Genomic DNA, 72,089 nt, shown 5'->3' with positions numbered 1-72,089 from the left:
AGAGTTGGAAGAGTCTCCAGGGTTTTTTACTAAATACAGAAATTTTTTTCTATAACAAGGTCAAACCAATCTCAAACTTCTATTTGCCTCTAATAAGATGGATATTATCTCAATAAATCAGAATTTTTAAAAACTCTCTTAGGGTAGACATTATTAACTTTAGTTTTACCTTATTGATAAGCCTCTTGTTCATAGACTAGAACATTTTCATTACTGCATTTTTTACAATAACTTTTTTTGGTTAGGTAATAGTTCTTGTTCTAATTGTTTTCTGTGGGTGTTTTTGTTTTTTGGGTTTTTCTTTTGCATTTAAAGTGGTTACCCTTATCAAATCTGGCTCTGGTGAATTTTGAAACTAAAGTTTTAAAGAAAAATGACACTCTAAGTCTCTATTTAAAAGGAATCAGATCTGCACAAAGTTCTGAAATCTGACATTTTTATGACAGATCATGAATTCAAAATAAAGGCAATAGATGAATCTAATGTTAAGAATAAAGTAATAAACTTAATAAAATATATGTTTTAAGAAATGCTGACAAATATATATATATAATTTAAAGAAATGCTAGAAAAAAAGTGTTGCATATGTAGGGTAGACATATCTAATATTAAAACATGAACATAGAGATTTGGAAACTTCTAAGCACTGATGTGTATCAGTGTAGCTTAAAATTATAGAGAAAGGAAAGCGCTCCCCCCAAACACATCTGTTTAATTTCACTGTTTCATTTTATATATAATTATTTTATATTATTATTTATTTAGGTGCTGTGGAAATTAAAATATAATTTCAAGGATAGCCACTAGCAATAATTGACCATCTACTCGGAACCAACCAGGCACTGCTAGGTGTATCACATAAATGTCTTATCTTTCTACTTTAAGCAGCTGAGAACCAGTGACATTCAATCATGTAATTGGGACATACAGCTAGAAGTGACAGATATGTTTCTAACCCAGGTCTCGCAGACTGGAAAGCCCTCTTTGTGCATTGCTGTATAAGACACTGTCTCTGTTCAAAAGGGACATAAAGCCATGTTGGTGACATTGAAGTCACATGTAGACATTCAAGTTGCATGCAGAGTGGTTCCAATTTAAATGGTATTGATGACCACACTAGTTTATGTTTAAGTTCTATTCTGTCTCAAATTCTTTTAAAAATCATATTTTTTATAACTTCTTTTTAATTAAGATTCTCATTGTGCGATGCTTGACACTACAGAGTTGCACAAACCCATTTTGTGATTATCTCGTAGTCTTCTGATTTTATTCCCAATTGAGCATGTATATGAAACATCATGGACCAGTTCATCCACCAGAAGCACTGCAGGAGAAAAGAAGTCAAACAGTAGAATAATTGTATTTATCAAGGCAACAAAGGGATCCTACAGTTGCAGGCCCTTCTTGGGGTGGCGTGGAAAGCTTGGAGGATGAGAGAAAAAATTATGGCAGTTTGATCAGCAAGTCAAGTGCTAACGTTACGGGGAGGAGAAGAAAATGAAGAGAGGAGGAAGATGGGAGAGTGAGTTTTGAGATATGAAGAAAGGAAGAGTTAGTTTTAGCTTCTGCCTTGACTGGGAGCTATGGGCAAAGGAAAAACGTCTCAAGGTGAATGATACTAAACTTGGCGATGCTATGAGTGTACAGGACATCTGCTTAGTCAGTGTTCTCCAGAGTAACAGAACCCATAAGATGTTAGCGGGGTGTGTGTGTGTGTGTGTGTGTGTGTGTGTGTGTGTGTGTGTGTGTGTGTAAGAAAGAAATTTATCTTATGGAATCAACACATAATTGTTGGGGTTGTCAAGTCTGAAATCTTCAGGGTGGGCTGGCAGACTGGAGCCTTGGGAAAGAGCTAATGGTGTACTTACCCGTCTAGACTCAGAATTTCCTCTTCCTTGAGGGACCTTAGTCTTTTTCTCTTAAGGCTTTCGGCTGATTGAGGCTCACCCATATTATGGAGAGTAACCTATTTTACTAAAAATCTACTTATTTAATTGTTAATCTCATCTATTAATACCTCTAGTGCCACATCTAGACTGGTGTTTAGGTACATATCTGGGTACTGTGACCTGGTCAAGTTGACACATAAAATTATCCACTGTATATTTTCAGTATTCTTTGAATTTGATCTCTATCAAGTACTGTTTTAGATGCAGACAATAGGAACATGTATAAGAGAGAAAGCCCCACTTTTAAGGTGTTTACATTTTGAAAACAAACAAACAAGGTAACACATAAACGGGCAATAAACAAGGCAATGAGATGGATATCATGGGCGTGGTTATAAGGGGTTGTGACCTTAGTCACTGCTTTGACTGTGACCCCTAAGTCATGCATTTTTTATTCCAGTCCAGTTGCACTCTGATAGTTCACTGAAGCAAAAGCGTCGTTAAATTCTCTCTTTTTTTTCCTCTTCTCTCGTGTGTCTGTCCATGTGTGTGTGTTTACAGTCTGGTTATGACCATTAATCGATTTTCCTCCTGTTAGGATCATCATATACCATGCTATATCTGCAAGGGTGAGAGATGACATCTGAGATGAAATCTAAGTTTGGAGGAAACCAGAGCAGGATTGTCAGTGTGGCTGGAGCATATTGACAAGCAGAGAAGCCAGAAAAGCGACGGTGGGGACTTGGTTAAAACCAGATCACAAAGATTCACTTTTACTCTAAGTATAATGAGGACGCATGCTATGCTGTTGAAAGGTTTTGTAATAGGCAAGTGACAACCTTTCATTTATTTTTGTAAATGATTGCTCTGGCTGCTGTGTGGAGAAGGGATTATAGCAAGAAAAAATGGATGCTGAGAGGCAGGGTCCAGGTGGGAGGGTGATGGTACAGATGACCACAGACACAAACAGATGCAAACGTAGTAAATGCAGTGGTTTCAAAGTATTTAAGATATTGGTCTATATCTAGTTAATGCAATGATCTCATTTGTCACAGTGCTGATCAAGATTAAGATTAATGAGCAACTCTTTGAAGACTATTTAGTACATTCAAACCCCAAGCCCCAAATTATAAGAGACCTAAATATCTTTTTAAAAATAAAGTAAACCAAGACTTTCAAGGATAATTTCAAGTAGCAAGTGAGGGGAGATACTTGGATGGGCAGATATTTCTGGGAATTGTCAAATCGATGACTGCATACTCAATATATAATATTAGCATTGCTGACAGTGTTTCATTGATAAAATGAGGAAAAGTAACTTTATTTTATGTAAATTATTTTGGCCATTTTCTATTTGGGAAGTCTCTCACTTGTTTGTTTTAAGTCATTACATTAGATAAATTTCTCAATAACAATGGAGAAAGACAAAGCCCAGTATAACATCCTTCTTGTGTTGAAATGGTTATCGAGAAAAAAGCGTTTCTGCTTACATGACCATTAACTTAGTGTTTATTATAGATGACCAGATATGTATGTTTGCTGGTGCATAGACATTACAACTGGGAAATGAGAAATGTGAATTTTCAGCAAATACTGCAAAATGGGCTTTTTTTGTTGTTAAAAACGCCAGTGTTGTAAAGTGATTTAGAAATGTGAAATGTAATGTTTTCTATAAATAATTCTTCTCCCTAGCCCACTGCCTTCTACCCACCACTCGATCATTGGATACAGCCTTCTTGCTGGCTTCCTTGCCTTAGGTGTCTCTAAGTCTAAGTTCATTCCTTGCCCTGCCTTAAAGGTTGTCTTCTAAAAAGCAGAACACCTGGTCCTTGCCTTCAAGATAAATCCCAAACATCTTAGAAAAAGATGAGAGGTAATGTCTATTAAGTATAGAATGTGAGATAGGCTTAGTCACAAATGGTTATTGTGTGTTCTTGGTCCTCCACAATGAACCTGACCCCCTTTTCCTAACACTATTCTGCATACCCTAACCTGCAGTCTCTAATTACACCACTGGATCACCTTGCATCCACAGACCACTAGTCTTTCCAGACCACTAGTCTCAGAGCTCTTTAAGGAAAGGATGTTGTTTTGCATGTTTTTGTTTTCCACCCTCCTGAGCACAATGGCTGGGAGATAGCAGGAGCTTGGTAAACAAAAGAAGTTTATTCTGTGTTTTACAGACTCCTCAGTGTTAAGAATGGCCCCTCTGGAAGCCTCAGAAGGAGTAGTTGTTAACCCTTGACCCCTGCTCAGTGTTCTATAGGTCTGTTCCTCAACTTGCTTGCCGACTGTGTGAATTTGAATGAGTTTCCTGAAATCAAGTAACTTGCCTATAGTTTGTGCCTTGGTTTCTGTGAAATGGGCAGCAGTCATGACAAACTTGAATAGTTGTTGCAAATATTAAATTTAGCAGTATATGTAAAACATCTAGAATGGTGCCAGCCCATATTAATGTGCGAAATACATGATAGATAATATTGTGATTTTTTTTTTTTTTTTTAACAAAGCCAATATTCTAGTGCTTTACAAATTTATCGAGGACTTAGGCATTTTTGGCACAGATATTCAAAACTTTCTGTAGAAAAAGTCAGAAGATAGCTACATTTAGTATCCATGAATGTACTTCAAGTCTGAAAAAAAATTACAGTAGGTTTAAAAAAATTACGAGGTTAAAAAAGCAAATAATATTTTAAACTTAATCTGTAAGCGGAGTAGAGTCCGACCATTGCTATTCATGGCTATTGCATTGGAAAAGCTGGAATGTGTTTTTTTTCCTTTCCAACTGATAGATTTTTCTAAATTTATATGTGAGGTTGCCTCTGAGATTACATTATTTTAATGGTTGTCATTATTATTATCCATTTAAAGGCAGAGGAATTTAGTTTGAAGGGAAACTATAACCTTTCTTTATTTTAATTCACATTCTGTACAGGAAAACCATGACTTGCAGGTTCAAAGGAGAAAGCCTTTAGAAGGGCTTGTAAAAGGCCTCAGAGGCTTCTTGGACATCAAATAGCTCAGCAGAACAGCACTATGATGATTTAAATGTAAATGAATTAGAAACATATGGATGGCATTCCCTGGGAAATACGCATGGGTTTGGAAATGAAGCGAGATCTGCCTGACAAAAGCACAAAACGTTGACTAATGGGTTGAGTTTTGGGCCAAATCCTGAAGGCCACGGGTTTGTCCTGTGGGTATTCTCACAAACCCTGTGGGTCTTGAGGCTCCTGGGCTTTGGGAGTTGTGCTACCTGTCAAGACCAACTTCTGCTGCAACGGCTCCTGTTCCCGGTGCTCACCGTGCTCACCAGCATTTCAAGAGAAACATCAAGTTCAGTGGAATGGAAGAAATGGGGGGCAGGGGGTGGATGTGGTCGGATTTTCCTCTCTCTGTTTCTTCTCTGTTTTTCTCTTTTTCTCCTCCAGCTCTTCCTTTTAACTTTTTTTGTCTATCATTTCTTCCTTATTTTGTTATGCGTTTTCCTTTCTCCCTACATTTTTTTTTTTCAGGGAGAAGAAGGAATAAAAACGGTGTACATATAAGGGAGAGTTTGTGGGAGGGTGAATGGCTGAATTATCTGTTTGTTTGTTTTTTAATTTTCAATCATGCTTCCCCCCCCCCCCCCCCAGAATTACCCACTGTAAGTTCCAACAGAGAACAGAAAAGTTTGAAAGACTTCCTCAGTAGATGGCTTAGCTTTATCATGGCAAAGGGGGAAATGCTGGGCCTCCTTTTGTTGGGTTTTATGCATTTTAAAATTGTTGGAAGGAGAGTCACTCCGATTCAGCTTATTTTAAAAACCAATTTATCAGTATTAGTATTGATTCTCAGGATACGTAATTGATTTCTCTGCAGTGAGCTGGCACGTGCAGTATCAGCGCCCCGTGCTAACTCATCGCTGAGTAGCCTAGGTGGAAGCAGGTGTCGCAGTAACAGGATCCGGCTTTTATGTGTGCATTACAGAATATACTGCCGCTTGATAAGCAGCTACAGAATTGATAGTTAAATCTATCCGCATGGATTTGCTTCCCATATGGAACTAATTGCCTCTGGAATAGCTAAGCCAAAAGATTTCTACAATTTCAAAAGCTTCTCTTATCTTTCCTCTCGCATGGCTGTTGACAAGAGCGAAACACATCTATCCTCATTTATTATATTGGTCTCATCAAGTGAGGACGTGTTGATGGGGGACAGTTACAGAACCAGATGGTCCAAGTTGGTCTTTTATGTTTCAAGCATTCCCTCTCGTTGGTCTTAAAAGTCCAAACAAAGGCTGCCCTGCACTTGGGTTGATTCCCTAGAATCTCTCCTCTTAAAAAGACTCAGGCCAGTCTCTTGCTGGTACATGAACAGGCTCACCTGCAGTCCTCAGCACTGAGCTTCTGTGTCCTTTAACCCTCTCACGAGGTCTCACTCACTTTATCTTTGTTAGAGCAATTGGAGGCTGTCTGAGGGATAATGAGCTTTTCTGACTGTCTGGACCCTGACAAAAGGTCCTTTACTCTTGCTTCTCAGTTTGCCACAATACTGCCTCCCCTACCTGCCCAATATGCATAGAGACCTTGAAATTCTAAATCTTGACAACAGGCAATATTTTGCTCTCATTTTGATTGTAGTTTAGGAGGGCAGGGCTTGACCTGGTATTTCTTCTCTAAGCCACAGAGGAAAACATAGAGTCGAGATAAATAGGTAGTCATCAGCACTGTCATCCTCATTGTTGTCATCTTAGTTCCCCTTTCTGGAACATGTTCGTGAGCAAGGCAGAAGCAATTTAGAAGTATGAACTTAATTCTCTCAATCACCTTAGGAATCAAGTACTATATCATCCCGTACTATAGAGAAAAAACTGAGGCACAGGGAGAGTAATTGTCTGGCAGAATCTTCAGGCTGAGATCAAGAAGACTAATTTTATATAGGCCAGAGGGGTGGGAATTACACACTGTAACTGGCCTTCACCTACACCTGCATCTCCACATTTCTCTTCCCCAGCTCCCAGAATAGGTGGAAAAACGTCGTGGAAGGGAGTTTCAGCCACAGGAGCCTGAAGTCATGTATCATGGGAAGTCATGAGTATGGGTTAGGGTTAGGCAACCCTCTGGCTGTACTGCTTTGGAAAAATGACTTACACTTTTTATGGTACAATTTCCTCATCTGTTTAAGGGAGAGAACAGAGTATTTTTCATTTTAGGGATGTTGTAAAGACTAGTTATGTGATTGTTAGACGATAGTTATAATACAAAAATCAAGTCAGCCCTAGGAAGATATTTCAGCTATGATATTATTGTGCCAGCAAGGAATGCCCCCAATCACTAGGCAATACCTTGTTTTCACATGAGAAAAAATTAGGGTATGGGGTAGATTCGGCTACCCAACAACTATTTCAGCCTCAATAGCCCACCTATACTGGATGTACCCAAACCAACTGTTTTCCCTCAAACCTACCTTCTTCTGCTTTGGCTCTCCTGGTCGGTGGCACCAGCATATATCAGCATATTGGTCAAAGAGAGAAATCTTAGGGTTTCATTTCTGAGACGTTCATTTCTCTCAGCTGATCCGTCATCGGATCTTCTTGATTCTACATCCAGAATAGCTTCCAGATGCATGCCCCTCCAGCAGTGGCCGTTGCTCTGATTGAGATAATTTCATCAGCCCTCAAGCAGTCTTCTCAATACCCTTCTCCCCTCCATTTCAGTCAAAGTGCCACTGGAGCATTTACACAAATCCATAAAACTCCCACAGTGGTATTCTCATGAATGGTTCTCCATTTCTAGAGAACGAATCTCAACCCCTCGGTATGTACAATATTTCTATTTGCCTTCTCTTAATAACACCATGCAAATATTTTCATGCACCTGGGCCAACATTCATAACTGGTCTTCTATCTGAGAGATCTGTCTGAGAAGAGACTAAATCTCTCTAAGCTTCAGGTCCTTAACCCTCTCAAGACCTGAAATAATTATACATAGTTCAGAGCAAAGGTTGTTGAGAGAATAAAGCGAGAACACGCTCGGAAGCACTCAGCTCAGTGTTTGATCTTGCCATGTGAACTTGGGCAATTTGTCTAACTTCTCTGTGTCTTACTTCCACTTTTATAAAGTAATAAATGTACATCCAGCCATAGAAAGAGCACGAGAATTAACCAGTATGTGTAAGATACTCTGGACAATGTTTATTGTTTCTGTGTTATTTGCCTTATTATTGCTTTAATTCAATTATAAAATGCCATTGTTGCTAATTTGTGTTAAAGACTAGGAAAGATTTGGGAGGGGTGTATTATAGTTTATAATGTACATTTTATACATCCTGAAAATACTGCATTAGAACAACATATTAAGGAAGAGCCCAAATGTCATCACTTTGTGAAGATGTGCCCCATGGTGTCTGGCTTCCCATAGGCCCATTGACACTTTTTTAACAATTTTTTATTTTGTGACAGAGACAAAGAGAGACAGAGAGAGGGATAGATAGTGACAGAAAGAGAGGAAGGGAGAGAGATGAGAAGCATCTTTGTCGCTGCACCTTAGTTGTTCATTGATTGCTTTCTCATATGTGCCTTGATGGGGGGCTACAGCAGAGAGAGTGACCCCTTGCTCAAGTCAGTGACCTTGGGCTCAAGCTGGTGAGCCTTGCTCAAACCAGATGAGACCATGCTCAAGCAGGAGACCTCAGGGTCTCGAACCCGGGTCCTCCACATCCCCGTCTGACATTATCCACTGCGCCACCACCTTGTCAGGCATCCTACCAATTCTTACCTCATGCTTTCTTAGCACTTTGCTTATATTTCTATTACAGCTCTTTGCTATATAATATAAAAATCATCTGGGTATGTGTTTGTGTCTTCCATTCGAATGTGAGCCAGGAGTTTGTGCCTTGTTCACTTTTCATTTCTCCTCACCCCCCACTATCTCCCCCACCCCCCAGAGGCCACCCCTGTGCCTGGCAACCAGCAAGCACTCAATCAGCATTGACTAACTACACTGTGAATTGAGTAATGTGCCATTGTTCCACCTTTGTGGCTGCCTTCACAAATACCTCGGGTTTAATTTGGGTCTGTGGCCGTGCTGGATGAGCTTCAGAGACCAGAGTGTTGTCACAGCAGCAGGGACTCCACAAAGTTGGCTCCTGAAACATTTTGACAAGAAAAATGTCTGCGTTTCAAGATACCTGATGGCTTATTCCTGTTTTTCTCAAACACAGTCGGGCTTTCATGTGGTCTTACACTTGCTTATTGATACCCAGTATTTTTCGTGTTGGTCCAAATGTGGCAACACATTATTTATTTGACACTGTGGTAATCCATTCAATTGGATGGAAAAGAACACATTAGTCAAATGAAACTGATGTCTGGTAGCCATGCACACTCACCCAAATAATCTGCCTCTGGACCCTGTTCACGGGCTGGTTCTCCAGCTGCTTGACACCGAGCCATATTCTCGCTTGGGGATTTATTTTCCCTGGCCCTGCTGGGATACTAAAACCAACTTTCCAGTTCAGCCTCAGCCTCAGCCTCCAGCCCTGGACAATAGCAATACTGTGTGATGACTACAGAGGACAGACTAAGAGGGATGACTGTTTTAATAGCACTTTATGACTCCTCAAGCTGGACTGGAAACATCACCACAAGGAGAAAAAGGGTATTCGCCAAAGAGAGGGGACTTCTCTGTAGTCAGAATCTGAGCTGGAATCAAAACCACAGACAGAAATAGGGCTGAGGTCCTACAGTGTAAATTCCAGGAACTGGGGAGGAAGCTTGAGGACATGGCCATCGGGGCGTTCAGAAATATGCTAATTGTGCAATATTCACAAGTAACAAGGGAGAATGATAAAATAATAAAAATGGGTGACTAAATCTGTGCACTAAAGATTTAGAGAATGAGCTTCAAAACTAAAAAATGGGGGGGGGGGGAAACATTCAGTAGTATCTATCTCATTATTAGCTTTCTATTTTTTTCATGTGTTCCTTTCTTATTTCTCTGTCTCCCTTTCTCCCTTCCTCCTTCCCTCCCTCCCTCCCTCTCTCTCTCCCTCTCTTAATCTTGTTCTCTTTCTTTTTAGAAGAGCAAAGCACAGTAAGCCTGCAGAGTGTTTATGGAAGCCACGTGTGCTTTGTGATATCCCTATCTCTGACTAAGCTATAAAAGTTTGGCATATACACCTAGAAATTCATTGATCATGTTTAACTTTCAAATCACGTGGTCAGAAAGGTCAACTCTACTTTTGAGTCTTGCTTCTGAACTACAAGTAGCATCTGAAATTCATTTCAAAATGGCCAGTAAATGGAACAGGATCCTGGTAGAAAAAAACCCCAAAACTTCACTTCTTTTGAGCCAACAAAATATATTTAATCATTAGCCAAGGGTCAGCAAGTGACTTTTTCAACCTATGTTTGGCAGGAATGTTAATATTTAGGATTTCTTACTTAGTTCAAGTCCAAGATGATGTCCTAACGAATAGGTGTGTGGAGTTTGGTCATGCCAGAGCAGACTGCCAAAAGTTGTGTATTCATGCAAGCCTAAAGGGCCTCCTGGAAGAAATACAGTCAGACTGACCAATACTTCCTAGAATGAAGCCTCTTGAACAATGAGGACAAAGGCTGTCTTCAACCATGGTGCTTATAACCTTATATGGCGAGAAATTCATTCTGGGTGTAAAAGAAAATATGCTTCTGCAAGTACGTATATTTCAGGTCACATATCAAAAATAATTAATTGGCTGTTACTTCCTGAACTTGTGTTAAGGAGGATTCAGAGGCTCTCGGAAGCCCCAGTAGGAAAGAGTGCCATAATCAATAAGCAGTAACTACTGTTTTTGGTGTGGGTGCCTGGGTTTCATATCACTTCAGCAGGGGAAGGAAAGGAGCTTTGAGATGCAACACTATGTGGTGCCCATCAGTTAGGATCTTCTCAGTCTGGGAAACTCCAACTTGGGTGAGAAAGTGGGTTGTAAGCAATTGAACAAACTTAGTTATGAGTACAGTAGTAGTATAGTAGTGTAGTACTATATAATATCTTTCTCTCTCTAAATATATATGTATATATGTATATAACTGAATGATTTCTGTTATGCTACATTGCCTATTAGGATGATAAAAAAATAGATGTACAGAGATTATTATAGTAAAAGGTAGAAATAATGCGTCACAAGAACAGGTTAATTGATGCAGGTTCTAATTTGTGCCCTGCACACCTCTGCCTGACTTCATGCCTGGCACACATGCTCTCCTTACTTTTTTGAAATATACCATTTTGCCACCAGATTGGTGAGTAATCTTCCAAAATGTTCTTTCTATTCATGAGCCTCCTATCCTACGTTAATAGTGACATCAGTAGGGAGGAGTCTTCTAAATAGGTAGGATCTGAGGTGCACAAAAACAGTGCATGGCAATTCTCATGACATTTACAGATTTAAAACCCGCCATGCTCCAGCACCAGCACCAGAACCTTAAAAAGCCAGTATGTTTCTCCAGGGTTGGTAGAAGCTCTTTACACTGTTCTGAAGAAAGAACTGGATTTCCAACACTTCTTAAATATTTTCTAGCTTCCTTCATGTCTTCCTTCACCCAGCAAGCTCTTCTAATTTTCCTGAGCAACACCCCAAGCTATGCTGACAGCACAGTTGGCTGCCGGTCAAGGGAGAATGGGTTCAGTGCCACGAGAAGCGCCCCCTTCCTGATCCCGCCTTCCCCGTCACCTTCCAGGTATTTGAGAGCTTGTGAATGAGAACACTGGCAATGTCGTCGGAAAGCCACTCTTAGGCCTGCTACATAAAATTCGGAACACACTTTGTCTTTGCTAAGATTTTTCCATGTCAACTAGAGTGAGCTGGGTGAAGAAGGGCCACAGCAAGGAGAAGGAAACCCACACACCTGAATTCACACTGAGACTTAACTGGAATTTCAGAAGGGATTTACCCTATTTGAGGAACTCTCCTACCTCCCCGTAGCTTCAGAGTTTCTGTCTGGAAAGCTGCTCAAGTCACATTGTGCTGTATCACTTTGAAAACATTAATGACCCGCTGTCATGTTTTGTGAGATTACACACTCCTAGCTTTGCATTTAATTTATTTGTTTACTTTGTTTGGTTTTAATTAAAAAACGTTCTTCCAATCTGCATTACGCTGCTGGAAAATGTGCTTGAAAAATCATCCCTTTTCTTCTCTTCGAAAAATTACACAAGCAAAGAAAGGATTGTTTCATTTTGAAAAACATGCCTTGCCTTATTTTGTTTACTGTTCCTTTTTTATTCTCTGCCATCCATGGAAACTTGATGAAACACGAGGGTGATACTAGACTCCTAAATGGAGTCACCAGGGACTTTGCTTTCCTCGCAGTACTGCCCAGGAGGCAAAAGCAGGGGGGAGAGGGTGACCAAGACTGCCTATTGTAGGCTAATTGTGATTCAGTACAGTAGTGTTCTACCGTTCAGGTCATCTAAGTCAGTGGTCCCCAGCCCCTGGGCTGTGGACCGGTACAGGTCCGTGGGCCATTTGGTACCGGTCCACAGAGAAAGAATAAATAACTTACATTATTTCCGTTTTATTTATATGTAAGTCTGAACGATGTTTTATTTTTAAAAAATGACCAGATTCCCTCTGTTACATCCGTCTAAGACTCACTGTTGATGCTTGTCTCGGTCACGTGATACATTTATCCGTCCCACCCTAAAGACCGGTCCGTGAAAATATTTTCTGACATTAAACTGGTCCGTGGCCCAAAAAATGTTGGGGACCGCTGGTCTAAATTATTCCCTCCCCAGTCATTTCATCATTTCCCATCTGCCAACAAAGACAAACTTCAAGTATTAAAAGTAATAATTGCCCCCTGTTCAGGCAGTGGCACAGTGGATAGAGCATTGGCCTGGGATACAGAGGACCCAGGTTCAAAATCCCGAGGTCACCGGCTTGAACACAGGCTCACCAGCTTGAGCGCGGGGTTGCTGCCTTGAGCAAGGGATAATAGACATGACCCCATGGTCACTGGCTTGAGCCCAAAGTTGCTGGCATGAGCAAGGGGTCACTGGCTCAGCTGCAGCCCCCTGGTCAAGGCATATATGAGAAAGCAATCAGTGAACAACTAAGGTGCTGCAATGAAGAATTGATGCTTCTTATCTCTCTTACTTCCTGTCTGTCTGTCCTTATCTGTCCGTTTCTCTGTTTCTGTCTCTTTCACTAAAAAAAGAAAAAGTAATAATTATCAAACTAACAGGAACTTTTCCATTTTTGCCTATATAGATAATAATTTTTCATTTTACTATATCAGTAAAGCAGTCTTTAAACCAAGTTTTATAATTCATCTGCTTGGTTAAAAAAGAGGCTGTGAAACACTCTTTAAAAATGTCTTTCTTTTTGTGACTCCTTCATATGTTATCAATCAAATCAAACATAAAATTTTAAAATATTAGACTATAATCTCTCCCATGTAGCATGTTTTAAAAGAGGATTTTATATATTTTTTTTCTTGGTTTGTAGATGTTAAACTTTGATCCATCAGAGAAAGAATATACATCTCTTAACTTCAACAATAAATGTATAATAATATCCATAAATAACACTTTGCATGTTTTCTATTTGTGCTGTAAGTAAATTCTCCAAGTAATTATTTGAACTAAATAACTTGTTCTTAGATATTAATGTCCTGGTTAAATTTTTCTGTATTAAAAAAAAATTCCACATTTACCATGCATTATATACATCCTTAGTATTTGGGTCATTTTTAAAAACTTCTGTTTTTATTTATAAAACATTTGTTCATAATATTGTAATTAGAAGCATATACACTGAAGCCTTTCTTTTAAAAAGTCTTTCCTTTTTTTTTAATCTTCCATCACAGAGAAAACTTTCCATCACCTCTCTTTCTCTTTCAACTGGACAACTGAAAGGCCTCTATTTTCAATATGACCTGTATTAATAATTGCATGAAAACGTTTGTGCTTTTTTCTTTTTCACCAAGTAGATGGAGTTGGATATCTTGTGTGACTCTTCACATCTCCCAATCTGTAGCCTTTCACGGAAACACTCAGCCTTCCCAGCTGTCGCCGAGGTCGCTTCATGTTTAATCTGCAGCGTGTCTCTTCCACAACGTGTCCCCCCGGCTCCATTTAGATCAAAACAATAAAGCAAGGGTACTCGTGTATAAAGGAGCATATAAACTGGTTCTGCAGTTTCCCTGAATTCTAAGGCAAGTATGGAAAGAAACAAAACAAAAAAAACTCCTCTGGGTTTGTAAAGGTCATTTCTCTATGTGCATTTTGATGTCACCTTCTCGCTTTGTAGCCATGAAACTGAAATCTCCATTTCTTGTCTTCCCGATCTTGCTCTTATCCTGACTTCACAGTTTCTACTGCTAGCATCAACATTTTCCGTTTCTAGACTATAAACTTGGTGATAAACTTTGATTTTTGAGTCAGATTCTTCCCAGGTGTAGGTAGTCTCTCTATACCTTTTGATTGTTTTCTCACTGAGCTTCCTAACTCCATACACCAAGTGTTAGGCACTTATAGATCAAATAAGTACCTTATCAGTATCTTTCTATCTGCTTGCTCTGCATTGAATTTATTTTCACCCCGTCTCAGTCCATTCCACCAGTCAAGTGCTTGCAGAGCTATGCACTTCCACTTTCTAAAGTACTGCTGGCTTGCTTCTCCTCTTCCAAACCCATCTGTAATCATTTCAGCTTCAAGCCTATTTTGGCCAGGTTCCTCTTTAGACTTTATTTTATAGTCTACTTTCTTAAGTAATACTAACACTAATTATTTCAACCTATTTGTGTGACTACAATAAAAATACCACAAAATGGGTGGCTTATAAACATGAAACATTTACTAAATTTTGGAAGCTGGTGAGTCCAAGATCATGACACAGCAGATTCAGTGTGTGGTGAGGATGTATGTTCTAGAATCTAGGTGTTCTTCTTAATTCTTAACCTCATGTGGCAGAAAGGGCAAGAAGCTTTCTAGGGTTTCTATTACAAGGGCACTAATCCCGTTCATGAGGGCTCTGTCATAATGACCTGATCACCTCCTAAATGTCCCACCCTCTAATACCATCACTTTAGGGGTTAGGATTTCAACATGTGAATTTTGGAAGACAGAAATAACCAAACCATAGCATAGCACTAATATTTATAGGAAACACTTTTGAGTCTTTTCAATCTGCTACTACTGAGCTCATTACTTTAGCTCTATAATCTATTTTAATCCTTGTAATAACTAGGAAGTAGATATTATTTATGTCTATTTTTCATTCAAGGAAGTAGAAACAGGTATATTTGAATAGTTCACACACGGTTACACGGACAGTTGAGATAAAATTTATATCCAGGGCTTAACCTAAAGCTGTGTTTGTAACCACATTTTGTAATACCTCTCACAAACCTTTGCCCTCAACTAAATTATTTCAGTATATTTTCTTAAGTATGCCTTCTAGTTTTTGCCATTGTCCTCCTTTCCCACACCATTGACTCCTATAATATCATTCCTTTTGCCCAATGAAATGGCATCTATTTATGAAAGTCTAACACAAACCCCATTTTTTTTCTTAGTTTTAAATTTTTAGTTTTAGAAAGAGGCAGGGAGAGGGACAGAAACTCAAGCTGCTTCTGTATGTGCTCTGACTGGAGATGGAACTGCAACCTCTATGCTCCTGTATGTGCCCTGACTGGAGATGGCACTGCAACCTCTATGCTCTTGTATGCGCCCTGACTGGAGATGGCACTGCAACCTCTATGCTCCTGTATGTGCCCTAACTGGAGATGGAACTGCAACCTCTATGCTTTAGGAAGATGTTCCAGCCAGCCAAGATTTCTGGCCAGTGCTTAATTTTTTATTTATTGTTTGACTTTTTTTTTTTTTTTTTTTAGAGAGACAGAGAGAATAAGGGAGAAAGATGGGAGGGGGAAGGTAGGCATTCATTTGTTGGTCCACTCAATCATGCATTTGTTGGATGCTTTCTATGTGTTCCCTGACCAGGGAATTGAACCCGTAACTTTGTTACTTCGAGACGATGCTCTAACCAACTTTGCTAACCAGACAGGGTTCATTTTCTTTTTAAAGTCTAATCTAACCACTCTAATCTAAAGGTGGTCATGAAATTTCTGGGCATACAATTCGATTTGTTAATCTTGATGATTTTTTTCTGTATGAATTTATTTTTTGCATGTTTTTTTTGTGTTGTAGTATTTATCCCAGCACATGATCAGTAGCTTGGTCTCCCAAAAGTTTCTTGCTCATAGTAAGAAATAAATATTTGATGTTTTGATTGTTTAAGAAGTTCAGTTAGATTGGTTACACCAACTGTTGATCTGACAGTACTGATCAACCCAACCATGGTGATGAAATCAGTTGTTTAAACAATGCCATGACCTTCACGTATTGTGATTTTAAAAGGGAATTTAAACATTTATTTGGCAGAAAAATTATATTGGGTAATAAAATTTGGGACATAAACATGACTTCTAAAATTCACAGTTTTATGGTAATGTCAGGTTCTTTATAAGTCAATGAAAATAAAAATATCTAGAAAAAGCTTTTAAAAATATCTTGGAAGAGAAAGTCAAGAAATATTAAACAATACTTGGTAGATCAAAGACTAATTTTTTCTTTATTACTCTTAGACTTCCTTTAATATGTAATACACACTAAATCCAAATTGTAAGATATCAAAGATGGTCTGTCTCGCCACTTCACCCCCATCACACTCAGATATTAAATCTTTATCTCAGAGTTGAAATCATGGAAAGTAATTGCTCGAAGATTTCTTATAGATTCTGAGTCCAATCTCAGAATCTAATCCCCAGTGGAGAAAACTTCTATAAAACCTCCCTGCCATGTTTTGACCCTGTCGTACTAACATTCAACTTTTATTTGAACACCGCCCATTATTAGGTATTTACAATTGTCAAACAGTTTTTTCTGATAATAAGCCTTAATCTTTTCCATAACATTGTCCAATTTCCCCTTATTCTGAAGGATGATGTTTGGCCCTGGCAGGTGGCTCAGTGGATAGAGCATTGGCCTGGAATATGGACGTCCTGGATTTGATTACCAGTCAGGGCACACAGAAGAAGAGACCATCTGCTTCTCCTTCCTCCCTCTCCCCTTTCTCCCTCTCTTCCCCTCCTGCAACCAGTGGCTCAGTTGGTTCAAGCATGGCCCCAGGCACTAAGGAAAGCTCTGTTGGAGAGCATCAGCCTCAGGAGCTATAAATAGCTCAGTACTCAAGCATCAGCCCCAAAAGGGGTTGTTGGGTGGATCCCGGTTGGCGTACATGCAGGAGTCTGCCTCACTATCCTCCTTTTCTCAGCAAAAAAAAAAAAAAAGATGTTTTATATTAGATTAAACAAAATAAAATAAACCTTGATTTTTCCCAGTGCAACTCTCAAATTATTAGAGGACTACTTTGTCTTTTCTCATCTCCCCCTCTCCCCACCCCTCCCTACTGGGCAAAAACCTCTGGTTCTTTTAGCCGATAGTCATTTGACTGAGTTTCCAGATGTCTCACCATCCTGGCTTTTCTCCTCTGGATATCCTCTTTCCTCCTGAGAATGCAACCAGCCAGATCTGGCCTGATGAGGCTATACTTGTCTTGCTTTAGAAATGGTGTTTCTGTCCCTGCAGTCCAAATTTGCATTATCCTCTAAACAGTAGCTTACTACTCTCAGCCTTTATTGAACTTGTAGTCTAGCCCTAGGCCTAGGCCTTATATTTTTCCCTGGGAAATTCAGTAAAGCCATGTATTTCTCATTCTGTTCTTTGTTTGTTTGTTTGTTTGTTTAAACTACAGGTAAAATTTTTCCTTTATGCCTCTTTGCTCTTTATCTTGTTGCCCCCCAGAATTGCATGATGGGATAACAGAACAAAACCACAAGATTCTTGGCTGCTCTAGGTGCTGAGAATCTGGAATGACTCTAGTGAATTGCAATAGAAGTTCACTCAATAAACCCCCAAACCTATGGATATTAAAAGCATAACAACAAACAAACAGAAGGGAAATCGCCTAAAGCCTCTTGCTGGGAGGAGCTGCACTTCACCTTTAGCCATCCTAAAATGTGAAGATGAGGAGAGAAAGTAACCTAAATCTTCAGTAATTGAGGCCTCCTGCTAGAACGCTGCTTTTCCACCCCTGAAACTTCCTGCCTTTGTGTAGTTAGTAGGGGACCTAGGAGATGAGGACAAATTTAAACTATGAAGTTTCCTGTGCTTCCTCTTCTGTAGGCTAATTAGCACATGTTCAACAGCTTTCTCTTTCCTCTATTAGCACATAAATTACCTTTTGCTCCCAAATGCTTGACAACTTCCACCTACTTGTACTGCCAAAGCTCTGTTTCCTAGAAACATTTCTTTCTCCGTTGGACGATGGCAAAAACCACATCTTTCTTCCAAATGTCCAGATCATTGATAAAAGTAGCCGAACCCAAGAATTATGTGCATTTCCAACCTGCAACCCCTTGTTCCTTCCCTGCATTTTTCTTTCTTCTATTTTTGATTTTTTGGCTTGCTTTGCTCATCCCTGCACCCTTCTCTGGAGGATTGAACTTGGTTGGTGAGAGCTGTGTGCACAAGGTTGAGGACCTGTCTTCCCAACTCTACCACATCAGTTCCATCAGATAGAAGGGGGTTGCCAGGGCGACAATATTCCGGCTCTCTGGCATCCTGGCAAGATCACCTCTGCAGTACATTTTTGCTCCAGAGATGCCTGTGGGATCAGACTGAAATTAGATTTCCCCTGTAACCTCTCTGCCTAGGTTCATTCAGCATCTATCCACTTTTTACTTCTGTACAGGTTTCTGCTGAAAACACACTTCCATTAAAAGACATTTACACACAACTCTCATCTCAGGCTCTGCTCCTTCATAAAACATGTTGAAACTTTGGAATCATATCACTTCTTTAAAAACTAAACAGCAGATTTAATTTAATTTAACAAACATTGATGGCGGGCAGTATAAAAAGCTGAATTTATCTATTAGATTAGAAGCTTCTTTAGGGCAAGAATGAGGTCTAACTGACCTCCCCTCACCCCTACCCCGGAAGCGGGCATTGTGTTGAGCTTAACATATATAACAGAACATATGGAGGCACTGTGATGGACATGGTGTAGCCTCAACAAAAATTAAGTTCGCAATTTTAGTGGGAATAACAAATATGCTCCAATTTATTATAAAGCAAGATTGAATGCAGAAAGTGTATAAAGAGCCATATGCAAAGTATTATGGTGGCATGAAGGATGAAAATAGTAATTTTAATGGGAGGTAAGGTGCAGGTTGGGGAAGAGTCCATGAAGCTGAATCAAAGCTGCATATAATTTGAAATGGAAAAAGAAAATAATGTATCGCTAGGAGCTATTAAGTAACTAGTATATGCTATGCCTTATGCTAAGTTTTTCACATACATTGCTTTATTTAATATTCACAGTTTTTTATGTTGTAGACATTATTATTAGCTCTGTTTCACCCCGGAGGTCTTGAGACATGAAGTAATGTCTAAGCCCTCCCAGCTAGAAAGTAATGGAGCCCAGATTGGAACCCATTCCCTTAGGGAAGGATATTGCAAGAAGAAGAAATAACAGAAAGGCAGATGATAAGATAAGAAGTCTACCAATATGGTCTTGCGTAGATACAATAGGATAAAAATCTGGAAAGAGAAATTGGGACCAGATTATTATAGAAGACTTGGAATACCATGCTAAAAAAAATGTAACTTTATTCTATAAACAATGTGGAGGATTGGAAGGAGATTTAACAAAAAGGTTGAATAATAATACTTACACATTAAGACAATTATTCCAAAAGAAGAGAAAAGTAACAAGTGCTCAGCTTCTTCAGGGGTTTAATGTCTGTGTATTCCTTTCTGGCTTCTTTCTACCTTGGTTTTACTGGATCTGATCCGGTGGGTCTCATATTTAGTATAAAAAAAAACTTGTTAGAAGTCTTGATTTCCCACAACTTTGATATTGTGACACTGTCTTATTGGACTTTATAATCTGTGCCACTTTCTCCTTGCCCTCTTCCAAACATCTGTATGGAATCTGTTTATAGCTTTTGGTAACAAGGGGGAAACTGTCTTAAAACATGGAAAATGAGTAACCCCTTGCAGGACACTGAGCAAACTATCTTTTCCCATTTCTCCATGGACAGTTCACTCTGGGTAGCCTAGCAATTGTACCTCCTTTTTGATCTCACCTTTGCTAAACTCCCCCAAATATCTCTGAGATTCTGCTTTTCTTCCTTTTTTTAAAAAATTTTTTTATCTTTTTTTTTTTTTTTTTTAGATTTTATTTATTCATTTTAGAAAGGGGGGGCAGAGAAAGAGAGAGAGAAGAAGAAGAAAGCATCAACTCCCATATGTGCCTTGACCAGGCAAGCCCGGGGTTTTGAACCAGCGACCTCAGCATCCCAGGTGGACTCTTTACCCACTGCACCACCACAGGCCAGGCTTTTCTTTCTTGTTCCCCCTCCTTCCAACTTGTTCAATCTAGTGTTTTCTGACCCAGCACTTCTAAAGTAGGTGAAACTAAGCTTTCTCTTTCCCTCTCCATTTATTATGTAGAACCGGAGAGAAAAATACTGAAATAAGGTGAAGAGGCTCAAACATTTACAAGCTTTCTTTCTGTGCCTTCTCTCTTTGTGTCTCTCTCTCCCTCTCTTGCTCTCATTTATCGATACTCGTTTTCCAGTAAGTATGTGTGGTATTGTTGATAACCATCACTCCCTTCCAGTTGGGTGGGCCCGGTCACTTGGGAAGATTTGCCCTTGTAGGAGGCACAGTTGCTGTCAAGCATCATGTGACCAAGGGTTGAAAGGCTGAGTGACACGAGGGCACACTAACCTCCTTTATTTATTCATCTGTTTGCTCATTTATTGGCTCCTTGTTGAGTCCTCATCTTAGATGCAATCACTTAGGACCACTACGTTGTTTTAGAAATTAAATGTTATTTTTAATTCAAAAGGAACTAAAAAAGCTCAAGTAAGAATTAACACCTGTCATTATACCTCAGAAGAAAGATCTGCCTCCATTTTCCATGTAGGGAAATGACTCGCACCTCGTCTCAGATGGTTGTCAGGTTGTCAATGACTCTGATCAGATGTTCTAGTTTTCCGATGGAGAAGGCTTAAAGAAATTACGATGGGGCCGCCATTCTTCATATTTCTGTGATGAGCAGGCCTACAGAGAGCTTTTTATTAATTCTCTGTGCCTTGCGTTCTTTAACCAGTCACCTAATATTCCTGCCCTGTAGTAAATTCAGAAAATTACTATTTGCTGAAAATTGTCAATGCTTTAATTTATGCAGAGACATAGGACAGTTTCCTGAGTCTGAAGTATTTCTGATTACAGGAGAGAAAATCTGGCTATGCTTGATTTCATATCCTTTCGGTCACATTTCTAACCTACGGACTTTTTTTTTCAATTTTGTCACTTAGTGTATTGACCAACTGTATGAGTTCAGAAGACTAATTAGGCAATGATGAGTATTTATTTGTTTTAGAGAGGAACAGTCCGATGATCCCAATGGTCTGTTTGAAGCTACAGAAGAAAACAGAGACAGATGTTGGGAGACAATGCAAATAATCTTCATGCCTGGAATTGCATTTATTGTTAATTGTTGCCGGGTGAATCTAGAACTTATTATTAATTTTCGCTATGGATTAAAAAAAGATCTACAGAATGATTTCTGTACATTTGTTGTTTTCTCGATAAATCTGCCTTGCACATAATGTTGTTGATTCAGACAGCTGTCCTTTCATTGTGTTACCCTAATTTTAATCTACGTAATCTACATGCTGCCAGTTTTATAGCAACTCAAAAGCAGAAAAGCTCTCTACCTTCAGGTCTTTGTTTTTTTGCTTTTAGGGTTGCCAAATAAAATGCAAAATGCCCAACTAAATTTAAATTTCAGATGAACCATGACTAAATTTTAGTATACGTATGTCCCCCAATTCTTTTATACTAAAAATTATTTATGTTTTATTTGAAATTCAAATTCAACTGAGTGTTCTGTATTTGTTTTTGCTAAATATGGCAGTCCTCCATACTGAATTACATATAATTCCATGTCATTTTGTTCTTTTCAACAAATTCATTTCAACAAATATATACATTTAGCTTTTTTATGTAGGTTTTTATACAAATAGAATAACACATCAGGAACAAATCTTATTTTAGGCGGTGCGTTCTCAGATGCTCTTTCTTGGACAGAGCCACAGCGCTGTGCCGAAACCCGTGTAGTCCATAGGCCCCTGTCCTGCCTTCCCAGCTGATGTCATGGGACAAAAACAGGTTGCTTTCACTGAGCTCTGCCCAAATTGTAGAGTCAGGAGCAAAACAAATATATCTGTCTTGTTGTTCTTGTTTTAAGTCACAAGTTTGGGTTGGTTTGTTATACAGCAATAGAAAACTGATATGCCAGATTGCAATTTGCAGACAATCTGAGTGTTTCCAAGTTCTCTAGAGCAACATATTTACCAACCATCTCTTAGAAGGAGGTCTGTTTGCATTTAGGAAATGTTACATATTTATGTTTTAAATGCTTTAAAAATTTTATAAAGTATCATACCCCCCAAATATTTAAGAGTCACCTAGTGTCAAAAGGCTTTTAATACAAATAAATATTTATTGCCTCCTTTCCTCCCATCTCATGTAAGTGCTCAGTTCAGTATTTTTCAACTCTTTGAGTTATTTCTCCTGATACTATCTTCATATTTCTAAATAATATCTATGAACTATTTCTTGATTAATCAATTTCAGTCACTAATAATTTTTCACTCACTGTCATGAAGATTCTACTCTGCTGACATCAACCACTCTTGCCCGATCTACCCCATTCTCCCATTATAGAAGAGTTGTGCATTGATACATGTTCAGTGTATGCAGGCTACATAGTATTCAGCATTAAGCCAGATGATGTGCCATGATTACACGTTTTATTTTAAATGGAATTATTAAATGCTTCTTCTCTTTTACTTTTAAAACTCTTTGAACATCGACAAAATCTTTCTTTGTACTCCAATAGAGTTGTAAAAATGCCTCTCAGTACAAGTTTTCACAGTTTACACATTTTTTATTGTTCCTTGGAAATAGGATTTTTGCAGGCCTAGTGCTGGACAAATAATGGTGAGTGACCAGAAAGAGTACACACCACGTCTGGGACAGTGTTTATTGGGAGAAAAGTTATAGTCAGGAGCAGAGGCAGAAGCAGGTTGTGGCTCCCCTATTGGCCATCGCCGTCTGAGATGTACACCAGGATCTAAGCTAGAAGTCACGCTTCTGGAGAGGGGAACTGGCCTTTGAGCTGTTGCACTTAGAAGCAACATGAATAAGAGAAACAGCCCTTCTCTGCTGTACTCAGATGTGATGGTCTCAGCCTTGAGGTTGTGGTTATATGACAAGGCAGAGCAGTTGTTTTTAGCTGTCATCTGCCATTTCCGTAATCCACTAGGCTTGTGCTTGGTCATAGTCAGTTTTTATGGAGCAAGTATAGGTAGCCAATCGTCCTGTTCTGCAGAATGCCAACTTTCTCTCTGAGACACCATCCTGCAAGAATCTGTCTTGGACAAACTAACCTTGATTTCTGCCCTTGAAACTTCTTCCCTAATAGAAATGGTTATACTCTAGACCAGTGGCACAGCTCATTCCATAGGACTTACTTCTGATGTTATCTTGGGAATCAACATGTTCACTCTCCTGGGTTGGGGTGACTGTTTCCGGGACCCATGTCCTTCTCTTTCCTGGATAACCCTCTCATTTAAGAGGGAAAAATTTGGCCCTGGCTGGTTGGCTTAATGGTAGAGCGTCAACCTGGCGTGCAGAAGTCCCGGGTTCGATTCCTGGCCAGGGCACACAGGAGAGGCGCCCATCTGCTTCTCCACCCCCCCTCCTTCCTCTCTGTCTCTCTCTTCCCCTCCCGCAGCCAAGGCTCCATTGGAGCAAAGATGGCCCGGGTGCTGGGGATGGCTCCTTGGCCTCTGCCCCAGGCGCTAGAGTGGCTCTGGTCGCGGCGGAGCGATGCCCCGGAGGGGCAGAGCATCGCCCCCTGGTGGGCAGAGCGTCACCCCCTGGTGGGCGTGCCAGGTGGATCCCGGTCGGGCGCTTGCGGGAGTCTGTCTGACTGTCTCTCCCCGTTTCCAGCTTCAGAAAAATACAAAAAAAAAAAAAAAAAAGAGGGAAAAATTCTCCAGTTGCTTCCCAAGAATGTTCACGTCAGGAAAACTTTTTGATTACTTGCACATTTGCAATCATCATTTTTATCCTCTTGTTTGATGGACTGAGTGGCTAGATTTAGATGGATCTTCATTTACTTACTTTTAGAGTATATTTTTGTGAGCACTCTATATTTTGGGGTAGCATCATTTGAAAACAAAAATCCATTATATACAGTAACTTCTGGCTACTTAAAAATAGTCAAGTGACCAGAACAAAATATTCACTTCTGCTCGAGAAATACAGTGTGTCTGTAAAGTCATGGTGTACTTTTGACCGGTCACAGGAAAGCAACAAAAGATGACAGAAATGTGAAATCTGCACCAAATAAAAGGAAAACCCTCCCAGTTTCTGTAGGATGATGTGGCAGCATGTGCGCATGTGTAGATGATGACATAACATCGTGTGTATAGTGGAGCAGCCCACGGCCATGCCAATGAGATGTGGACGGTACAGAGGAAAGTTCAGTGTGTTCTGTGGCTCGCTAAGTTTGAATCCGTGACCAAAGTGCAACGTGAATTTTGGCGCATTTATAACAAAGTGCCACCACATAGGAATAACATTACTCGGTGGGATAAGCAGTTGAAGGAAACTGGCAGTTTGGTGGAGAAACCCCGTTCTGGTAGGCCATCAGTCAGTGACGAGTCTGTAGAGGCTATATGGGATAGCTACCTAAGGAGCCCTAAAAAATCTGTGCATGAGCCCACATCGAACTACACTAAATAGGTATGAAACTGGGAGAGTTTTCCTTCTATTTGGTGCAGATTTCACATTTCTATCGTCTTTTGTTGCTTTCCTGTGACCAGTCAAAAGTACACCATGACTTTACGGACACACTGTAGTTTGTATCTAAGAAGCACTTAGACTTCGAACTACACTGAAAATTACAGCTAAAATAATGATCTTTTGCCTTTCTCTTTTCTATTATCAAGTTCTTATCCTATTTTTTCCAGCATATTTATTTTGTTGATTCTCATTAATACCAAATTTCAAAATGTGAAATATTCTCTTGAATATCTAGAGCTGTGCTATCTAAGGTGACTACCACTAACTATAAGACTATTTAAATGTAAATGAATTAAAATGTAGTTCTTCCGTCACAGTTGCCTCATCTTTATTAATCACACATGGATAGTGCTTACTGTAATGAACAGCTCAAATATGGAACATTCCCGTCATTGCAGAAGTTCTGTTGGATAGAATAATGTAAAGTCTCCCTTACTTACGGAAGGAAAGAAGGGGGGAAAAAGAATGACTTTGAATGAAAACAGTCTTTGTCAATCTTATATGTTTTACTCAGGAACTTTTGTTTGGAAATATCAGTGCCTTCAATATATGTCCAAAACGGTCAAACACTACATTTTTGGCTTGGTAGTGGTAATGTGGGAAATGGAAATGATTTATTCCAAAATGCTGAGTGGATTTGTGTTAAATCATTCACATGCTGTTAAGGTGGAGATACACTCATGGGACCAGAGGCTCACCTCCCACCCTTCCCATTTCCTTACCTGCTTAGTGTCAGGGGATGTGTTGAAAGGCTGAACTTCTGCAGGTGTGCTTTGTCAATTGGGACTCAGATCAACACAGTATGTGGCTTGTGTGTAAAGTGCCTGCTTTCAGCTGGGAAGTATGTACATCAAGGCTAAGTGGTGGGTTCTAAGACACTCTTGGATTCTGACCATGTTTGTTGACCTTTGGATCCCAATTTAATTGTTTATTGATCAAATAAACATTAGAGGCTATTTATTGGGTCCCAGTGGGGAGCTATCATCCTAGCTATAGGATGCTAAATATGTTTGTATTCCTGTGGCTATTTTTTAAAATGTAAAAAAAAAAAAGGCCTACTTAAACATGCCAATGAAAATAAAACATTTCTCATAATTATTGGTTTAATAAAATATATATTCATGGAAACAGAGCTGTCTTATTTCCATATCGCAAAAAAAATGTTCTTTTAAAATCAGTAGAAGGAATCATGGTGGTAGAAAGAAAGAAAAAGAGAAAGAAAGAAAGAGAGAGAGAGAGAGAGAGAAGGAAAGAAAGAAAGAAAATAAAGTATTTATGTTTCAGTTACATAATTATATTGTCTTATTTACTAATTACATTTAATTAATAACATTTAGGTGTCAAATACTTAAGTTTTCTCTTTCTGGTTGCTTAGAAAGGTGATCTCAGAACATTCTCCCTAAAATAGCTGCAGCTTTTCTTTCTTTTTTTAAATTAAAAAAAATTTTATTTTAAATTCAAGTGATTGGAAGGGAGATAGAGAGACAAACTCTGCATGCCTCCCAACTGGGATCCACCCAGCCACCCCTGTCTAGGGTTGATGCTCTGTGGGGCCATGCTAGCACGGAGCTATTTTTAGGGCCTTCAGTAGAGGCTCTACAGAGCCATCCTTAGTGCCAGGGGTCAATGCGCTTGAATCAATTGAGCCATGGCTGTGAAGGAGAAGAGAGAGAAGGAGAGAGAGAAGGGTAAGGGAAGGGGTGGAGAAGCAGATGGTCAGTTCTATTGTGTTCCCTGACCAAGAATTGAACCTGGGACTTCCACATTCCAGGCTGACGCTGGACTGCTGAGCCACTGCCCAGGGCAGCTTTACTTTTTAACTATAGAAAACAGCCTAGATGATCAGGTTATATCCTATATTACTGAGTTTGTTGCAAAACTGGTGCTCTTTACCTGGATTTGTAACTGCCTGGTCTTAACCTATGGCAAAGTTAGGTGTTACCATGACAGGTCTTTGTTTGGAATGGCTAGAAATAGCTTTCTTGCTAGAGGTGTCTAAAGAGGTCTCTCTTTCATCCACCCCGCCCCTCTTTGCCTGTGGACACTCTTTCGGTAAATGGGATGATCATGCTACTTAGATTTAGAGTAAAAAACGAACTAGAAAGAATCATTGAAAATCAATTGGAATGTAATAATTCTAGGTGCAGATAAGCTACAAATCAGCAAGGAGAATATCATGGCAGAATTATATCACTCTCTGACAGGACAGATGTGTCTTTTGTTTCTAAGACCTATAGTAGTAGGCAAATAATAACAACAAAATAGGTATAATAGCAGCAAGGATCAATATGAATACTTGATATATACCAAGCACAGTGTCAAATACTCTATGCATAATGTATTAACTATACTTACAACTTCTAAAAATTCTGTGGAATAAAGATTCTTTATTCTGTTTTACAGAAAAGAAAATTAAAACATTTTTAACACCTTACTTAATATCCCAGCCAGTAAGTGATGGTGTCCAGGACCTAAATTTGTCTGACTCTAGAATCCAGTTTTTTAATCACTGCACCAGGCATTCAATATAGTGAGTGAAATAGAATTTAGAACTGTTGGGATTATGAAGCTTGGAATATTATGTGGGTCTGAAGTTAAGAGTAAACAAGATCGTTTTTTAAATTCTCAAGAAAAATAAATTTTCTAGAAAATGTAGTGAGTCTCTGATATATCTCAACCACCTAGAATAGTGTCCGGAGCACAGTGAGTATTCAGTGAGTACTTATAAATTAATTAAAAAAGGGACTTAGGGTTTCTGTATAACTTACAATTTGAAGTATACTGGTAAGTCTTTAGCTGATATATTTATATTTTTACTTGCCTAGTCTATGTAATTACTGTATAACTCAGAGAACCTGTTTATATACGTTTATATGTCTTCCCTTATTATATTAGTATAAATTGGTGACTTTAGAAACTTTCTGGAAGACAGTGTTTTTATATTAAAAGACAATCCTATCTTTAATTAATAGGGACTGCTAAACTTACAAACTGATATTGTTGAATAAAAGGAAGTCCATTAGTATGAGCTATATTGCATACTAAAAATGTCCTTATTGACTCAGAATGATATTTTACTTTGCTTTAATTATTTAACATTCTTGAAGAAGTGAAGTATTATGTAACATAAGGTGAATTTCTTCCCAAGAGAGATAATAAACATCCTAAATATAACCTCCCTTTGGTTAAACTACCTGTCCAAATCTTTTGGGATCAAGAGCATATATCTTCCTGATTATTTAACAATTCTTAAACCATTTCAATGTTTTAAATTTTAGTTTGGGTTGTATATTAATTTTTTATTGCTGATTTAACCAATTTTCACAAATCTAGTGGCTTAAAACAACAACAAAATTTTTTATAGCAGTTCTGGATAGCAGAAGTCCAAAATGGATCTCATTGAACTAAAAATTAAGGTTATGCAGAGCTGTGTTGAATTCTGAAGGCTCTAGGGGAAAATCCATTTTCTTGCTTTATTTATTGACCCACATTCCTTACCCTAGGGCCCCCTTCCATATTTAAAGCCAAAAATGGCCAGGGGCATAGTTCTCAGATTGTATCTTTTTGACACTCTCTGTCTTCCTCTTCCACATTTAAGGACCCTTGTGATTATATTAGGCCTGCCTCGATAATCCAAAATAATTTCCCTAGTTTAAGGTTGGCTGATTAGAGGATTTAATTTAATCTGCTATGTTAATTTCCCTTTTTGGTATAAAATAACATGTTTATAAGTACTGGGAATTGGAACATAGGCATCTCTAGAGGGGCAATATTCTGCCCACCACAGGTAGTAGCAAGAATATGGAAGTGTGGAGCCAGGAGCCGCCATTGTGGCCATTCACATGCAGGTTCGCATTGGATTCGGACAGTCGGTAAAGAAACAAATGGAGCCAAAAACTGGTGGGCCATCATCTTTAATCCTAGCTTGCACCCGGCGGGCAAGTTTTAAACTGGGCTCTAAAACCCACTCATTCAGTGCTCACAAAGCTACTGACTTATCCGAGTTTCCTAGAATCAAAGGTTTCTAGCTCACTAGCTTTATTCACCTCTGTTTCCCATCTCCTTCCCTCTACACAAACTCTGCACTAACTGGCTTCTCTCTCAGCACTCTGCCATCTTGGCTTGCCTCTCCTGGCCTCCTCCATGTGGCCTTTCTCTGCTCTTTGCTCTCTGCTCTCTTCTCTAATGCTAATCTCAGGAATTGAGAGAGCAAGCTCCCGGTCTGCCCCATTTATAGTGCAGAAATCAAAACCTTTAATCCAATATACAAAATAGGGAAGTCTCTAGTACAAAGTCACTTATCTGAGGCATGATGGGATTGCACCACCCCACATCAAAAAGGGTGGGAAAAGCTTAGTTCTAAAACCAAGCCGCAGGCTACAAGGATCCTGCCTACCCACAGCCCACCCCCAACACACATTAATATCACCTGGACAATGGGCTTCCATGTGAGCAACGCCATCTTTAACAAAGTGAGCATAATATATTTTATCTTCCCAACAGGAAGTATTAAAAAATAGACATACGTTAGTTTCCACTCTGTATCACCTATTTGATCTTGGGTGAGTTACTTAGCTTCCATGAGTTATCTGGATGACAAAACTGAGTTAATAATCACTCCTACTTATGGTTGTCATGAAGATGATCTAAGCCTCACAAAATTTAGTAGCTTTTAATCCATAAGAGAGAATTATCTTGTTTAGTTTGCCATCCTATTAAGCCTGACTAAAAAAACAAAACAGACAAACAACCCCCCCAAACCAACCAACCAAACAAACAAACAAAAACACCTCTCAAAAGCATATTTTGGTTATAGAATGTTTAGATATCCTTTATTCTTTTCAAGTGAAGGGGGTAGAATTTATCCATTTAATAATTTCTTCATAGCTTATTACCTGTCATGTCTTTAAAAAAAGTTATTGAGTAAGGGCTGCTTATCTGTCTTTTTATTCATCAGTTCACTATGTAGATACTACATTATGGCAGAATTCTGGAAGAGACAAGATTAATAAACTTGTACCAATTAGAGAAGAATTGATGAATAAATTGTGCTGACCAGGGATACAGTTAAAGTTCAAGAAAGAGATAGATATGTAAAGAATGATCTAATTGGCCCTGGCCAGTTGGCTCAGTGGTAGAGCGTCGGCCTGGCTTGCGGGGGACACGGGTTCGATTCCTGGCCAGGGCACATAGGAGAAGCGCCCATTTGCTTCTCCACCCCCCCTCCTTCCTCTCTGTCTCTCTCTTCCCCTCCCGCAGCCAAGGTTCCATTGGAGCAAAGATGGCCCGGGCGCTGGGGATGGCTCCTTGGCCTCTGCCCCAGGCTCTAGAGTGGCTCTGGTCGCGGCAGAGCAACGCCCCAGAGGGGCAGAGCATCGCCCCCTGGTGGGCAGAGCGTCGCCCCTGGTGGGCGTGCCGGGTGGATCCTGGTCGGGCGCATGCGGGAGTCTGTCTGACTGTCTCTCCCCGTTTCCAGCTTCAGAAAAATACAAAAAAAAAAAAAAAAAAAAAAAAAAAAAAAAAAAAAAAAAGAGTGATCTATTTGCTGGAAAACTTAATGCAACATAGAGATTATTGAAAAAGACTTTTAAATAAAAGGAACAGAATTAGCAAAAATGAAAATAATAGATGAGAGATGGAACACTGGCCATGGGGGAAGGCAGGTGGAGGAAAGGAAGAGAGCTAGCTGACAGAATAGAGGCCATGTCTGTTAAAGTCCTAGTCCTCTTTAACATAGAGCATGGAACTGGGCCATAATAGGGCTTGGAAGACAGACAAGAAAGTTTAGAAGAAAAGGAAGACTCTGAAGGTTCTTGATTAGGAGGTGAGAAAAATGAATTTGGAAAGAGATGAGCTTATGGAAACCAGAGACTAGTATGGGGTTGAGTCATAATTCTTTTCCCTCAGAAAATAAACAAAAATTGATATTGACCAATGCGGAATCATTAGAGCTACATCTCTCCCTTTCCCTCTCCCTCAAGCATTTCTGCTTATGTTAGAACTTTTGGATGGAGAATGTGCCCTATTGACAAACTAAGAGGTATCTGAGAGTAACCTTTCAGAAAAGTCATTCGAAGGAGGGGAGGGAGGGGAGAGGGGAGACATATATTAAAACAAAGCAAAACTTTGCACTTGGGATGAATTTGTTCTTTGTAATTTATGTGGTCTATGTGAGTTTTAATTCAATGACTATTTTTGAAAAGAGTGTGTTTTTTAGAATTCTGCTAATACTAATGAACAACCTTAAAAAAAAAAAGAACTTCTAAGAACCCCAGATTTCTTTATTTTTAATATTAGGCTCATACTCCTTAGGTACTAGGGAGTTTTATGAGGATATAACCCACCTGTATCGATGAGCATATTTTCTAAGCAATTTCTGGGCAGAGAGAAAGGAACTCATTGAAGGAACATGGGGCAACTCACAGGGTTAAAAGGGAAGTGCGTGAGGGCAAGTCTAGAGAGCTAAGGAGAACGAACCAAAAAGTTATGTCTTCAACTTGCTACCACTGGGACATCTCATTTCTCCGTGACTGGTGCCTTTGCATTACTCTATTCAGGATTCAAATTCCTAAAGGGAATGAAGTATCTGATGAGCCCAGTCTCACAGTAAAAATTGCACTGGGCAAAATCAAACCATTAAGGAAGGCTTTATTCAAGGCTATTGCAATAGGAAAGTGAGACCAGAACCCAGGCAGAACTTAACTCTGCTGAAACAAGGCAGTCGGGTGTTTAAGAGGTGAGTGAGGAGGAGATCCTGAGCCATCTGTGCTCACTAATTGACTTTGACCGTCTCCCTTCTCAAAAAGTAAACTTTCTCTTCTCTATGACACGAGGTAATTTTATAGATTGGAGCAAGGTTCCCCCCAAAGTTAGTTTCCTACCCATCCACAGCGGGAGATTGGAGGGTAGGGACAATATCTTCCTTGATAATTACAGTTCACAGGGCTAGTTCTCAGATCCTCAAGAAACACAGTTTTAGGTTGTAAATTGGTAAGAAGCTTTAAAAAGGATTTCTGTCTCAAAGAAGCAGAGAAATAACAGAATTACAGGCTTTATCAGGACAACGCTCTAAGAAAAGGGAAAGAGAAATGTGGTCTCAGTCACCAGTGGAAAGGCCATCTACAGCCTGCCTTGGAAAGGGACAGTGCGATAAGGCAACTTCATTTATATTCCCACCCAGACAACACTGAGCATAAAAGAAAACATCCTCAAAGGAAAAGTAGGATAGAACTACCAAAGGAAAAGGAATTGAGAAGTAATGGTGGGCTGGACATATGGATAACCACAGTGGGCCAGGCACTGTGTCAGAAGTTAGAAAGGGAGTTGCACAATTGAGTAATTAAAACTTTACTTATAAAAAAATAAGCAGATCCACTCAAAATCATTAGCAAACAATTCAAATGCAATGCAGAATCAAGGACAAATCCTATATAGTTGGCCACTTAAAAAAATTTTTTTTAATTAAGTGAGAGGCAAGGAGGCAGACAGACAAACTCCTGCATGTGCCCCGACCAGAGTCCACCCAGCAAGCCCTCTACGGAGGGTATGATCTACCCATCTGGCGCCACAGCTCCATGCCCATTGCTTGGGCATCTGAGCTATTTTAGCACCTGAGGTGAGGGCATGGAGCCATTCTCAGTACCCAGGGGCAACTTGCTCGAAACATTTGAGCCATGGCTGTGGGAGGAGAAGAGAAAGAGAAAGAGAGAGAGAGAGGGAGAGAGAGGGAGGGAGAGGGAGGGAGAGGGAGGGTTAGAGAAACAGATGGTTGTTTCTCCTGTGTGCCCTGACCAGGAATCAAACTCAGGACTTCCACGCTCTACCGCTGAGCCAACCATCAATTTGTTTCTTTTCAAAATGCTCTCTGCTTCTTCTCATGCAGATAGTTCAGGACTTCCTGCCTTTTCCAGTTCTGTTTTTCTACCTTTTATTCTAAGGAACAAGCAATGCTTCTTCTTCTTTGAAGTCAAAGCTGGGATATTAAACTGCGGTAGTTCTCCTTTTTTTCGTTTCTATTCCACAAATCTGAGAGCCCATCAGATCGGTAGTATATGTTTGTTGAGGAAAGTCAAAATGAGGATTTATATCTTGTTTAATATCTCTTCAGCACCTACTTACCACAAAATCTGACTCAGAGTTAGTATTTATTAACTTTACTTTTAAAATTAAATAGTTCAGAAACTGAATTTCAAGGATCTGAAGATTCAGCAACTCTTCCGTGGACACAAACATAAGAACGGTTCTATGCATGTGTTTGGCATCTGTCAAGCCGTGCTAAGGTGCTGCAGAAAGCTGCCCAAACTAGAGATGGAGAAAATAAGCAATTACTGGAATACCTTTAGTGGTACCCTCACTATCTAGTTTCTCAACCTGAATGGAATATTCAAGAGTCTGTCAGGAGATGGGAAGACAGAAGACTGAAAGAGAAGAAAAAAAGAAGAAAGAGGGTTTGAACATGGCCGCCACCACCACTGCCACTGTCCCAGACTTCCCCCAAGCCTCAGGTTCAGACCAGGTCATTGGATTCCAGGCTGTGTGGGCAAATACCAGGTGAGTGCAAGCATGTGCAACGTAGCCCATCTACCTTTATTTATGTATCCATAAAAAATATTATAACAGCAATACCGTCTTGTTTCAAAAGGGTAGTGAGTGGTTTAGCTGAGTTTATATGGCAATCTAATTACAATGTTTCTTTTCAGTAAAACTCTAGTTGTGTGTTTTTCAAGCGCCCAGATACTAAAACTCTTTTAATGGGTTCAAAGAATATCCTTAGGATGGGAAATGGAAAAACACATAGAGTGAACACAACATGTAAAAAGCTTGCGAAAGAAAAATATTCTGAACAACTTAAGATATTTGCATGCTGCACAAATATAGAAGATTGTCCTCAGAATGCTTGTGTACAGTACAAAACTCCGATAACAGAGCTGAACAGCAAGATGTTCTTTCTGGAGCACTGCGAATAAGCCTCGGAGCCCAAGAACTGAAAGATCAATGTGGAGCACATGACTGTGGCAGAAACGCGAAGGAACCACGGCTGGGATCCACCACGCCACTTCTCCACTAGCTGTTAGAAGCTTTTGGGTGTTTTTGTCCCTGCATCAAAAGCCTGAAATCTGTGAGCTCTAAAGACAGATTTACACTGGGATTCAAAGGACAGCCAAGATGCAACAATGATCTCAGGTTGCTTATCACACACACTAATTTAATACAATGATGGCCAAGATCAAGATTATAAGTGTTTAAGGCTCCCAGCTAGAGCTGATAGAACTAGTCAGCGCAGTTTCAATTTTGTCACATTCAAGCTCAGGAAATTGTCTCATCTATTTGGAAACAATACCTTGGAAACATTAAAGGGCAAGAGACCACATACCAGCTGAAAAAAAGAAGCAATTCATGGGCAAGGTCTATGTAAAGGTGATGCCGGACTTCGGTCCGCACACTCACCAGAGGATGGGGTCGGATAACTTGCAAACTAATGTTAGAAATTTCGAAGGCTTACAAAGGGACTCAGTTTCCAGTCCATGCTATGAGTTGGTATGATTCCACTTTTGCATAAATTAATCACAGAACTATAATAATTTCCTGCAAGGGTTCCAAATTTAGAACCTGGTTCTGCCTTCCAGTCTGTACTACAGATCTTTCTAATGCAAGCCGGGTATTTGGAGGAGCTGACAGCACTAACCTCAGCCCAGAATGTTTGATCTGCTTCTTGTCTCTCATCTTCTTAGAAGCATAGCTCTCTGATTTTCTCCGTTGCCTGCTTTAGTGGTAGATCTCCCCAAAGATGTATACTTTGGGTGGTTTTGGCAAAATGCTTTTATGCTTTCCGTCTTACATAAGCCTGAAATAGTTAGATCTGGATTCAGTTTAAAAGACACAGACTACCAAAGTGGGGGGGAAAAGACAGAAGGAATTATTTTGATTCTCTCAAACTTCATCATATCAACAGACATCTAGGAAGAAGAGTCCAGTTTCTTGATCACTTTCCTATATAAATGTTTTTAAATGCAAAAATCTATCTTATTCAAGGAACTTGAAAATTGCTAGCTATTTCTGAATGCATGGAGCCTAAATTTCAAACAACAATTTTTTATAATGTTTCAATTTGCCTTATGACAGGGTCAGGGCCCATCAAGTCATCGTCTCAAATACCTCTGGAGCTGTCCTCCACATCCCTGTTGTTGGAGTCCTAGTTTAGGGTCTGGGGACTTCTTGCTGGGAGTGTAGCCATGACTTGAGTCATCTTGCTTCTAGCTAGATTCTGGTGGCCGCACTTTCCATTCCAAATACTTGGCGTGGCACAGTTTTTCGTGTGCTTTCCTTACCGATACTCTAGCCCCATCTGTACCCCTGCCCACAAGCCTGGCTCCTACCATTGTCTCTTCTGCCGTGCTGTGGCCTCTTTGGTCTGAAACACCTCTAACTAGGATTCCATTTTACCAAATGTCTAACTCAAGGCCTATCTTAGTATCACCTGTACAGGTTAGTGGATTAATATTTAGGTCAGTGAAGATATTAACATTGCCTGTTGCTCATATTCAAGCTGCACTTGATTCTCTTTTTACACCAAGCTTCCTGTAAAAGAGATGAATGGGGTGACATGGCACCGAACCCTGTCAGAAGTCGCAGGCCCCGGAGACAAAGGGCGAACGTTTTTAAAAAAGAGTAGACGACAGGGATCTCCTAAAAAAAATCCCTGGGATTTTTACAATGCACAAGATGGGAACACAAGTCTGGCTGTTTGAAGAGCAAAGAAAATAGTGTCCCCCAAGGATAGAGGGTGTGGGGATACACAAGGGGCATACATTTGGCTTGTATCCGTCCAGCGACTCATGTGCTGCATTTCATTAGCTATCAGTATCATTAGTTGATGTTTGAAGGAGGGGGGGGGGCTTGTGGAAGATTCAGTTTTTCACATGCTTATTAGTAACCTTTGAAAAAAGCGATTTTCTTCAGTGCTGAGGCCATTGTGTCTGTTGGAGGCGGCCCTTCCCATGCTGACTCCAGGTAGTCTTCCTATTTGGACCCAAACAGAGCCTGTACATTCTCCCTGTCCTAGACTCTAACCTCCCATGATCCCGATTCCCCCAGCTAATGAGAACGGCTGCTTCCACAACTTGATCCTTAGTCCTCGGAACCTGGCCAACCTGAAATATGTCTCACGTAATTTTCTTGTGAGTGAAAGAAATGGTCTAAGACTATGGGTGTTTGTTTATTTTCTTGTTTTTATTTTTTAATGCTACTAATTAGTGTTGACAAGGGGGCCAGAAAGTGAACACCCCCAGACACCACTGTTGGATGGTGAATCGGTACAAACTTTTTGGAAGAAGATTCAATATGCCAATGCATTTCCTTTTTGCTGATTTTTATCTTAACTAGTAATTAAAAATGTCCACAACAGTTATAAAGTTGTTCTTTCCATGTTGACTTTAAAAGTGAAAAGTACAAATAACCTAAATGTTAAAATAGAAGATTAGTACACTAAACCTTGACACATTTATACAGTGGAACATTTGCAACTATATAAAAATGATATTGCTTGACAGAAAATTTCTGAAATGATATATGTCAGTTGAGAATATTCAGTTCTTTATTGCTTGTTGATGCAGTTCATGTTCTACTTATTTACTTAGTTACTTATTTACTTATATGTGTGTGTATGTTTTAGTCGTTCCAGGGATGAACCTGCACTAGTTATCTAAAAATATTATTCAGATTTGCTTGAGTGATTGCAGAGAAGTCAGACTCACGGTGAGGCTGTAGGAGCCAGGTTCACATAAAAGTAGAGCTCAGAATAGAACGAAGGACTGATTTTTGTTTCCCTGGTAACTTTTCCACTTGCATTCATATTCACAAGATGTGACATGGTTAGGCTAGATTTATACAGCACAACATGAAATGGAAAGTAAGCAAGTAATTAATTATTCTATTCTATAAAGACAGAGAAGAGAGGAAGTGGTTTGCCCAAAGGCCCTTCGGTGCTGATAACAGTCTACATGAGCAGAGTATTAATCTATGATTCAGTCTTTGCCCAGCTTTATGTTCTCTATGTAACAAGAGTAGTTTTTTTCATAGTCACTGAATTAAGAGTTGAAATCTGTCTATACTTGACTTGTGGAAATTTTGTTCTGTCACAGTTTATTAAAGACATATACCAAATATCTTGGCCAAATTTGCATCAGTTTAAGGAAACTAATGATACTTCCCAATCTAGGGTTTTATGAGGTTTGGCAAATTAACATTGAGTTTAAAGCAGTTCTAAGCATTCAACTTTAATCTATAAACGTGGTGTATTGCACACTTAACATTTGACCATCATATGCTAATTCACTATTTAGTCTCATGTACAAATGCCTATGAGGCTACAAAAATATAAAAAGAAGAGACTACAGACATCCCATTGAATGTACCTGAAAGATAATATGGAATAGATGGTATGGCCAAAAAATAGGAAGAAAACACAGTTGAAGCTACTAATGAAATTTTTAACAACTATTAGAAGTGTTTGTGTAGAAGTCACATAAACACAATGTTGAGGCTATGAATTGTAATGGTAGCTTTTGTCAAAGAGATTTAATATTGGAACATTCTTTTTTTTTTTTTTAATTTTTTTTTTCCCCGAAGCTGGAAACGGGGAGGCAGTCAGACTCCCGCATGTGCCCACCGGGATCCACCCGGCATGCCCACTAGGGGGCGATGTCTGCCCATCTTGGGGCGTCGCTCTGCCGCAATCAGAGCCATTCTAGCACCTGAGGCAGAGGCCACAGAGCCATCCTCAGCGCCCGGGCAAACTTTACTCCAGTGGAGCCTTGGCTGTGGGAGGGGAAGAGAGAGACAGAGAGGAAGGAGAGGAGGAGGGGTGGAGAAGCAGACAGGCGCTTCTCCTGTGTGCCCTGGCCGGGAATCGAACCCGGGACTCCTGCACACCAGGCCGATGCTCTACCACCGAGCAACTGGCCGGGGCCTGGAATGTTCTTTTAAGGTGCCTAATCACTGACAGTAGCTTGTATTGTTTATGCTTATGTGTGAATCTTGGTCATGAAATTTGGTATATCAGATGAAATTCACTATATAATGGAAACTACTTTATCCCACTTCAAGTTACATACGCTTGATTCCAAAAAACTTACAAATGAACCTAAATATAGAAAATACCACACATATATACATGCACATACACAACTGAGTTTCACGTGTGATATTTTGACGAGTACAAATATAGCATAGTCAGAATCAAGTCTGCTCTTAACCTTGTTTATTTATTTAAGCAAATATGGTAAAAGATCCAAGCATACAATGTCTTGGCAAAATTTAGAAGGGAAGATTTGGGTCAACACCTCATAAACATGTTTCATCTGATTTCACACCCATGACATAGGTTCTGAAACCGGTTCTGAAACCATGCGCAACCACGAGAGCTCAGCTGTGCCTTTGAGATAAGTTTTTGGCAGTTGCTAATAAAGGAACCTGTGACCCCCTGGCTTGTTGCATGTTTACTGAAAAAACTTTTAGAGTACAAAGAACCAGTGGGGATACATTTTGAGTTGTCTGCTTCTGTTTCTGCAGAGCTCTGGGCACATCTGTGTGTGTGTGTGTGTGTGTGTGTGTGTGTGTGTGTGTGTGTGTGTGTGTGTGTGTGTGTGTAGAGCTCTGGGCACATCTCAGAGAGAGAGAGAGAGAGAGAGAGAGTGTGTGTGTGTGTGTGTATTCTTGGAAATGTACAAAAGCCTCTTACCGCGGGAGACTTTTGTTTATTACCTTGGCAGACAGAGAGAGGGAGAGAAAGAAGAAGAATAACTGTTAGTGGGAAGGTCCATTTAAAAAAGTTTTCTCCATTGATCTGAGAGAGAAGGAGCAGGGAGGGGAGAGAGAGAGAAGCATCAACTCACTTTCCACTTCGCTGCTCCATTTTCAGTTGTGCACTCATTGATTGCCTCTCATCTGTGCCCTGACAGACAATCGAACCCTGGCCTCGGGCACTGGGAAGGTGCTCTACCCACCGAGCCCCTGGTCAGGCTGGAAGGCCCATTAAAAAAAAGTATTTTAGGAGTGACTTATTGTTTGGAATTTTTTAAGAGCAACTTGTGATAAGTGATCCGTGGTTAAATAAGAAATTTGAAGTTAGGGACACCTAGACAAAAGATAAAATAATGTTTGTAATACTGCATTTGCATAAACATTCTCAAGAACTAAGGTCTCCGTAGTAAATAATTACCCAATAATCGTACACTGTGAAGGCAAGGCCTCTGTAATTAAAGCCTGACAAAGGATGCGTCTAATCATCTAACATAAGATGTTCCTATATTTCTCAACATTCTGGTAATTGACAGAATTAATTTTCAGCTTTACACAATAATAGAAACTGATATATGCCCGAACCTGTGCAAAGTTTACTTATTTTATTCTTTCTGGCCTCATTTTCGGTGTTCTGACTTTTCTGCTCTCTCCACCACAAATCCATGCAAGCAAACTTATATTTAAACTACAGAAGGGAGTATTTCTGTTTCCTCATTTGGAAAAGGATAGTATTTGTTGTTTCTACCCATTCCCTCCCCCTTAATTTTGTTACATAGGACTTTTCTTTTTGTTATGCGAGCGCTATGTGTATGTTGAGTCAGGGGATCTGTTAAAAATGAGGCATCTGGTTACTCTAAGATCAAAACCAAATCTTCTTTGGTCTCACTTGCAGAACTGTGCAGTTTGGGACTCGCTGTTCTTAATTCAATTACAGTCCTCTTTTTATTTATTTTTTTCTTAAATCGAAGGCAGAGTACAACACAAGACAGGCAAGAAAAAAATGAAAGCACACGGGGATGATCCTACTCTGTAAGCTCTCAAGACGACTTTCCGCAGGCTTCGAATCCACCTACTCGAGCCACATGCACACAGCTGCCCTCCGTTCCACCCTGTCACAAGAATGGGATCCTTTGTTGTGGGGGCTGCATCCCGGGTTGCTAAATATGAGGCTACAGGTTTGCTCCACCCACTTTAAATTTTCAAATGACCCTGCAGTTCCCTGAACCAATTCTTTCTAAGACCTAGACAGGCAGAACCTAATCATTTGTTTGCTCCCATTGTTTAATTTTTCCCCTCAAAGGGCCAACATGTAGGACTTGGATTCATTTGACCCAGACTGTCTATATCAGCTGACCATGATTATTTGTTCATTTCTCTCATCCTTTGACTTATTTTCGCGTAGCTAAAGTTAGGCATTAAAACTTGCCTAACTCAGACCAACTGGAGAACAGGCCCTCTGAATTCAGTGGAAGGTGCTCCTTGAAATACATGTAACGTACCCCACCAAATGACCGGAGGCAACTGCCATGGAAGGTTTATCTGGAAGTAACCTGCAGATTTGTGAATTAGATTAAAGTGCAATGAATAACATAGTATTTAAATTCAATTTGATGGCTTCCAAGTAATTTGAAAAGATTTTGACCTTAGTAAGTTGAACATTCTCTGAAATATTGTTTATATTTCCTGGAAACTTGCTCACATACTCAATTTTCTTAGCAAACTTTTAGGTCAAGGACAATGCAAAGAGAAATGCGAGCCTCATGGATGTGCAGAGATCCCAAATATTTTCTGGGCTGGTGAAATCTTATACTATTCTTGATAAAATGAATGTCCTCAAATTTCCTATGCCTTAAAGTTTGATAGAAGATATTTCTGTACTAAAAATAATACTTGTTCATCCATTCACTTATTTATTCAACAGAGTGTTATATACCCATAATGTGCCAGATACTGTGCTATGCATTGCGATTATATTATGTGTGCTACGCAACTGTGAAAGAACTATACAATTTATGTAAAATTATAACTATTAAATGAGCTCAAAGGAAAGGTATGTGATGCATTGAAAGTGTGATAGTGGAAATGACTGAAGTATGCCAAGGGAAAATGTGTACAATTTCTTGCTAACCTAGTGACTTGCCCTTAAGTATTTGATTGGTGGCAGTTTTAAACGTCGTCAGTACACGACTAAAGGATAGACCATTAGATTAAACAGATTTCCAATGGTTCTAGACCCCTGGGTATATTCGTTCCTAAATGGTTTCAGAGGGTAACAAGAATAAGTAATATGGCAGTGGGAGAGGTTAAGACAATGGCTGAGAGCCTTGGGCCAGAAATGGACTGGATATATTTAGTTTAATCATTAAATACCATGGGGTTGAATAACTTCCTTGCCAGGCAGATCCTGAGACTGATAGATGTTATTGCTAGATCTGCCAATTTTTATTTTTTTCTGAGTGAATTGTGACCTGACAATTTTCAAGTAAGCAAGCTGTCCTTGCCAATTCGAAATGTCCACTGTTCTTAGCATCCCTTACCCAGTCCACGTGATGATGAAGTCCTTGTCTTACAGGAAATCTCTTAAGATTCCTTTAGGTTTTAGCCTGCTCTGTGCACAAAGGCATCATTACTCTTAATTTAATCACAGAGTAACATTTTCATACTAATTGGAGACTTGCTGGCTTTAATTACTACACATTATTACAAAGGAAAAAAAAAAACACCACTCAAACAAATTTTAAAATAAGATGTTAACAGGAGAATGATCAGTGTTTCATTCTTAGCCGCTGGTCTACTAATAAAACAGGTTTGCTCTGGATATCTTGAGAATATTTTCATTTGTATTTTTAAACCAGACCTCAGGGCAGGACCTTTCCTGTTGAAATAGATCTTTGTTGAAATGGGATTCTCTTTTCCCAATTTTTTGCAAGAAGAAAAATAAGTCAATGTTGCTTTTCTGAAGGAAACTGTTTTTTTTTTTGTTTGTTTTTTGTTTTTTTTAAGTGCTTTGCAGAATGTGGTTTATCGTTTAAGCTGTCACTTTCTGACCTCTAAGGCGAGGTTACTTTGTAATGATGATTCACCAGGTTTGGTAATATCCATCATGATAGGGATTAGCAAGTTTACTCAAAACAAAGGAAATATATTAAAGCCCGATTTATAAATGAGTCAACTTTGTTTTCCCTGCTAGTCCTCCTTCCTTTCAGTCTAGTTGGAGAAGGTGAAAGGCAACATCTTCTTTGTGAAAGCCTTACTGGAAAAATGTATCAACTTGGACATTTGTGGGTCTGCCACAACTATTGTTTTGAAACCACATCACTTAGCAAATTGTTATGATTTAATAAATCCTAAAAAGAATGCAACTTTCCAGTGATTGGTTTTCCCCAACTGAATAAGTTAATATATTCTATACAAATTTGGGGTAGAAATCTAAGTTTGCACAGAGTTTCATCAAAGGGGCCATTCTTGACTCTCGGATCTACACAGCAACTAATATAGTGGTTCAGGAATCCCAAACTTTATCTGGGTGATGGCACCCTGTAGTGTGTACTTAAAAATGAGCCATGTGTGCTAATTATTACAGTAAGATTGTAAAGAAAGAAAGAAAAAAATGGCAACACGTTATATTTATTTGTTTATCTCCTCCCTTTGGACAACTGCTATACTATGATGACGACTGACCTATTGAAACTTTAGAAATCAACACCTCACTATTTACTTCATTCTGTTTCAAACCTGGAGATTCAACTTAAAAATAAAAGAAGCTAACGAAGGACCTACTATTTTCTTAGAAAGTGCTGAGGGAATAAGATACAGTGTTACTGATGAAACAAACCGTAAGCCCACACAAAAGAGGAGACTGTTAAAAACTCTACAGTAATTTGAGGATCAAATATTATGCTATACAAGATATGAATAATAACCAAGCTTGAAATTCACCTAACATTTGAAGTACTACAAAATATTGGTCTTTAGCCTGGCTTTGCTGGGGTGTAGGCCTATTTTAGATTTCATGTTTCATTGGGATGTGAGGGTGTTGATGGGGGTATATCTGGTGACTCTTTGATATCCAGGATCAATCTGGCTTCCATGAATGTCTAACAGATGCCCATATCCTCCACTTACATTTCTAGGCTTGTTGCTTTGGAGACTGATTCCACAACAGCCTTATTAGAGAAAGGAAAAAAAATTTAATTCCAAGGTACCAAATTAGGGAACATTACTAACAGGGTATAGGACTCTACACTTTTGTTGAGGCATCCTCTTGGAAAAGTTTAGATTTGGGATTAAAATGGACTCCCTTTTCTCCGTTCTGAGTTTCTTATGTAGAAAATAGGGTTATATACCTATTGGCCATCTGTATGTCCTCTTTGGAGAAGTGTCTATTCATTTCTTTTGCCCATTTTTTGATTGGATTGTTTATCTTCCTGGTGTTGAGTTTTACAAGTTCTTTATAAATTTTGGTTATTTTTTTTTTTTATTATTATTATTTTTTTATTTTTTCCTGAAGCTGGAAACAGGGAGAGACAGTCAGACAGACTCCCGCATGCGCCCGACCAGGATCCACCCGGCACGCCCACCAGGGGCAACGCTCTGCCCACCAGGGGGTGATGCTCTGCCCATCCTGGGCATCGCCATGTTGCAACCAGAGCCACTCTAGCGCCTGGGGCAGAGGCCACAGAGCCATCCCCAGCGCCCGGGCCATCTTTGCTCCAATGGAGCCTCGGCTGCGGGAGGGGAAGAGAGAGACAGAGAGGGAAAGCGCGGCGGAGGGGTGGAGAAGCAAATGGGCGCTTCTCCTGTGTGCCCTGGCCGGGAATCGAACCCGGGTCCTCCGCACGCTAGGCCGACGCTCTACCGCTGAGCCAACCGGCCAGGGCCATAAATTTTGGTTATTAACCCCTTATTGTCGAATATGTTCTCCCATTGTGTAGTTTGTCTTTTTATTCTGTTCTTATTGATTTAGCTGGGCAAAACCTTTTTAGTTTGATATACTCCCATTTTGTTTATCTTGTCTTTTATTTCACTTGCCTGTGGAGATAAATCAGCAATTATATTGCTGCGACAAATGTCAGAGAGCTTACTGCCTATGTTTTCTTCTAAGATGCTTATGGTTTCATGGCTTACATTTAAGTCTTTTATCCATTTTGAGTTTATTTTTGTGAATGGTGTAAGTTGGTGGTCTAGTTTCATTTTTTTGCAGGTAGCTGTCCAATTTTCCCAACACCATTTGTTGAAGAGGCTGTCTTTACTCCATTGTATGCTCTTACCTCCTTTGTCAAATATCAGTTGTCCATAAAGGTGTGGGTTTATTTCTGGGTTCTCTGTTCTGTTCCATTGATCTATATGCCTGTTCTTATGCCAGTACCAGGCTGTTTTGAGTAAAGTAGCCTCGTAGTATAACTTGATATCAGGAAGTGTGATGCCTCCTACTTTATTCTTCCTTTTCAAGATTTCTGAGGGTATTTGTGTTCTTTTTTGGTTTCATATAAATTTTTGGAATATGTGATCTATATCTTTGAAGTATGTCATTGGCATTTTAATTGGTATTGCATTGAATTTATAAATTGCTTTTGGTAGTATAGACATTTTAATGATTTTTATTCTTCCAACCATGAGCACGGTATATGCTTCCTATCACTAATCATTAGGGAAATGCAAATTAAAACCACAATGAGATATCACCTCACACCAGTCAGAATGGCGCTCATCAACAAAACAACACAGAATAAGTGCTGGCGAGGATGTGGAGAAAAGGGAACCCTCCTGCACTGCTGGTGGGAATGCAGACTGGTGCAGCCACTGTGGAAAACAGTATGGAGATTCCTCACAAAATTAAAAATCGATCTGCCTTTTGACCCAGCTATTTCACTTTTAGGAATATACCCCAAGGACACCATAGCACTGTTTCAAAAGGAGAAATGCACCCCCATGTTTATGGCAGCATTGTTCACAATAGTGAAGATCTAGAAACAGCCTAAGTGTCCGTCAGTGGACGAGTGGATTAAAAAGCAATGGTACATATATACAATGGAATACTATGGAGCCATGAAAAAGAAGGAAATCTTACCTTTTGTGACAACATGGATGGACATGGAAACTACTATGTTAAGTGAAATAAGCCAGGCAGAGAAAGAAAAATATCATATGACCTCACTCATTTGAGGAATCTAATGAACAATGTGAACTGAAGAACGGAATTGAGACAGAGGAGGGATCAAAGGGACCAGAGGAAAAGAGGACAGAGGGAAAGGGGATGATAGGAGGGCATAAACCTGAAGGGAAGGGGGAGGGCACTATGGGGAGGGGGTAAGGGAGATGTTGAGGGGAATATGGGGGGGATGCATTCGGGGCAACACTAGAATCTATGTAAACACAATAAATTAAATCAATAAAAAAAGAAAAGAAAATAGTGTTATAGCTGAGAGACCAAGTAAAAACAGTGATTTCTGATATATTACCCCTCCAGATAATGGGAAGTTTTTTCCTCCCCTTGTTAGTATTTCAACACTTAGAGTTGGACCAAACCCAGTTGTCTCACTAGCTCAGTGTACTGTACAGTGATGCACACTTTCCCCCTGTGTATTCAGGAAAGAAATCAAGACCACAATTACAGGATGGACTGTGGCATGAAAACTCCTAACATGCCGTAACAAACAGGAAGGAGGCAGGAGACAGACAAACACACGAGGAACTGCATGTGTTATGAAAATGTACATTCTTCAAAAATAAATAATTACATAGTTGTTTACTCTGGAGTTAGGTTGGACTTCGCTTTCTCACTTAAGAGGCTTCATTTTCTGTGCTTGTGACACTAACACTTACCATCCAGATGACTGACTTGATTATTTCATTTTTCTTTCAGTTTTGGTGTCTCCTTGATATAAATTATGTTACCATATGCCACTGAAAAGCAATGATAAAACCATTTAGTGAAAGATAATTACTAGTCATACCTTCTCCACAAATACAAATGAGAGCTTCAAGAAGAGGGTGCATTTGGGTCTCTGTCCATGAAGGAAACTAATTCCTGGCAGTAGGCTCATGGGAAGATTTTGTTAATATGATTTCATAAACATATTTTGCCAAACATATAGGAACAGACAGAGTCTAGATCTCCTAATTTCACCATGTATACAACACATAGGTTCCTGTGCTAATTTACAGCTGTTGATCATTTCACACTTGACAGTGAGACTAGACACATCAACTTTTTATTCTCAATTGAAGAGTTTACTTACTCATCTTTCTCAATGTCCAGTTAATCTTACTTTCTCAAGTGTGTCCATAACACTTAGGATTTGGTAGCTTTTTTAACTTTAGATTTAATTGTGAAATGTATTGTACAAACAATGAAATATTTCAGTTTTCCTTTGGTGGTTATGATTTAAGTTTTATATGCACAGTGAGTTTAAATATTGAATTGCAAAGTATATTTCAACTCTTCAAGAACTGTAGCTGGATTGCTATTTAGGTTTGTGGTCTCAAAAATCAATCTCAATATTTATGATGAGTTTGATTGATTTGAGTTTAAATCAAAGGTTCCATTTGAAAGTGATCAAAAAAGCCAACCTCATGGAACTAAATTATTCCTTATGGAGAACTCAAGTATAATTATTACAAATGCATATCTTTTAAAAATTACTTTCTTAGCATTTTATTGAGAGATACACACATGAATAGAGCTCACCATTCTAAATTTTTCAGTTAACTCTTAGAATTTGCTGTTAAAAATCTCTCACGAGAAAAACAATTTTTTGTATAACTCACATTGCTAGCCAATGATGGTTTCAGAAGACTCTCATTTAATATGAGCCAAAAGAGTGTGAGCCTACAGCTCTTAACTCGTAATTTAAATAATATCGTATTTTGTTTATTACAGTTTGACATTAAGGTCCACATATTCTACTATGAAATGACAATAAAGTGTGTAGCAGGTTTATTGAGGCATCTACTCACTGGCATATAAATATGAAATGGTTTAATTTCTCTCCCGTATCCTTCTCGATAATGAGCTCTTGGAATAATCTCATCTGCTTCTCCATAGTGTGGGTACTTAAAGGGCAGGAGGGAATGTGTTGGTCTTACACCTTCTCCTTTCTCCCTCTTAGAAGAAAAGGTAGCTTCCCCTCTCTTGGTGGCAGGAAGAAAGGAGAAGCATGGCCCACGTCTTGCATATGAATGTCCCTATATTAGTGGTGGGGAAGTGTCCATTTTTCTGTAACTCTTGGCCTCTGGCATGGAGATGTTCTCCATGGAGTCTGCATATGTTTGTGGCTTTCTTGTTTGCTCAATTTAGTCCCTCCCAACTTCCTCCTCAGAGGGACAGCTGTCTGTTCCTCTAGCTGCTCCAGAGGTAGAGTCCCCATATTTCCTTCATGTTGGACATTCCAGTAACCGCTGGGCCTGGAGCATCCCATAGCGACTTCCCTTTCAAATATGTTTTCAGGTGGTTCACTGAAATCACTGTGGTATATCGCCTTGTTTCCTCTGAGATCCACAGAGTGCTGAGATCCTGTGCAATTTGCTCTATTTTTAATCTAAGGCTATGAGACAATTATTTCAAACTTAGCTGGAAGGAGCTAGCCAGTGGCCTAGGCAAGAGATAGGTAGGAATTTTTTATTTTTAAATGTGCCTCTCAAATTCAACAGACCCATATGAAGTATCTCTCGATTGTCTGTTGTGGGATGGGAGTTTTGTGAACAAGGATGTGCTGTACTCTTAATTTCTCAGAGAGCTCTTCCAAGGACTGTCTCTGTGCGCTCCCCCTGATGTGTCACAGAGGAGCCAGGCTTCTCAGCCAGGGAAGAGCATGCCGGTCCCTTCCATGCAGGACCTTCTAGTCTCTGAGTGACTCTTTGGCGCTTCTCTCAGTTGGCCACCATAACGGTCACCCTTTTTCCAGTTCTCCCAGTATTTATGTTACATTGACTTGGGTAGGTTAGGAAGGTCCTCAGAAGTCAGTGGTCCTAACTAGCTCTCTGACCTTAGAATGTGGTGTACTTAGAGCTGTTTGTTTGTTTGCTTACTTGTTTATTTTAGCTATAATATTTAACAATTCCTAGCAATACAGAAAGTCATAGTCAACATTCATTTATACAAATTTCTATGTATAAATCAAGCATTTAATGAAACCAATTACTTATTTTCAGAGGATAATAGCAACTTGTGTGCACTTCAGATAGATTCATTTTTAAAATTTTATAGTTTTTATCTTATATTTGCTGTTTTTATTATTCTCTGATTTTTTTTTTTTTTGCTTACCTCTATTATGGAAAAGATATTCTATTATGTATTTTAGCTTTAATATTTAATTTTCTCACTTATCTCAAATTAGATTTTCTTTTTAGTTAATGTTGACAAGTCTACTCTTTCTCCATTGAATTACCTTTGTGCTTTTATCAAATATCAATTGATCATATAAGTATGGATCTATTTCTAAATTTTCTGTTTTATTTCATGTGTTTGTCTCTCTTGATGTCACTTCCTGACTACTGTAGTTATATGGTAACTCTTATAATCAGACCTTATATCTGTGAACTTGCTAAGTTTATAATTAGTTCTGCTGATTCCTTAGGATTTTCTATGTAAATAACTGCATATTCCACAAATTAAAGAAATACTTCTTTCTTTTTTAATGTGGATGCCCCTTTTGTTTGTGCCTATTTGCACTGATTAGGGCTTCCTGTACAATGTCAAATATAAGGACAAAAAGCAGATGTCTTTGCCTTGTTCACAGTCTTAGGAGGAACACATTTAATATTTCATCATTAAGATAATGTTAACTCTAGGTTTTTAAAAATACTCTAAATTGAGGATTTTCCCTTTTATTTTTAATTGCTAAGTCTGTATTATAAATGGCTGCTTAATTGCTAAGTCTGTATTATAAATGGTTGTCCTATAGATTGCTTAGCTTAATTCCACAAATTTTCACATGTTTTTATTATTATTTAGCTCAAGATAGTCTTAATTTTTTTGTGATTTCTCCTTAGACTATAGGTCAATTAGTTGTGTATTGTTTATTATAAGTATTTGTGAAATAGCTTGCTATCCTATTATTATTGATTTTAAATTTTTTAATTTTGGTCATAGAATATATACTGTCAGATTCCAATCTTTTAAACTTGATTAAGACCTGTTTTATGACCCATTGTAATTTTTTCCTGGTGACTAATTCATGCATCCATGTATGTTTTACTGTATTCTGCTAGTTACCTATTATCTCAAATTGGTTGACAGTGTTGTTCAAATCTTCTATATCTTTTTTTTCTGTCTACTTCTATAATTTACTGAACAAGGAGTATTAAAATCTTCAACCAGAATTGTGGATTTGTATAATTTTCTCTTTTGTTATGTCAGTTTGTTTTGTTATGTCAGTTTGTACTCCATGTATGTTAAAACTCTGCTATCAGATGTATACATATTTAGAATTGTAGTATCTTCTTGATAAATTATCTTTTGTTATTATAAAATTATTTATCTTTTTATTTTAGCTACTCTTCTGTTATCAATATAGCCACACAAGCTTTTTATGCTTATTATGTACATAGCATACTATTTTATACCAGCACTTCCAACCTATTTGTATACTTAAAGTGTACCTTTTCCAAACATTGTATAATTAATTGGTCTTGGTGAATTTGAGCAGATGTGACAATATTTGCCTTTTAATTGGCATCGTTAGCCCATATAAATTTAATCTAGATATTGATAGAATTTTTGTCTATCATCTTAAATTATTTTTGTGACATAAGTTATTTTTCCATTGTTCACTTTGCCTTCTTATTTTGGATTAATCAATAATATTTTAGTATTTTGTTCCATCTTTTCTATTGGATTCTACCTATATTTCTTACATTCTTAGTTGTGGACTGGTAAGTAAAATATGCATTTTTTGTTATCACAATCTACCTTGTATCAATACTATATCAGTTAATTATAAGAACCTTACAACTATATAATTTTATTCACAACCACCACCATACGCAGAGCTACTGTTTTAATATTTTACTTCTAAATGTTATACTCTCTCAAGTACATTTTAGTTTTTTCTTTAAATAATGAGCTGACATTAACCTAATTAAGAAAAGAAAGAAAAATAGTCTTTTATATTTAACCACATATTATTCTATTATGTTTAACCACTTTCAGTGTTCTGTTTATTTTCCATTAAGTCTGAATTTCCATCATATTTTTATCTTTTATCATAAAGAACTTTCTTTATTATTTGTAATAATGAAGATATGCTAGCAACTATATCTCAGCATTGTTTTCCTCAAAATATCCTTATTTCAACTTCAAGTTTAAAAGATATTTTTTGTTGATTTAGGATTCTTGTTTTACAGAATTGTTTTATTTTATCTTCATTTTAAAGTTGCCATCCCATTATATATTCTGCTTTTTATTGTATCTGGTGAGAAGTTATCTGTCTTTTTTATTGGTGTTTCCTTTATATAAAATGATATCTCCCATTCTACTTTTTTGGCTACTTTTTAAAGATTTATTCTTTATCAGGAAACCCCCTGAATAAGAGAAGATATTTACAAATCATACATTCAGTAAGGGGTTAATATCCAAAATATATAAAGAACCCGTACAATTCAACAACAACAACAAAAACAAACAACCCAATTAAAAATTGGGCAGGATATCTGAATAGACATTTTTCCAAAAAGGATATGCAGATGGCCAACAGGCACATAGAAAAAATGTTCAATATCATTTACGATCAGGGAACTGCAAATTCAAACCACAATGATATGTCACCCCATACTTGTTAAAATGGCTATTATCAAAAAGACAAAAATTAGCAAGTGTTAGTAAGAATATGAAGAAAAGAGAACCCTCATACACTGTTGGTGGGACTGTAAACTGGTTACAATCACTGTGGGAAACATTGAGAAATTCCTCAAAAAATTAAAAATAGAAATACCATATGATCCAACAATCTTACTACTCCTGATTATTTACCCCCAAAATAAAAAAATACTAATTTTAAAAGATGCATGCACCCTTATGTCCATTGCAACATTCCTTATAATAGCCAAGTTATGGAAGCAACCTAAGTGCCGATTTATAAATGAATGGGTGAGGAAGAGGTGACAATAGGCACAATGTAATATCACTCAGTCATAAAACAGAATGAAATCTTAACATTTACGACAGCATGAATGGACCTACAGGGTATTATGCTGAGTGAAATAAGTCAGACAAAGAAAGACAAATACCATATGATTTTACTTTTGTGTGGAATCTAAAAAACAAAACAAAAGAGAAAACAATTCACAGATAAATAAACAAATTGGTGGTTATTAGAGGGGGACAGGAATGGGAAAAATAGGTAAAGGGCATTAAGAGGTGAAATTTCCAGTATAAAATAAGTCACAGAGACGTAACGTACAGCATAGGGAATACAGTCAATAATATCACAGTAGGTTTATATGGTGACAGATGGTAACTAGACTTATGGCGATCATTTCATAATGTAAAAATATATATATAACAAATTAAATCAGTATGTTGTATACCTGAAACTAATGTAATAAGATATATCCACTATAATTCAATTGAAAATAAATTTAGTTACTGGTTACTAAGGTCCCAAATCCCACCAAGAGGTTGTAAAGCTTTAAAATTATTGTTACAACTTTAGTAGGTACAAGTATAACACCTGGTTCATGGACTTTCAATTCTATTCTGGGATAATGCAATCACTTCTGGTATCACTCTGTCACTTTAAGGCTAACCCTGTCTTTCAGGGGCAAGTAGCTTCTCAGTGTTTTGCTCTCCTCTTTCTTCTCCCAGCCTTTATTCCAAAGCACATCTGGTTCCGGTGAGGTTACGTACGGCACGCCATGTGGGGCTCATGATGCCCTCCAGTTCTCCACATTCTCTTCTGACTTGGTCTTTGAGAATCTGCCCTGTCCTAACTGCTCCTGCTGCTGAGGGCGCAGGTCTGTTCTCTTGGCATGATTAATGTAGGGCAATTGCTCCTTGCCGCCAGCCAACACTTCCTGCCGACTGCATTGGCCCTGCAGGTAACATGAGGACAATTTATGACTCCTGTTCTATGTCTCTCTGGAGTTTTCCATTCTGCAGCCCTCTGCTACCCAGCAACTTGGCCTCCAGTGCCCTGGAAGCTCTCAGCTGGCATTCCCAGCTCAGTCAAACCCCACACAGCATCCTAAGTTGCTGGGTCCCTGCATTGCTGCACTGTAGCTAAGGGTAACTCCACCTGGGAAAGGGTCTAGGCTTGGAGTCCCCTTCTTCGTCTTCAGTTTCCTTCCTAGCAACTCTACCAGTTCGTCTCTTTTTAAGTGAGCACTTGCTGTTAATATTGCATCAGGCTATCCTGGGTTTTGTTTGGTTTTTAAATGCTTAGAAGAGATAAATCAAGTGTTCTTCATTTCTGAAGCTGAGCTTAAGAGATAATTTTGTTTTGAACGCCAACAAAGATTTGGCCTGGAAGATGAATGGCCAAAGCCTGGAGGACTTGGACACATAATAAACTACCAAGACAGGTGCTGCAGACCTGTTAAGCAGGAATATCAGTGCCATCTGAGAGTCTCAGGGAGATGTGTGAGTGGGAATATTTCTTTAAATCAAGAGGCAGCCATTCATCATGGACACCCAGTCCTCCTAGTGGATGAGGAAACCAAGCATTATAAATTAGTGTGAATAGAAGGATTAAACAGTGATGTAGACATTCCATAGCTAGATAAGGTGTGATTATTAATTTTTAAAAAATATGACATGGTAGACACACCTGTTTACATTGGCTTTCAATAAATCTGGCCCTTGTTTTCTGGGGCAGATTTAGAAGGCTGTTTATCATAACTTGACAATAAGTAAAGTGTTAGGGAAAAGACGTTCAATTAAGGTATTTAGTTCTTTTATATTTAAGAGAATGAAATGCAGATTACCTTAGTTTTTCTAGGAGAGGCATAGTTTTCATGAAATGTAAGTGATAAAATGATAAATATTAATGAGACAGTAGCAAACTTCCTGCCTTTGTCAATAAGTATCTTCTTTCCGTGTGTCAGCTTATTTTTAATCACTTGGTTAAACAGTCATTCACAGAGAGAGTCTTTGTTTAATAGATTAAGATATGTTTGAAGATACATATTAAAGAAAACCCAAAAGAGGGGGGAAAAAAATCTCTCAATTCAACGAAATGGTGGCACATCTCAGAAGGAGTCTGGAAAGGTGTGAGAAAGATGGGACCCGGAAGCAGTCACCTGGAGAGGGCGGGGGAGGAGGCGGGGCTGGAAGGGACCTGGAGCAGAAAGGAAAGGCAGAAAGTGAGAATGAGAGCGACCTCCATCCCTGGAGAATAGTCAGGCAACTATTTTTATTTCCCTATTTCCTGTGGCTAAGAAGTAGCATGTAGCCAGTAAGCGCCAGTCTCTGCGGATTCGCTGTCCAGATTGGAAATCTCGGTTTCATGTAACCTCTCTAAGGCTTAATTTTCACAGCAATGAAATAAATGTTTAATAATTGCACCTAATTGACATGGTTATTCAGAAGATGAAATGAGATGTAGTAAGAGATGTAAGGGATCTGAACAGTGCCTGACATATAGGAAACACTAAATACATTTTCAACTTGTTATTTTCATTTCCTTCTATAAAACAAAAAGAACAAAACAAAAAACCAAAACAAAACTATACATACACGAGGAAAACAGGGTGGGGGGGAATCAAAGTTGACTTTCGGAAAAGATCTGATAAACAAATTCACACTGAGATGCTAACAATTAAACCTATTCAGTGGATTGGCACTTAAGTAGAAACAGTAACTTAAGTCCAAGGACAGGTTCTCCAATGAAGCTTCAGCCATTTTTATTCTCTGCGGGACAACCCTTGGACTCCTCAAATAATTTCCCATAGAGAACCAATGAAGTTTTCTTGCCTCAAGTCTAATCCTTTGATACATTTTATGAAAATCCAATCAGTTTTTTACACTTCTATTTTGAACTAATTATAATTTCACAGGAAGTTACCAAAAAAAGTGTCCAGAAAAGTTCTGTATGTACTTCTTTCAGTGTTTCCCACTGGTAATGTCATGAAAAACTAGAACAGAGGATCAAAGCTAGGAAATCGACATTCGTAGAGTTCAGAGCTTGTTAAGATTTTTACCAGTCTTTCATGTACTTGTGTGTATGTATGTGGTCTGTGTGAGGTATGTATAGTTCTATGGGACTGGATCACATGTATAGATTCATGTGACAACCATCACAATTAAAATACAAAACTCTAGCTATACCCATCCCTTTCACTGGCCTCACCCCTATCTCTTCACAATAACTAACTTGTCCTCCATCTCTGTAACTGTGTTATTTCAAATATGTTATAAAAATCATACAGCATGTAACCTTTTGAGGCTGACCTTTTTTATGTAGCATACTTTCCTGGAGCTCTATCCAAGTTGTGTGTGTTACTAATTTCTTCCTTTGTTTTGCTGAGTAAGATTCCATGGTTATGAATGTACCACAGTTTAACTATCACTGAGAGACATTTGTGTTGTTTCTAGTTTGAGACTGTTCTGAAAAGCTGCTGTGAACTTTTATATACAGGATTTTGTGTGAACATAAATTTTCGTTTCTCTAGGATCAAGTACTTTGTTATAAGCACATAGCTAGCAACTAGCAGGGCTGGTATTTGGACTTAGTCTGACCCAGAGCTGTCCCTCCATATCATATTATTCCTAAAGACCTGTGTAAGGCAAGCGGGTTTTCTCTGGAGTTGAATCTTCTGTATAATGATGGTGGGCGGTGGAAGAGGGTGGGGAGGGGGGAGGAGCTGTTCTAAATCTGTGAATAATTGGACATGTTCTACCAAATGCAGATAATTGCAAGAAATAACATTTTGTCCATACCAGTTGCAAGACACTCTTTATCCATTCACAATTCCCTTTAAACAATGACCACTTCATTTACAAGAGCTCAAACTATGAAGTAAAAGGAGCATAATGCTTAACCATAATTTGCCTTAGGATGATCTTGGGCTCTAATACATCCTTGGTAATAAGTGGCTGACGATGTCTTAGAAGATAATGTCTACATAAAATACGAATCAAACATCCCATCACTAAGAATATCTATCACCACCAAAGCTGAAGAACTTGTTTTCCTGTAGACAGAGTTCATTTTACCTATCCCAAAGCTAAACCTTTTTTTTTCCATGGCTTGCTAAACAGAATTTTTGTGTTTAGTAATGTAGTAGGTAACTTGTAGTAGAAGGACTTGGTGGTGATCTGAAGCTTGAAGCATTCTCCTCTGGAGATAGCCAGCCTATGGGCAGCAGAGATTTCTAGTTGAGGAATTAAATAAGCAATGCCCATTCAACTGGGCCGAGTGGGGCAGGCTCTAGAATAGAAGCGAGCAGCAGCCCACATACTTGGCAGGGATGTTGAGTGTATGTGCGTGAAAATGATGCAGCCATTAGGACTTTTTACAGCTTGTACTTTTACCCGCTGCCATGTAAACAGTGGAGTCCACACTCAGGTTTTCTTAGATTGCAAATCTAAGAATATGTTTTTCTCTGCAAAAATTGAGTTTGGTCCTTCGAGTCAGACAGAGGATGTTTTTATGCTATCCGGAAGGGCTGGGTTGCCTTTACCAGTAGTTAGCATCTATACACTTTACTTGTCTTTTTCTTAGCAGGGTGTTTTGATCCTACCATGTCCACCCCTCCAGCTTCTCTCTGCTTTGTCTGTGGCATTTGGCTCTGCACCTTTGAGCCTGCTTACTTAGGATAATGCTAGGTGCTGTAACAAATAAATACCCAATTCTCAATGATTTACCACCATCCAATGTATTTCTCACTAATAAATATTCCAGAGTGAGTGTTCTTGATGGGGCATCTCTCTTTGCTGCAGGACTTCTCAGAATCTCTAATGTACTAAATGGGAATCTTCAGGCTCCCGAGGCAGGTGTCTTGAATTTCACTATTGGTGACAAGATGCCCTGGGTTTCTGGTGAAAGTCTTGATCGACCTACCCAACACGCTTCACAGATTCCCGGACTGGATGCCCCTTGAGGGCTGTTCCCCTCCAATGCTGCATAGTCTGATCTCGAATTCCCTCTATGAATGAGCAAGGCCCTGACTTCAGGTGACTCAAAACTGTTTAACCCCAACCTCACTTCTCACAGTCAGCCCCTCATAACATTGTAGAAGCCATCCTTCTAGACTCTTCTCATACACATACAAATACATATATACTTTGAAAAAACTGGAAACAAGATCATACTACATATGTTCTCAGGAAACTTGTTTTCTGCTTACTAATAGATACTTGCCATCTTACACAGAGAGCCAGGAGTGCCTAGAAATTGAATCTGCCTCCCCCATCCAAATCCTAGAAGGGCCTCATGGGCCAGGGTAGAAATTCTACAGATCCCTGAGCATGGCTACACTGAAGTGTGTCAATGCTGTCAAAGTCATTTTGTCCTGAATACTTGGCAGGAAAAATGTGAGTGGAGTGTTGGGGACAAAAGCTTGCCTGGAGTGTGTTTGAGAGAAATTAGTTGGTGAGAGTATAAGAAGTAGTTTAGTACAACTCACACCGAGACATCTGGCTATGAAAGGGAGCCGAGATATCCAACAATGCCTGGGAGAAAAGTAGAATCAAAGGGCTATTTGATTTTTATTTATTTTTAAAAAAATAAGAGCTATTGTAGCATGTTTGTTTCCTGACAAGAATGATTCAGTAAAGAGTGAGAGAGACAGGGGATGTAACTCAGTGCAGTAAAACCCTTCAGTATGAGAGAGATTTGATTTACATGTGGAGAGGAGGCTCTATGTTAGAGGGTCAGTGTTTCCTCCATTAATCATGAAATACCTCCAGAGAACCCAAGATTCTTCTGTCATCCCTCACATTTGTTAGTTCCTCAGTCCCTCCAAGTCTCCTTCTTGTATTTTTCCAAACTGCCCACCATTTCTCTGCACCCTTACTGTCACAGCCTTAGTTGGGGCACTTGTATGTAATCCGTCACCTTGCCTTTTGCAATGGTTTCCCATTGCTCCCATTTCCAGCTTTGCCCCTCCAACCCATATTTCCCGTGCTCCCACATGCCGATCTGAACATCTCACTGCCCTCCTCCAAATCCTTCCTCTGCTCTGCTAGTGGTGCAAATGTTTTATTCATTGGCTCATCACCAAGCCTTTGATGGTCTGTACCTCACTTACATACCTTGTTTCTTCTCCTGAATGCCCTATAGTTCCTCCCAAAGCAGCACACACTCGTACACCTGTGTCTTCATACTTTAGTACCTTTTTCTCAGGGTACTGTTCTTCACTTGCCAGTCTGGCCAACTCTTGTCCACCATCCCTGTCTCAGTTCAAGCGTTACTCCTCCTGTGAGTTAGGTGAATGCAGTTATGATTGAACACACAATAGGTGTTAATTATGGCAAGTAGTCCAAAGGCTCAATTCTCTGTAGTCAAACCATGTTGACCAATTTGGGGTTGAAAAATGTGTCTCAGAAAATGGTAGGCAATTGTTTCATGTCAGGGTGTGAGTCAGACTTCAGTGTATAAGGGGTCATTTACATTTTCTCAAAGGAGTTTGAAAAGCAAGCATAAAAGTATACTGAGAGGAGAGACAAGATGGCGACGGAGTAGGCGGACATACCAACTTCTACCTCCCAGAACCAAAGTGGATTACAACCTAATTATAAGAACCATCATCTGGAAAAACCAACTTTGCACTAAACTAAGAGGACTCTTCAACCAAGGAACACCGAAGAAGCCACACCGAGACTGGTAGGAAAAGCGGAAATGCAGAGAGGGCTGCCCAGCTCCCCGAAGTGAAAGGCAGCTGGGAGAATTGTGTGGCGGGAAGTAAGTTTAGCAGAGAGGGGAGGGTCTTGAGTCCCAAGAGCAAAGCCCCAGCCTGCAATCCCAGAGCCTAGAAGAGGCGTATGGACAGTATTTAACTGGAAACAAGACAGGATACTGTTTGTGAGAAAGAGACTGATTTCTCAGACTCAGGATTCTTCTTAAAGGGACTGCACAGAAAACCTCTCTCACAACCACTCACCTGGGGGTCCGGGGGACGGGGAGAGAGGAGAGTACCAGAGTAGCAGTGGGAAGAGAGTGTAATCTAGGAGGCACAGGGAAAAACAGTTTGAGTGACAGCCACCCTAACCCCTGGACTGAGTCACTCCCCAAATCTGAAGTGAATATTTCCCCTGGAAACAGCAATATCAGCAAAGGGAAGCAGGACACTAGCCAAACAAGCTCTCCTGCACACTTAGAGCAGAGTCGCTTAAAAGGACGGAGCTTTCGGGACTATAGTAGTGAGTCTTAGGGTCTGAGCTGCAGTGCCCCCAACCACATGGCTGAGGGCTCGCCCGAGGGTGGGTGGCAGTGGGACGCGGAAGTGTGGTTCTGTCAGCAAGGGTAGAAACCGGCTGGCCAACTGAGGCCAAGGTATGAGCTCAGTCTTGCCTGGCTGGGGAGGAGGGGACGTGAGAAAGTGGTCAAGCCCAGCTGTGGGCCGCCTGCAATCCAGCTTGTGGGGGAAGGGCAGGAGCCCTGAAAGGAGCAGAGACCTGCCCTTGAGCAAGGACACAGGAGCACAGCCTTGCCCCACCCACGGAACCGAGGCTTGTGGCCTGACTTGGAAGCTGGCTCCTCCCACGGGGGTGGAACCAAAAGCCCAGAACAGGTGGAGTCCTGCTACTGAGCCTGGGCACACAGTCCTGCCTGGCCTGTGGAGCCAAGGCTTGCAGCCATCCCATGAGTGGGCTCCTCCTGCAGGGGTGGGGTGAAAGCCTGGAATCAGGCGGAGACCCACAGCTGAGCAAAAGTGCTCACCGCTGCCCTCAGGTCCGAGCATAATGCCTCCTGTGGGGGCAGGGCGAAGGCCGAGACCACCAAGGCTTGTACACCTGAGCACATGATCACAGCCACTCCTGTGAAGGAGAGGTGGAAACCACAGCAACAGCCCCAGTGGGCAGGCACTGGCAACACCCATACTCAAACACCCTAGGCAGGAACAGCAGAGGGGGTGGCAGGCCTGCAGACAGACCACACCTAGGGAACACAGAGGCCACACCCAGTGGAATCCAGTGGCCAAAACCTTCTTTTACACAGACAAAATGAGAAGGCAAAGAAGTGCAAGACAAACAAATCAAGACAAATCCCCAGAAAAGGACCTGAATGAGTCAGATATAACCAAATTACCAGATGCACAGTTTAAAATAATGATTGTTAGGATGCTCAAAGATTTTAGAACAACAATAGACGGTCATTATGAACACTAAATAAAGAGATAACAAATGTTAAAAAGGACATTGAAATAATAAAAAAGAATCAGTCATAAATGACAAATACAACATCAGAAATGAAGAACACAATGGAAGGAATTAAAAGCAGGATGGGCCTGACCAGGCAGTGGTGCAGTGGATAGAGCTTTGGACTGGGATGTGGAGGACCCAGGTTTGAATCCCCAAGGTCACCAGCTTGAGCTGGGCTCATCTGGTATGAGCAAGGCTCGCCAACTTGAGCCCAACGTCACTGGCTTGAGCAAGAGGTCACTCGGTCTGTTGTAGCCCCCTGGTCAAGGCACATATGAGAAAGCAATCAATTAACAAGTAAGGTGTCACAATGAAAAACTGATAATTGATGCTTCTCATCTCTCTTCATTCCTGTCTGTCTGTCCCTACCTATCCCTCTCTCTGACTCTCTTTCTGTCTCTGTAAAAAAAAAAAAAAAAAAAAAAAAAAAAAAAGGATGGATGAAGCTGAGAATCAAATCAGGGAGATAGAGGACAAGATAAATGAAGGCACGGAAACAGAGTAGAAAAAAGAAAAGAGACACAAAAAGTCTGAGGAAACTATAAGAGAGCTCTGTGACAACATGAAGAGAAATAACATCAACATCATACGGGTTCTTGAAGAAGAAGAGAAAGAACAAAGGATAAGGATAGAGACTTTGTTCAAACATATCATAGCTGAAAACTTCCCTAAATTAAGGCAGGAAAACATCTCATATGTTCAAGAAGCACAGAGAACTCCATTAAAGAGAGACCCAAAGAAATCTACACCAAGACACATCATAATTAAAATACTGAAGCTTAGTGATAAAGAGAAAATAATAAAAGTTGCTAGAGGAAAAAAGGCTATAACCTACAAAGGAGCCCCCATAAGGATGACTTCCGACTTTTCAACAGAAACACTTGAGGTCAGAAGGGAATGGCAAGAAATATTTAAAGTAATGCAGAACAAGAGCCTACAACCAAGACTACTTTATTCAGCAAGGCTATCATTTAAAATTGAAGGAGAAATAAAAAGCTTTCCAGACTAAAAAAAACCTCAAGGAATTCAGTACAACCAAACCAATGCTGCAAGAAATGCTAAGGGGCCTGTTGTAAACAGATCAAAGGAGAAAAAGAATATAGCAAAAGAGGAATACAGTTTTAAAGAATAAAATGGCAATAAACAACTACATATCAATAATAACCTTAAATGTAAATAGATTAAATGATCCAATCAAAAGACACAGGATAGCTGTGTGGATAAGAAAACAGGACACATACATATGTTGTCTACAAGAGCCACACCTTAAAACAAAAGATGCACATAGACTGAAGATAAAAGGATGAAAAAAAAATCTCACGCAAATTGAAATGAAAAAAAAGCTGGGGTAGCAATACTTATATCAGACAAAATGGACTTTAAAACAAAGGCTATACTAAGAGATAAAGAAGGTCACTTCATAATGATAAAGGGAGCAATCCAACTGGTAGATATAACCGTTATAAATATCTATGCACCTAATATAGGAGCACCTAAATATATAAAGCAGACTTTGATGGATATAAAGGCGAGATCAACAGCAATACTATAATAGTAGAGGATTTCAATACCCCACTAACATCACTAGATAGATCCTCAAGAAAGAAAATTAATAAAGAAACAGCAGACTTAAAGGACACACTAGATCAACTCGATTTAATAGATATCTTCAGAACCTTTCACCCTAAAGCAGCAGAATATACATTCTTTTCAAGTGCTCATGGTACATTCTCTAGCAGAGACCACATGTTAGGGCAAAAAAGTGGTCTCAACAAATTTAAGAAGATTGAAATCATATCAAGCACTTTCTCTGATCACAATGGCATGAAACTAGAAATCAACCACAACAGAAAAGCTCAAATATCCTCAAACACATGGAAACTAAATAGCATGTTATTAAATAACAAATGGGTTAACAATGAGATCAAAAAGAAATAAAAAAATTCCTAGAAACAAATTATATTGAGCATACATCAACTCAAAATTTGTGGGACACAGCAAAAGCAGTCGTGAAAGGGAAGTTCATAGCACTAGAAGCATACCTTAAGAAGTTATAAAAAGCTCAAATAAACAACTTAACCCTGCATCTAAAAGAGCTAGAAAAAGAACAGCAAGTAAAGCCCAGAGCTAGTAGAAGGAAGGAAATAATAAAGATCAGAGCGGAAATAAATGACATAGAGGCTAAAGAAACAGTACAGCAGATCAATGAAACCAGGAGCTGGTTCTTTGAAAAGGTAAACAAGATCAATGAACCTTTAACCAGACTCACCAAGAAAAAAAGAGAAAGGACTCAAATAAATAAAATTAGAAATGAAAGTGGAGAAATAACAACTGACACAACAGAAATACAAAATATTGTAAGAAAATACTATGAAGAACTGTATGCCAAAAAACTAGACAACCTAGATGAAATGGACAAATTCCTTGAAACATATAATCTTCCAAAAAGTAATCTGGAAGAATCAGACAACCTAAACAGACCAATTACAACAAATGAGATCGAAACAGTTATCAAAAAACTCCCAACAAAGAAAAGTCCTGGGCCTGATGGCTTCACAAGTGAATTCTACCAAATATTCAAAGAAGAACTAACTCCTATCCTTCTCAAGCTATTTCAAAAAATTCAAGAGGAAGGAAGACTTCCAAGCTCCTTTTATGAGGCAAGCATAATTCTGATTCCAAAACCAGGCAAAGACAACACAAAGAAAGAAAATTATAGGCCAATATCCCTGATGAATTTAGATGCTAAAATCCTCAACAAAATATTAGCAAACTGGATCCAGCAATATATGAAAAAAATCATACATCATGATCAAGTGGGATTTATTCTTGGGAGGCAAGCTGGTACAATATTCGCAAATCAATCAATGTGATTCATCACATAAACAAAAGGAAGGAGAAAAACCACATGATAATTTCAATAGATGCAGAAAAAGCATTTGATAAAATCCAACACCCATTCATGATCAAAACTCTTAGCAAAGTGGGATACAGGGAACATACCTCAACATGATAAAGACCATCTATGACAAACCCACAGCCAACATCATACTCAATGGGCAAAAATTAAAAGCAATACCTTTAAGATCAGGAACAAGGCAGGGGTGCCCCCTTTCACCACTCTTATTCAACATAGTTCTGGAAGTCCTAGCCACAACAATCAGACAAGAAAAAGAAATAAAAGGCATCCAAATTGGAAAAGAAGAGGTAAAACTATTATTATTTGCAGATGATATGATATTGTATATAGAAAACCCTAAAGTCTTAGTCAAAAAACTACTAGACCTGATAAATGAATTCGGCAAGGTGGCAGGATATAAAATTAATACTCAGAAATCGGAGGCATTTTTATACACTAACAATGAACTGTCAGAAAGAGAAATTAAGGAAACAATCCCCTTCACCATTGCAACCAAAAAAATTAAGTACCTAGGAATAAATTTAACCAGGGAGATTAAAGACTTGTACTTGGAAAAGTATAAAACATTGATAAGAGAAATCAGGGAATTTACAAACAAGTGGAAGCATATACCGTGATCATGGTTGAGAAGAATAAACATCATTAAAATGTCTATATTACCCAAAGCAATTTATAAATTCAATGCAATACCGATTAAAATACCAATGACTTACTTCAAAGATATAGAACACAAATTCCAAAAATTTATATGGAACCAAAAGAGAACACAAATAGTCTCAGCAATCTTGAAAAGGAAGAATAAAGTGGGAGATATCACACATCCAGATATCAAGTTATACTACAAGGGCATTATACTCAATACAGACTGGTACTGGCATGAGAACAGGCATATAGATCAATGGAACAGAACAGAGAACCCAAAAATAAACCCACACCTTTATGGACAACTGATATTTGACAAAGGAGGTAAGAGCATACAACGGAGTAAAGACTGCCTCTTTTACAAATGGTGTTGGGAAAATTGGACAGCTACCTGCAAATAAATGAAACTAGACTACCAACTTACACTATTCACAAAAATAAACTCAAAATGGATAAAAGACTTAAATGTAAGCCATGAAACCATAAGCATCTTAGAAGAAAACATAGGCAGTAAGCTCTCCGACATCTCTTGCAGCAATATATTTGCTGATTTATCTCCACGGGCAAGTGAAATAAAAGACAGGATAAACAAGTGGGAATATATCAAACTAAAAAGGTTTCGCACAGCTAAATCAATAAGAACAGAATAAAAAGACAAACTACACAATGGGAGAACATATTTGACAATATGTCTGATAAGGAGTTAATAACCAAAATTTATAAAGAACTTGTAAAACTCAACACCAGGAAGACAAACAATCCAATCAAAAAATGGGCGAAAGTAATAATAGACACTTCTCCAAAGAAGACATACAGATGGCCAATAGGCATATGAATTAATGCTCAACATCACTAATCATTAGAGAAATGCAAATTAAAACCACACCAGTCAGAATGGTGCTCATCAACAAAACAACACAGAATAAGTGCTGGCGAGGATGTGGAGAGAAGGGAACCCTCCTGCACTGCTGGTGGGAATGCAGACTGGTGCAGCCACTGTGGAAAACAGTATGGAGATTCCTCAAAAAATTAAAAATCAAACTGCCTTTTGACCCAGCTATCTTACTGTTAGGAATATACCCCAAGAACACCATATAGCACTGTTTCAAATGAAGAAATGCACTCCCATGTTTATGGCAGCTTTGTTCACAATAGTGAAGATCTGGAAACAGCCCAAGTGTCCATCAGAGGACAAGTGGATTAAAAAGCTTTGGTACATATATACTATGGAATACTACTCAGCCATAAGAAATGATGACATCGGATCATTTACAACAACATGGATGGACCTTGATAACATTATACTGAGCGAAATAAGTAAATCAGAAAAAACTAAGAACTATATGATTCCATACATAGATGGAACATAAAAATGAGACTCAGAGACATGGACAAGAGTGTGGGGGTTACAGGTTTGTGGGGGAGGAGAGGAAGGGGGTGGAGGGAGGGGAGAGGCACAAAGAAAACCAGTTAGAAGGTGATGGAAGACAATTGGACTTTGAGTGAGGGGTATGCAGCATAATCAAATGTCAAAATAACCTAGAGATGTTTTCTCTGAACATATGTACCCTGATTTATCAATATCACCCCTTTAAAATTAATTTAAGCAAAAGTATACTGAGGAGTACTCACCCCTTTCCTCTTTCTGCCAAAGGGTAAAATCCATGGGCTCAGAGAGTATCAGAAAGCGTTGCCGGTGCATTTGCAAGTCCTCATCATCCCCCAGGTCTGGAGGGAAGTGAGAATGGGGATGCAGAATGCCACCCTCACATCTGTAGTTGGGATTGCCAGGGAACGAGGAGACTTTACTACACTTTCTACTGATGACTTATTTGGCAAGCAGTGAACAAGGAAAATTTTACCTGTTCATATCAGCACCCTCACAACTGTATACATGAAATGTGGACTAAGAGTCACCATGACCAGAAGAGAAGTGCCATGTAGCTTAAAAGAGCAAAATCAGAGTGGCTCGAGATCCCCTTAGTCAAATGGATGTGGGTTTGAAACCTATTAGGAGTCTCGGGGTGGCGGGGCACCGGGGACTGCTGTCTGGCAGACAGACTACGAAGGGAACCCTGGAATATAGCTCTGGGTGACGGGGGCACCGGGGACTGCTGTCTGGCAGACGGACTACGAAGGGAACCCTGGAATACAGCTCTGGGTGACGGGGGCACCGGGGACTGCTGTCTGGCAGACGGACTACGAAGGGAACCCTGGAATACAGCTCTGGGTGGCGGGGGCACCGGAGACTGCTGTCTGGCAGATGGACTACGAAGGGAACCCTGGAATACAGCTCTGGGTGATGGGGGCTCCAAAGAGCTTGCAAAGGGCGCAGAGGACAAGAAGGAAGAGGCTTGCTCAGGAAGCACTCAGGCCACTACCGAAGTCGCCAACTGCCACCAAAAGTGACGAGTACATGAACTTGTACATGTTACAGGGGAAACACTTACGATTTATTTGAAAATCTTCACAGTACTGCCTTTTGCCAAACAGTAACATTTTTATTAAGAGGTTATGAAGCAACTTCTGTAATGATTGTACTTTCCTGAAAAAAAAAAAATTTTTTTTTTGGTTTGTTTTTTTAAAGTTTCAAGGCTTTGGCTTTTCAGCTTCTTTGCTGGTTAGTTGTGGCTGCCGCTTTAAGAATTGTTTTTGCTGTTACTGCTCCATTTTAATCTTTCACTTTGTATTAACAAAATCAAAACCAGCACAATTAGATACCTCCTGATTCTGATTTGTGTTAATACTAAGAGAATGTTTGAAATGGCACAAGCAGTGGGGGAAATACTTCAAGCCGTGGTGGTGGCGGCAACGTCGAGATCTGGAGGCAGACATCAAAAGATAGCTTGAAAGAAAGACCCCAAAACATCTAAACCAATAATTCTTTACATTTGTGTTTTTATTTTATTGTAGTCTTCACAATGAAACAAGAGTATAGGGTAGAGAGAAAAAGATGCGGGTAAGCTCATTTTAATCACATAATTTAAAATGAACCCCAAAGGACTTTCTCCTTTGCTTTTAATATGGGCACAGTCAAGCCGTGTATCTATACTAAAAAAAAAAAAAAAAAATCAATGACTAGACTATACATACACACAGCAGTCAGTGCCCAATGGTCTCAGTTTGTTAGAACAAGTGAAAAAGAAAATAAGCAAGAAGCAGAAAGCGGATTATAATTAAGCTGTGTCCATCTAAACACCCACTTCTTCAGTTTGTGTATTGGGCAACCTGAGAGAAATTGAAATGCTAGAAATAAAACCCAGGAGAGATCTGCAAGTGATAGTTATTTGGCCACAGAGGGAGATACAGGAATAAGTGGGCCTTAGAAACAGAACAGCAGTCCGAACTAGCAAGAAATGCTGGCCGTTGTACACGTGTGGATGGCAGTATCACAGTTATAAACCATCTAACGCCCTGAGTCCTTCTGTTATGGCTATTACTATTTCTAAGTCTTCTAGCAATAACATTTTGGAGCTTAGAAATGTTACCTTGGTTCCTATTCCCCTTTAAGTTTAGCAGTGAAGCAGAGATTCTACACAGCCCTAGTGCCTTCAAGGAGGGCTGTTTTTATATGAAATTTGGGTGGCTATAGTCTATGAACGTTTTCTCTCCACATTGATTTCAGTCGATTTTCAGTTGATTGAAACACAATAAGTGTTTGGTTTCCAGTAAAAGGCTCTTTAGTTAATTAAGTAAGAAAAAGAATAACCACTGGCCATGAGAAATTTTGAATTCTGTTCTTGGGCGATAAAAGAGTGAATTGAAATGATGTGTCAGACATCAGCCGCCCCATTGTCCTCCCCTTCGCCACATCTCAGTGTGCGGGTCTATGTTCTCTGCTCCCCACCCGCAGATAAAAGGGGGAATGGGAGGGGAGACAGACAGACAGACCAACACAAACAATAGAACAAAATTCACGAGGAGACATGCCTCCTTAGATTCACTGAATCCCAGTGGCCTAGGAAGTTGTGTTCTGTATGGGAAAACAGTGTATGTCTATATGCCATAGACAGATCCAAGAAGTGTCCTTGCGGCGCTCCCTCCTAGTCTTCTGTTGAAGTGTCGGAGTCAGAGGAGGTGCCTGGGTTTCAGGAGATCTAACAGGCTGAACCCCCCCCTCCCTCAGCCCCCCCCCCCCGCCCCTGCCATCCAACTGCTATCTGAGCAAGGCAGCCAAATATTTCTGGGTGAAGGGAATAATTTTTGTTTCATATTATTAAATCCAGAATTTTTTTTTTTGTTTGTTTGAGTTTTATTAAAAGACTGGAGGGAGCATTTTCTTTAAAAGGTTCCAGAATGGGCCAGTTTGTATGTCAAATCCTTTCTCTGCTTATCAAGCATTTAACCATGATAAAGAAAGGATCTGCTTTCATGTCCCTGGGCCAGCATACCTCAGTGACACACAGGGACTTCAAATAGCAGGGAAATGATCTTCCAGTTCCACTGAAACAAAGTTTCCAAGAGGGAGGACGGGAATGCAACCTACTGATAGCAGCTCCGGGTGAGCTGGGGAGAGCCTCACGAACAATAAAGCACATGACCACGAAGAAGCCTAGCTGTTCCTCCAGGAGACGAGACTAGCCAGCAAACGTTCTGGCTCAGAGTTTCCAGAGGTTCAATTACTGCGGCGCCTCTTCTCTCCTGCAGCTTTATGCATTTTGATATATTGTTCAGGAGATTTTCTGTCATTAATTCTAGCCTGGCCATCCAGTGGAGGGTGGGGCGGGCTCTATTTGGGAACACAGTGGGAGTTAAATAAATCATGCTTTTAAAGTGATTCCCTGAAAACGCGCACGTATCCCCTTTCATACAGTGTGTGAAAACGATTATTGTCAAGGAAAAGCATTTGATTGCTAACCAAGCAAAGCAAGATGTAGAAAACTTAGCAACCACTAAGATTAGATAGCACTGGAGAGTTTCAAGCCTTGGAAATTTGAATACTTTTAAATATCATACAGCTTTTCTCATAAAATGTCATGGCTTCTCAACTGTGGAGTGAAACACAGAAAAGCTTTAGGACTCAGCATGAAATTATCATCCTAGATGAATTTTTATTTACATGTTGAATACTCTCCTTTACAAAGGTTAGACTAACAGAAGCTGCCATCCAGGCTGCAGCTTCCCAGGTGCCTAGCACTGTGCTCTGTGCTTTATATGCCTTATTAAACAATTCGCTTGATAGATATGATTACACCCCCTTTATAGATCAGAAACTGAGGTTGGCAAAGTTTGAGCAACTTGCCCAGCTTAAATGATTCAGAAATCAAACTGATCCATCTCTGCTCTTCTGCCAGATCTGAGCTTCTTACAGAAGAGTTGCACTCACATTTCAGCTCAGAGATTCACCTGGTTGGATCCTTGAGAAAACTTTGTCCTCCGCCAACCCCCCGCCCTGATTTGTCTCGATTTGCTTGGCCATGAAGAGCTCAAACAGGAATGCCAAGAAAACAGCGTCGAGGTCATTTATTGGCAGCGATGGTTTTGGTTTACTGCTTCCTGCTACTTACCCTTCAGCTTCTCCAAAGACCGCCAGTGGGTTCTGGCACTCACACTTCTTTCCCAGTGGCTCTGTGATTGAAACTAGCAGCTCCATGGTGATGAGGACAAACAAACGAGCCCCATAGCCCATACCAGCCCTGGGAGCCCTTTTCTGAACAGATTTTGAAAAGGAGTGAACTCGGTAGAGCTCCAGAGTTCCATCTGGAAATTGGCACCGAGAGTAATATTCACAGCGTGTCCTGTCTGCCTTTCACCCAAGGATTCTGTAGCACCAGGCAAGTGTTCAGTGGCGCTGGGCGTCTCTCAGAAACACGCCAGAGCATTTCAACATGATGAAATGTTGCTTTACTGGTGGAACCTCTCAGGCTCCCAGCGAGAGGTTACAGTGCACACAATCCCGTATCAGGGTCCATCAACCACAGGACAGGATTAGAAGGTCACACTTGCTTCAGAAATCTGCCCAGTTACAGTGAGTTCCTGATGGTTTCAAGAATCTAGTTTGGCTTGAGTGAATTTTGAAGTTTCAACTGGGAAAAGTGATAGCACAGAATACAAATGTCAATGTATCTTATTTTTATTGAATCATTTCATTCCCATTAGCCAAGGACACAAAATATATACTACTGAGCAAAGCCTGTCAGCTTTCTTAAAGCAAAAATAAATAAGTTATTCTAAAGGGTGATTTGAAAGGAGTAGGGATAGGACCCCTCTCTCTAGATAGATTATTCAATCCATCTGGAAATCGGTAGATACATATGTTTCTAAAAAACAAACAAACAAAGAAGTTTCTAAATGTTGAGAAACCCATTAATCCACTGTCCTGGTACAATTTTATAAAGATAATTTAATTTATTTTATTTTCAGTGCCGTTTTCTTAGTTTTCTAAAGATAAGTTCAGGCTTCGTGATCTTGAATCCCACTGGGCTCTGGACAGTTTCCCATCGTGCTGGCATGAAGTGGCAAGTGAGTAAATGATCTTGTGACACCTTTGGGAACTAGACTTAAAAGATTAATTCCAGAAGATAAGGGAGGTAAATAACATTCACTTTCTGCATGTTTACTGTGTCTGACTGTGAAGTACATAATAATGAATTGAATACAATAAAATGAAATATTACTCCCTTTCTTTTACCTGGGAATAGAATATCCACATAAAAAATTTTTCCCAGGTCCAACTGAAATTGTTTTCCTCTTCCTGTCATTTACCGAGAGAGCCTAGAAATTCAAGAGACTCATGCACTTCATGGAGTGTTTTCCAAACATTTTTCATTAAGTGCTGCATCCGGGGAAAAATTTTTTCAAGAATACACCCTAAACTTTTGAATATTTATTTATAAATAAATAATGTGCAATCAGAACAAGAGAATAAGTAAAAAGATTTTTAAGATAAATTTGTTTATTTTAATTCATGTGCAGTTGTTCATGATGGTCAAGCCAATTTCCAATAGACAGTTTCTTTTGCCTCTGCCTTCTTATCAGCTCTTATTGTTTGAGTGACATCATGTGGCAGACAAGGAGTTCATATAAAAAAATAGGGGATGTGCCAGTGTTGCTGTTTTCTTAAACTTGTGCATTCTTAATACCAAATTCAATTCATAGTTTCTTTGCAGAAATTCTCTCAGGCCACTTGTTTGTGATCAAATAATTCATAAAGAATTAAGCAAACAAGGGAGGTGCCTTATCAACCCTTCCACACTGTGGATACTCCACTTTGTCCTAAGAGACAGAACAAAGATGAGTGTCAATCCATACTTTACATACTAGTAAAGCTTAATTTATTTTTTTAGGTTTTATGTATACATACAATATGTTAATATAAGTTCATATGTTTTCATCCCGCCACTCAACAGTGAATAACATACGTACTCTGAGTTGTGGTCATCCCACTTTGGAGACTCCCCACCAAAAGTAACAAAAGTAGTGACATCAGTAGTAGTGTATAGAAAAAGTATAGCTATTGTTAAATGAGTACTTACTAAGTGCTGAGCTCTGAGTGAAATAATCACATATGTTAAATTCTTACAATAGCCCCAGGCAGTAGTTTTATTATTGCATTTTACAGAGGAAGAAAACAAAGCTTAAAAAGAAAAAAAGTCAGACCCAGAGGGGTTGAGTGATTTACCCAAGGTCACAAAGTATTTAGGACCCAAATATCTGTACTCTGTGAGACTATATTTTTTCTGAGCTAAGGAGAATTTAGCAGAGAATATGCCACTTCTCTACATTAAATTATCTTCAGCAGAGAATTCATTTTGTGTGATGTCTGAGTCAGGAATTCTGCCCCTTCTAAATCTATCTAGTCTACCTGTTGCTATTGGAAATTTATTTAACAGAAATCAAACTTTCACTTTCAAAAGTAAATAAGTGGTAACATTCAGCCTGAGTCATTTACATTAGCATTTAAATGAGAGGTGCGTTCTCTTATCTCCCATTGAGAACAGAGGAAAATGGGGGGACAGAGGCCACTGGGCAGTGAGGGTCGAGGAAGTGTCAGAAAGTCCAAGGGGCACAAAGTGGAAGGTTTGGATGCCCGGGTGCAATCCTGTCTGTTTCCCACTTTGCCTCAAGTTGAGTCTGCACAGCCAATATTTTGTCAATTTTATGTCCTCTGATATCCGTCTTCTTCTCTATGGTATTTGTCTTTCAGTGTGACCCTCTGGCCACCCTCAACTCTCGACTTTTCTATATTCTTTATCAGCCTGCTAGGCTCTGTGTTCTGTGGTCTCCCCACTGGGTGGGCATCAAATTCTTTTTGCCCTTTCCTCCCCTTGTCATTTGTCCATGGGAAGGGTTCTGCTAATTTTGGATTCCAAGTAATTCATATTTCCCACAAACTTGATATTTGTCTCACTTTTCTTATAAATTATTTACACTGGAAAGGCTGAATCACGAAACTGAAGCTAAAAATGTTATTTTCATGTGCTGATTTTTAAAGGGATGCATAGATCGTATTTTACTCCCTACTCACATGTATATATTTTTCCCTCACTTTGCCTTTGCTTTTGCCTATGTGGCTCCTTTGTCTTTGTCTTTGATTGGAGAGGGTATGGTCTTTTTCAGCTTTATTTATCAGTCATAGTCATTTTATTAATTCAGTGACTAGTCTTTTCATGCCAGGACCTGGTAGATTCATCAAGGGATAAAGGAAGGTAAAATTTCCTGCATTCTAGAGCTTTTCTAGAAGTGATGAAATACAAACCTGTCACTGTAATACAAAGCGAAGTTCTTCAAGGGCTGTAGGGAAGGAAAAGGTGCTTGGAAGCAGTCACATCTGATTGGGGAGAGAGGGTGAACGTAGTAGGTTATACTGGAGGGGCCAAACTATCCACAACTCCCCCAAACCAAATGTGCCGCCATAGTAACCCTAGTCCTTTGTCTTTGTTGATTCAAAGGTGGATACTTGATCCGAGCGAGGTCCATGGCATCCCTTCCTCCAAATTTTGTGATTTTTAACTGCACAGCAGAAGTTGGGGTTGTTTGAAAGGGAGCCATGTGATCCTGTGGTTTGAGTCCCTGGGTTCTCATACCAGTTTGACTGCACTCAGTATCTTGCTCTGCCACTGACTAGCAAGTAGGCTTGGGAAATTTATTTAACCTTTTTGTCCTTAGTTTTTTATATTTGGGAACCAAGAAAAAATGTGAACTTTTTTTACAACAGCTCTAAAATGTAGATAAGAGAATTCATTTAAAGTGTGACATATTGTATATTCAATAGATGTGAGCTCTGAAGATTATCATGACAGCCATTATTATTATTAAAGACATATCTTATGAACACCATGGAAGCGACCCTGGGACCACCCTTCATCAGGGTTGGTTAATCATCAGCTCCTTTTAGGTTCTCTCAGTATCCTTCTCTATGAAAAAAGTATCTAATACCTTTTTTTTTTGCTAAGGCTATTCTGGATTGACATTTTGTTACTTGAAACAAACAAACAAAAAACTATAGTAAGGTAGTGGAGTATAACTGGAGTTCTCCTTGTACTTTATTTTCTTTCGGGCTATCATTGTTTTTCTCTGTGGTCATTTTCAAAACATTTACACATTTTCTTAAA

Source organism: Saccopteryx leptura, chromosome 3 (assembly GCF_036850995.1).
Source record: "Saccopteryx leptura isolate mSacLep1 chromosome 3, mSacLep1_pri_phased_curated, whole genome shotgun sequence".
NCBI classification, from domain to species: domain Eukaryota; kingdom Metazoa; phylum Chordata; class Mammalia; order Chiroptera; family Emballonuridae; genus Saccopteryx; species Saccopteryx leptura.
Note: the sequence above shows the minus strand (reverse complement) of the source record.